Source organism: Schistocerca gregaria, chromosome 2 (genome assembly GCF_023897955.1).
Source record: "Schistocerca gregaria isolate iqSchGreg1 chromosome 2, iqSchGreg1.2, whole genome shotgun sequence".
NCBI lineage: Eukaryota > Metazoa > Arthropoda > Insecta > Orthoptera > Acrididae > Schistocerca > Schistocerca gregaria.
In genome coordinates, this window is record NC_064921.1 from 87,612,015 (window position 1) to 87,672,962 (window position 60,948).

Below are 60,948 nucleotides of genomic sequence, written 5' to 3' on the forward strand. Positions count from 1 at the left end.
TACTTTTTCCTCATCCTCGTCTATCTTCTGCTTCGCCGCTACTTCCACATAATCGCATCTAAATGCTCTAATTATCGCTTCATAGCCTCCTTCATTATATACGTTGGGTTGTGTGACCACTCGTAACTTATTTTCAACTTCTGTCGACTGCCCATTATCCTCATTGAATTCGCTTTCCCTGGTTTCCATGTTAAATAGCTCTGCAATATTCATTACTTCATCCTTTCCTCCTACATTCGTTGTGCATGCCTCTGGTAATTCATCTTCCTCGTCAGTATTCTCCCAATTAATTTCGTCCCAACACGATATTGTTATTTTCTCTTGTCTTCGTTTTCATCTGGTCCCTGCGGATTTGTTTCTTCCTTCTTCTCTCCACGTGATAAGATATTTACTTCTCTGTTCAAGGTGCTGCAATTGTCCTGGGTCGGTGCGTCATTCTCTTTGGCATGGGTGCTTAGCTGTCAAATCGAACTTTTATTGGGGTTTGGTGGTCTTACCTCCACGTCTTCTATCTGTATTCGCCTTTCTTGTTCAGCTTGTTGATAGTGGTTTCTTGGTTGATAATTTGTCGGTCTATTGGTTCTCCAGTACCTGTTCCGGTTGTCGTTATTCCCTCTGTAATAGTTGTTGCCGTTCCTGGATGAATTATAGTTATTGCCATATTCTCTTCTAAATCCATAACCGGTTCTTTGTTGAAATCTATTGTTGTTTCTTGGTGCGAAGATATCACGTGGTTCGTAATTATTGTTTCTTCGTACTGTGTCTTGTGGATTCCACTGCTTTTTGCTTTCGTTTTCACGTGCGCTTCTTTTTTTTCTTACGTCACTTTCCGAAAATATGAACTCTAGTTCCCTTAGAATACATTTAAATGCTTCGACGTCATTGCCTCCGCGACCTACTAATGATTGCTGGTATTTCAATGGTAGCTTCATCGCACATAATTTAATCAACTCTCCGTCACTGTATGGTACATCTAAGCATTGATTTTTGTTTGCCATTACTTCGAAAAATTTCACGGGACTCTTCTGAATTTTCAAAATATGGGTTCTGTAATAATTCGTACTTCACTCTGTTCTGTGCTTCCCTTGACCAATATCGTGAGAGAAACTTCTCTCTGAAATCTTCGTACGATCGGCATGTCGCTGCAACATTCTGCATGGTTTCTGCGACTGTTTCTGACATGTGTGCACATATAAAGTCTAATTTGTGTGCTAGCCTCCAGTGTTCTGGTAATCCTACTCGGAATTGATCAATAAAATTTCGTGGATGTAATGAGTTTCCTTCGCTAAAGTGTTGAAATTTTCTGACTGTGAGGAAATGATCGTTGTCGTACTTCGTCATAGTTCCGTATGAAATTCGCGATTCTTCGCCACTTTTGTTTCTGAGCATTTCTCTCGTCGCTCTTTCCGGTTGTGGTAGATCCATTGGATATTGTCCACTGTAACTTTCGCCTACCCTTGCGTAGTATCGTTGGAGTGGTACGCAATAATTTTCTTCATCGGTTGTGAACGTGTAGCCGAATGCATTGCACTGTACTCTTCGCGACCTGGCCTTCCATTGTCACGTATGTTACTTTTCGCCTGTGATTGGAATCGCAAATGCGTAATATCTTCGTTAATTGCTTGTTTTTCCGGTGCTGTTACAGATACGGATGTGGTTGCAGACTCAGTGCTTGTTGGATCCTGTTCACTACGCTCTCCAATGGTTTGAAAACAACCCTGTTCGAAATTTCTGAAATTGTCGCTTCGTCTGCGCTTCTATTTTGACTATGCGGTTGTCATATCTTTTCAGCGCTGCTTTTGTGATACGTTTGTGTAACACACTGTTTTCAACAATTTCACGCGCTGTACCTGCTGCTTGTCTAGTAATTACGTGTATCTGTTTCTCTAGTTTCTTGACTTCTCCCTGGCTGTCGTTACGTAATGTTTTGATCTCGTCCTGAATGTCATTACGCAATGTTTGTACGTCCGCTTGTACCTTGTCAATGTCTGTTCTCAATTGATTGTAACCTGTTATTAAGTTTCCTATCACTTCTCGAGATTCTTTTGCCTCGTCTTCAATATGACTTAGGTGTAACTGAATTTTTTTGTTTTGTTCTTTAATCTCACGCATTTGTCTCATGGTTTCTGCATTCTGAATTTGAATTTGGTTCGCTATGTCTTCATTTTGCCTTGTGATGGTTTCCGTAATTTGTTGTAATAATCCTGCCAGATTGGTGGGTCCTATTGCGTTTTCTTCCGACGTCCTACGCTCTGTGTTTTCGCCAAGTGCTGGTTCTCAACCGATCGCTTTGACCTCTGCTGTGACACGTTTCTGCTCGCATTCCTTGTACTCTGTGGTGAGGGAGCTCTGATTACTTGTACTATGGGTTCTATGTATTCAAGAGGCAAGTTAGAATCCTCATCGACTGTCTCTCTACATTGCTGCTCCTTTGTCGTATGCTGACCTAGGTTTCCTGTGCCTTGGCATACATTATCCTCGTTATGGTGCGTTATATGTCCTATTGCTCGCGATACTGCATCCTCTGTTGTACTGTCCTCTATTCTCTGTCCATTTTCATGCTGGGTGTCTACCTCAATTCGGTCAAGGTCACGATCTGCCATTGCTAATCTTCCGTATCCCTTATTTTCTGTTTTAAAAGCAATTCACGCGCCCTACTTCGCGTCAACATGCGCTCATACGATCTCACGCGTTTCATAAACTTTTTGTTCACACGTCTTGACACTACCAAGACTGACAATCCATTCACTTACTTGTTGGGTCAGAACCAACTTGTCAACGATGTATCCGCCACCTGCGCGCTTGCATTGGAGAGAAAACTTAATTCTAACAATTTTCAAAATTCATAACTTAATTATGCTATTGTTTCTGGCAGAATGTCTTTCTTGAATACTTTTACTATCTATCGCTGCAGCTACTGTTTTCGAATATGTATAACTTCGGAAAAAAAAAATTTTTTTAGTACGAAAATTTTTCAGCAGGATATTTTTCTGACCAAATTAGGCATGTGGTCGACCTTCAATCATGGTATTTTACCATCCTGGCAGGGTCGCCATTTTCTAAACATTCATGGTGGTGTCTGTTTGTTCTATATCGAGTCTCCCTACCACTTTCGTGCAACGACGCTCTGAGCGTGTTTTTTAGGGAATTGACTGGTTTGAACCTGGGACCTGTTGCTGGTAAGGAGACGCCAGACCACACATGACATGTAGAATTCAAAACTGTTCAGCGAGACTAGCGATGATATAACCAAATACTAAATGATCTCAGCGTCAGCTCCACTGCACTCCCTGTAAAAGAATCTTAATACTAACTAAATATAGTGGAAAGGGTTCAAGGCTTTCCTATTTTTAGTTAGCTGGTAAAATAACGAAGAAAAAGCAGTTAAGTTTACCATTGATAATTTTATTCTACTTACAAAACATCGTTTATAAATTGCAATATAGATAAAAGGAAATGTTTCAATACAGGATGGTAAAAACCAACTGCGTTCAACAAAAATGTGAACGAATATTCCCTGAGTGGTTTTCCAAGTTCTACAATGGATCGAAGAATGACCTATGCCATATCACATCTATAATCTAGGTTTAAATTAAGTTTCACAAAAGAGAAAACTATCAAAATGGTCTACAGTGACCCTCAATTATCTTTAATTACTTATCTAACCTGTCGTAAATTACAGTGACTGATGTGGCTTCTCAATAACTATAAAATAGAAAAATCATCGCGTTTCAGATCTTTACTTCAAGTGGCAAATGTGAACACCATGAGTTTTAATTAACGATCGACACTAGTATTACGCATAAAAGGGGTGTAACAGATGAGTCTTCTGCAGTTCTGAGTGAAGCCTTATGCGCTCAAAAATGCGGCATCGCGCGCGTTCATTACATTGTCGGAGTTTAGGCAGCGTCAGGGCGACAGCGGCCGGCGCACCAGCCATCCAGCTCGCCGTCTCGGAACTAACTCTCCTAACTTCTCCTTACTACAATTCACCGAAGTTGGTTTAAAAAAAAAACTACCTGCCTATGTTTTCATCTGACCAATCAGGGTGTCAATGTTAACCTTAAGCTCCGCCTACAAAAATTCTGTCTATCCAATGAGAAACGTTATACTTTTCGTGGTGGGGCAATGTTTTTTAAAGTTTGCAACGTAACAGAGACGCTAAAAAGTCTCACGCTAAAACCTGCAGCTGGTGTGGTCCTTTTAGCGTTATCGTAAGATCTATACTGTTCTTCTGGAGGGCTCTATCTTTTAACATGGGCTGGGGGGTGGTCCTTGACGTACCTGAGACACGAAAAATTCTCACGCTAAAACTTGAGGGTGGTAGTGGCCCTTTTTCTGTTATCGTAAGATCTATACTGTTTTTCTGGATTGCTCTAGCTTTTAACATGGGCTGGGGGGTGGTCCTTGACATAACAGGGACACAAAAAAGTCTCACACTAAAACGTGCGGGTGGTAGATTTAGAGGTAGGCTGCCGACGTGGGTGTCCATTCCTTATCGTAGGGCCTTCTAGCTTAACACGGTTCTGCTCTCGGCTTCTGTCCTCGTTTCTCCCCTCGGAACTGCGTCTGCCTCACGGTGGGAAGGTACGACATGCATTTAGGCATTCTTGTGTTAGTCTGTGGTATTCCATTTGCTCACTCGTTACACGTATTACTTTGGTTAATTTAATGTCACGATTTATTCGGAGCTATGTCACATACTAGTAGATTTGCTTATTATGTCAGGGTTTTCATGGAAGGTGTTGGATTTGCTTGTCACCTTACACGGTCGCTATCAACTTCCTTGCTGACAAGGTTTGCAAACATTTTCTTGGTTTTTTGGGGGGACATTGTGTGCGTCCACTCCATGGACTGTAATTTTGCCTCGCAACTGACGTGTTTCACCCAAGTCTCTTCACCGGTTACGATTAGATCCAGTAATGACTCACCATGTTTGTGGTAGGCCTTCAGAAATGTCAATGTTGCTCCCATTCGCTGTTCTTTATGGTTCTCTGTAAGCATTTTGGCCACCCCTTGTGCACACAATTTGTGGTAGCCTGGCTTTTGAGTGACAATTTCAAATAACAAAGTCTGTGAAATTTGAGGAAAAGAAAGCGAAAGCTCCCTTATTGTGAAGCGACGGTTTCTAAGAATCGTCAGTCGCAATGCTCTTCATCATGAAAGTTGGTTCGGCCAATTTTAAACCGAATCCACCATTTCTGGACGGAACATTCACTCATTACGTTGTTTCCGTACACTTCGCACAGTTCACGATAAATTTCTATAGGTTTTAGGTTTTTTGTCAGCAAAGACCGTATCACAGACCGCACCTCACAACTGGCGGGATTTTCGATTGCAGCGCACATTTCAAATTCGAATATCGAAAAACCAGAAGCGCAGACACGTTCCCGCTGTCACGAATGGACGCCGACTGAGCTGCCGAGCACGCACAGACCAAAATATACGCGATCGGCGCGCGCCTAGCGGCGTCAGACGGAAACGTTCCCTACTTTCTGGATAGCCATCGTATCTTATTAGGAAAGATTAATCTTATTAGGAGTGACGCCCCTCCCCAGGGAGACAGGCAGTTTGTGCGGGAGTGACGCTGTTGCTCGCTTTGTGCTACTGTGGACAGAGCCGACACTCTGTCCTAGCTGTGGGTAGGGGGTGTCTTGCCACCACAGCCGTCTCTAGACTGAGTTTGATATTTTAGCCTTTACTGAAGCAGATCAAAGGCCGAGATGCCACACCACTGTCCATCCGACGTGAAAACGACAGTTTCTTTGACGCGAAACTGAGTTTCCCTACTACTACTCTTGCTGCAAAGGGCCCAACCAATCGAGGACACACTGGTCCAGAGCATACCAACCTCATGTTTGCTAATGTGCATTTTGTACACCAAGAGTGGAAAGTTTCTACTCCGTTCTCCTGCTTTTCGGTGAAATAAGCGATTTACTCATCTGTAACATTGACAACAGCATTGAGTCGTTTCCTCCATGTAGAGTTGCTTGGTAATAGACGGTGGAGGGCTGTGCAAGCAGATTCTGGGCAATTGTCCCTGGGCCGTCGCTGAGAGGGAGTCATCTCTGGCCGCCGTCTCGTGCTGATTGGCGCGAGCTACCTGTTAAGCTAATGTTAGGTGTCGCAAATTTCGATAGGGTGATCTACATTCTGAGCTACTCGTTATCTGCTTACTTTACCACGCAACTTGTTGTTTAATGATTTGTGGCATCTTGTTGTGTCGGACTTTGATTCTGCGAGCTTCCCAAATGACCAGATCTTGTGCTTTCTCTTCACAGTCTTGCACATTTCTTGGTACCTCCTCACAGTGTTATAGTCATTTTGTAATAAGATTTGATTTTTAAACAACTATGCTCCCTGTTAATTTTATTCTATTTTGTGTCAGTCATCAAAGTAAATCAATAACTGCTAATCTCAGTCTTGTCTTAGATTTCAACATTCCACATTGTTCTACGTCTTTTCCATGGTAAGGTGACCCACAAATGTTAAATATAACTTACTATACACCCAATTAGTTGTTCTCACTGTGGCGGTGTTTTCGTTGCGTACATTGGCCAAACGATTACTTGTATTAAGAATTCAGAGAAAAAAACTATTCCACTAACTCGTCTTGTATGATAAAATACTTGTTGTATAATGAGCATTGCACTTATACTCCTTCAGTCAGATCTGTGACACACCAAAGATAACTTAAAATACAATACATTCTTTTCATTATTTTGTCTATTAATTCCAAGTTAAATAGTGTGTTTCTACATGTGAAGCACAAATTATTTAAATATCTATACGTATTATAATGTAAATGAAAGGCCTCCACCACATTTTCCTATCTAGATGTGAAGACTAATCTCAGGAAGGATTGTAGGGACTTTCATACTGTTTTCAGCAGTAGATGGACTGACGCACGACCAAGGTTTCTATGTGTAGTTTAGAATTATAGTAATAAGTGTCTACTACATTTATTGTTATCTGTTCTACATTTAACTGAGGTTTGTAGTGACATTTAGTGGCAATGATGGAAGCTACGAGCTGGTCAGCTACATAGGAGGCTGTATCTAGCGGGAAAAGCACTAAAGTAAATAGACGCCGCAACTCCAGAGACAAGCGAAGCTTGACCAGTATCCGTAAATTCTGTACGTATTTATGCATATTACTAAATTCAACTCCGTCTCTCTGTTTTTCTTTCTGCATTTGAAGTCTAATCACAGGAATTCCTGTAGGGAGTTTGATGTGGCTTTCACTAATAAAAAGACTGATTCAGGTGTAAAGTTCATGTATACATACACTATGTTATCGCTATTCAAGACACGTGTCTGGCCATAGCCACTTAGCGTTAACGACATGAACCCAGGTCACATCACAGGTCGCATACAAACAACGACCTCACTTGATTGAAGAATGGCAAGGGACCGAATGTTAGAAGGATTTCAGTATCAATTTAAGTGAGTTCCATGTTATTTTTCATGTTTTAAGTGGATATACAAGGTGGAGAAAAAAAGACCTCACTTGGCAATCGTCGCGCGATTTCTCACCGCAATCAAAGACAAAAGTGTTTTCAGCAAAAGTAGTACGCCAATAGGTTATGGGAAAGGATATGCTGGCTCACCGATTCACGAGTCGCGTTTGCGTTCAACTTTTTTTCAGTCAAAGCATCAAATTGTAACCAATTTACGCCTCCACATTGCTGTTTCTTGTGTATTCCTTTCTGTTGCAGTTACTTTATTTAAACACTGAGACTTAACATGAACTTCTTACAGACGTAAACGACCATCCTGTTTCGCCCATGACACAAATAAAGCTAATAGAAAATAATAGTGGAAACAGTTGCACCGTCTGTATCAGGTGAGGCACAAAAATCACGTCAGGGAGGTCACGCTAGACCGCACGTTAAGCTACGCACAATAATTCAATTCTGTACATATGAGGTCCAGGCTTATCGTCAAAGAAACGTACGAACAACGAACAACGTTCACTTTAGAGAAGATGTTCAACGTGACCAAGTTGCATTTTCAAACACTTCGCCACTCGCTGGATCATTCTTTGCTGGGCTCCAGATAAAACACCTGCATACACCATTACCGAAGCGGCATGCACACGAGCTGTTAGGTTGTGTACATTCAGGGGGGAAGAACTATAAACTTTTCCAGCAACTGTCCCCACAAATAAAAATGTAGTGGATTAAATTCTGGGAAACGTGGAGGCCATAACCTTTGACCTTTACGACCGATCCAGACCGCTTCATTTAAGTAGTTACACACATTCGTTCCAAAAGTGTGGTGGCGGACGTACATCACGCTGAAACAACCGCTGTTGCCGGATAGGTTGAAATAACCAGAGGTTGTTGATAGTTTCGGAGGGAGCTTTAGGAAACGGTTGACTGATATATGGAAAACGGAAGGAAGCAGAAGACCAATACCGTAGCTTTGAAAGGTGAAATAGTGAATGCAGCGGGGAATCGCATAGTAAAAAGACAACATCTAGTAGAAATCGTTGTATATCATAGGAGACACTGAATTTAATTAAGGAGGGAAAAAATATAAAAATGTAGCAAATGCGGCAGGCGAAAGAGGATACAAACATCTAAAACATGAGACAGACGAAGAGTGCAAATTGACTAAGCAGGAATGGCTAGAGGACAAGCGTAAGGATTCAGAAGCATATATAACTAGGGAAAACATAGATATCACCTAAAGGAAAATTAAAGAGACATTCGGAGAAAAGAAAAGGAACTTTATGAACATTCAGAGCTCAAATGGAAAACCTGTACTAAGCAAAGAAGGGAAAGCTTAAAGCTGGAAAGAGTATATAGAGGGACTATTCAAAAGAAATGAACTTGTGGACAATGTTATAGAAAGCGCAAAGGGCATAGACGAAGATGAAAAATGAGATATGATACTGCGAGAAGAATTTGACACAGCACTGAAAGAGCTAAATCGTTAAAAGGCTCCTGGATTAGACGACTTTATCTCAGAACTACTGAGATTCTTGGTAGAGACAACCAAAACAAAACAATTCTATGTGTATGGAAAATGTATGACACAGACGATCACCCTCATACTTCACCAAGTATGTAATTTTAATTACAAAACAAGCAGGTGCTGACAGGTGAGAATATAACAGAACTGTCAATGGTCGCAGCGGTAACACCGGTTTCCGTCAGATCACCGAAGTTAAGCGCTGTCGGGCTGGGATACCTCTTGGGTGGATGACCATCTGGTCTGCCCAGCGCTGTTGGCAAGCAGGGTGCACTCAGCCCCTGTGAGGCAAACTGAGGAGCTACTTGACTGAGAAGTAACGGCTCCGACATACGGCGGGGAGAGCGGTGTGCTGAACACGTGCCCCTCCCATATTCGCACCCAGTGACGCCTGTGGGATGAGGATGACACGGCGGCCGGTCGGTACCGTTGGGTCTTCCTGGCCTGTTCGGACGGAATTTAGTTTTATCAGTTTAATACGTCATAATTGCAAAACACTAACAGGAATTATTTACAGAAGAATGGAGAAACCCGTAGAAGGCTACCTCGGGGAAGATCAGATTGGATTCTGGAGAAATGCTGGAACACGTGAGGCAACACAGATGTACCACTTATCTCAGAAGATAGGGTAAGGAAAGGCAGACATACTTCTACAGCTTTGTAGATTTTGAGGAAGCTTTCAACACTGTCTATTGGAATATACTCTTTGAAAATCTGAAGATAGGAGGACTAAAATACTGGGAGTGAAAGGTCATACAGAACATGTACTAAAGTTATGAGAGTCGAGCGGAATGAAAGGGATGCAGTGGTTGAGCAGGGGAGAGATAGGGCTGTAGTCCATGCTCGATGTTATTCAATCCGTACGTTGTGCAAACAGTAAAGGAAACCGAAGAAACACTTGGAGAAGGAATTAAAGTTCAATGAGAAGAGATGAAAACTTTGAGGTTTGCTAATGACATTGTAATGCTGTCAGAGACAGCAAAGGACTTAGAAGAGTCATGAAAGGAGGATATACGAGCAAAACAAAAACGAGAGTAATGGAATGTAGTCAAATTAAATCAAGCGATGCTGTGGGAATTAGATTAGAAAATGAGACACTAAAAGCAGTAGACGAGTTTTGTTATTCGGGCTGGAAAAAAAAACTGATGATCTCCGAAGTAAAGGGGACATAAAATGTAGACTGGCAACGGTAAGAAAAGCGTTTCTGGAGATGAGAGATTTGTTAACATCGAAACTACATTTAAGAATTAGGAAGTCTTTTCTGAACATGTTTGTCTGGATGTAGCTTTGTATGGGAGTGAAACGTGGACGATAAACAATTTAGACAAGAGCAGAACAGAAGATTTTGAAATGTGGTGCTACAGAAGAATGTCGAAGATTAGATGTATAGATCACGTACCTATAACTAATGAGAAGGTTCTGAATAAAATTGGGGAGAAGAGGAATTTGTGGACAATCTGACAATAAGAAGGTATGAGGTACATTCTGATACATCAAGGGATCACCAGTTTAGTACTGGCGGGATTAAAGATAATTGATGAATACAGTAAGTAGAGACTCAGAAGGATGTAGATTGTAACAGTTACTCGGAGATGAAGAGGCTTGCACAGGACACTTTAGCATGAAGAGCTGCATCAGATCAGTCATCTGACTGAAGGCCACAACAACAACAACTGTTTTGCGTGTGTGTGTGTGTGTGTGTGTGTGTGTGTGTGTGCGCGTGTGTGCGTGTGTGTGTGTGTGTGTACGTGTGTGTGTGTGAAGGAGGGAGGGAGGAACAGAGAGAGGTTCAAATGGCTCTAAGCAGTATGAGACTGAACATCTGAGATCATCAGTCCCCTAGACTTAGAACTCCTTAAACCTAACTAACGTAAGGACATTGCACACATCCATCATGCCTGAGGCAGGATTCGAACCTGCGACCGTAGGAACAGAGAGAGAGAGAGAGAGAGAGAGAGAGAGAGAGAGAGAGAGAGAGATGAGAGAGATTAAACAAAGAATAAATCACTGTATGAATGAAAATAACTTACGAAATCATGTAAATGGCAACAATTCATCATGGATACCACGTCTGAGGAACCGTGATCTCAGTCACTATAATGAATGAACTAACGCCGTCTGGGTCACTGCTTTTTTTATAGACGACTTCCAGTTTCGATCTTCCTGGCACATCAGCTTCAGATCTGCCATTGCAAGGTGTAGTTTGTCAAGAGTGGTTTAATGACACAAAACGCTTGTGTCATTCATACCGGATGGTTGTAATTAAAATGCAGCTGCTCACAGAGGGCCAATGTGTGCTGTAATTATGTTAATGCGAAACTGATTTATGCTGGAAAAAATGTATTAGGAACGGGACATGGGCGGAGAAGGTCAAATAAGCGATAAAGGCATAATGTTTATTTCATTATGAACTGCTGCTTGCACAGTTTGTTCAATATGAGCACTGGGGACGTCGACGAGATTGTGTACAGCGCCAGATTTGCACCTGGTTGCCGTTATTGTTACTAACTTTTCTCCAGTGCAGACCGGTTCGGCATTATCGCATTAGCGTATTTACCAAGTTTCGCTGCCATAGGATAATTACAGAACACAGCAGGCGTCACTGAGTAGTTACACTTTAATTATAACGACCCGAAACCATTGTCGACAAATTGCACCTTGTGGCGGTAGATCCGAAGATGATCTGCTGGGCAGAATGAAACCTGTAATCGTTAACGAAAGCCTTACTTGATTATTTATGTCGAGAACAGTAGGCATTTGCCATACCTCCATACATTAGTCGTTCTAAGCTTGTAATTGATTATGTCCTACCTATTTATGGAATGTATAGCCAGACTATATAATTTTATTTTTTGGCTGTTAATATGTTCCTTGAACGTTTTCTGTGGGAGACATATCGCGATGTATGTAAAGCCCTCTAGTGGTTAAGTTCTTACGATCGGTGCGCACCTACATAATATCCTGGCGGCCGACCCAACAGAGGGCGCTGATTATTGATCTCTTTTTTTTTTTCAGCTGTCATTTAGACATTTTATCTTTCATGGGCAATTTACAGGTTGCTACATGCAATGTATTACGTATATTAATTGTTGACCATAAATTCACCATAAAAAGGGTCGGATCCATTCTCTTCATATATTTCCTTATCATAATTTTATATGGGTAACTATATTCGTCTTTTAATGTATCACAGTTGGTTTCTATGATAGTTATAAAGATCTGCTACATGTACTTTACATAACGTGTTTTTATCAGATTATGTTTTTATCGTAAATTATGACTTCATCTAAGCCCACAGCTACGGTTACTTCAGTAGTCAGTTGCAATAACCACTGTGTGGACGATGTGGCCTATTCTACACCTTATTTTAGATCTATATGACGATGGTGTGCTGATTATATTTATATGTTTTGACGATGCCGTTATGGCCTTATCACTTTAGGACATGGTGTAAAAATGGTACGTTTTATCGTATTTTATCTGTACATTTCCCTGGTTATATGATAGTATATTGTGATACGTATTGCTATATTATGTTGAAAGACACACTGCTCACTAAGTGTATATACTTGTATACTGTAGATCTGAGGATGGTCTTTACGGACTGAAACCGGTCATCGTCTAAAGAATTGATATTGTAATCAAAGACTGGAATAAAAAACATTTGTTAATGAAAGAAATGGTGATCAAGGTGGCGTTTGTTCATTCAGTAATCAGCACACTGCCATCCCTATTTTCCGCTCAGAAGATATGCTATAATCGTAAAACTCACTCGCCCCGTGTGATTAGTGAGAGGTCGCAGTACATGCAAAAATGGTTCAAATGGCTCTGAGCACTATGGGACTTAACTTCTAAGGTCATCAGTCACCTAGAACTTAGAACTGCTTAAACCTAACTAACCTAAGGACATCACACACATCCATGCCCGAGGCAGGATTCGAACTTGCGACCGTAGCGGCTGCGCAGCTCCAGACTGTAGCACTCACAACCGCTCGGTCACTACCAGTAGCAGTTGGGTATTCTGTATGGACGGAGATCAATAGTGTCGCCATACTCGGCATAGGAGGCTGCAAAGCCGCCATCTACATCTACATCTACATCCATACTCCGCAAGCCACCTGACGGTGTGTGGCAGAGGGTACCCTTAGTACCACTATATCGGTTCTCCTTTCTATTCCAGTCTCGTATTGTTCGTGGAAAGAAGGACTGTCGGTATGCCTCTGTGTGGGATCTAATCTCTCTGATTTTATCCTCATGGTCTCTTCGCGAGATATATGTAGGAGGGAGCAATATACTGCTTGATTCTTCGGTGAAGGTATGTTATCGAAGCTTTAACAAAAGACCGTAGAGCTACTGAGCGTCTCTCCTGCAGAGTCTTCCACTGGAGTTTATCTATCATCTCCGTAACGCTTTCGCGATTACTAAATGATCCTGTAACGAAGCGCGTACCCTATCTGGTACGGATCCCACACTGCTGGGCAGTATTCAAGCAGTGGGCGAACAAGTGTACTGTAACCTACTTCCTTTGTTTTCGGATTGCATTTCCTTACGATTCTTCCAATGAATTTCAGTCTGGCATCTGCTTTCCCGACGATCAACTTTATATGATCATTCCATTTTAAATCACTCCTAATGCGTACTCCCAGATAATTTATGGAATTAACTGCTTCCAGTTGCTGACCTGCTATTTTGTCACTAAATGATAAGGGATGTTTCTTTCTATGTATTCGCAGCACATTATACTTGTCTACATTGAGATTCAATTGCCATTCCCTGCACCATGCGTCAATTCCCTGCAATCCCCCTGCATTTCAGTACAATTTTCCATTGTTACAACCTCTCGATACACCACAGCATCATCTGCAAAGAGCCACAGTGAACTTACGATCTCATCCACAAGGTCATTTATGTATATTGCGAATAGCAACTGTCCTATGACACTCGCCTGCGGCACAACTGAAATCACTCTTACTTCGGAAGACTTCTCTCCATTGAGAATGACATGCTGCGTTATGTTATCTAGGAACTCTTCAATCCAATCACACAATTGGTCTGATAGTCCATATGCTCTTACTTTGTTCATTAAACGACTGTAGGGAACTGTATCGAACGCCTTGCGGAAGTCAAGAAACACGGCATCTAGCTGGAAACCCGTGTCTATGGCCCTCTGAGTCTCGTGGACGAATAGCGCGAGCTGGGTCTCACACGATCGTCTCTTTCGAAACTCATGCTGATTCCTACAAAGTAGATTTCTAGTCTCCAGAAAAGTCATTATACTCGAACTTAATACGTGTTCCAAAATTCTACAGCTGATCGACGTTAGAGATATAGGTCTATAGTTCTGCACATCTGTCCGACGTCAATTCTTGAAAATGGGGATGACCTGTGCCCTTTTCCAATCCTTTGGAACGCTTTGCTCTTCTAGAGACCTACGGTACACCGCTGCGAGAAGAGGGGCAAGTTCCTTCGCGTACTCTATGTAAAATTGAACTGGAATCCCACCAGGTCCGCGGTTGTGATGTGCCGTGTCTTCATGTGTGGCGACCTCTAGCAGCGCACGCAGCCTGACGCGGCACGCGCTGGCCGAGTTGGCAAACAGGACCGCGGAAGTGGAGTGTCGGCGAGCCGTTGTCGACAAGAAACTTGGCGTACGTGGCGCGGGTGTGCGGAGCCGTCTCAAACACGGCGCGGCGCGAATCGCTGAGTGTGCTGGCCGGCACGTAAACAAAGGCCAGCTTCCGTCTGCCACGGGCAGGGCCGCTGTCGGTTGTGACGAAGGCGAAGTGCAAACTGCCTGACATAATTAGTTACGAAAGAAACGATACGAAGAAAACAACAAAAAAGTCACACGGTGTCATTTCCCTGGCCTTTGGCCGTACGCTGCGTTCACAGCGGCGACAACAACGGCCATCAGACGCCGTCGCCAGAGATCGGCCGATAACATCAGCTGACAGTGTGGTCACAGAGTCCGATCTCCTTTGTCGGTTTCCGGCGGGATGAAGAAGGTTAGGTTATGCTGAAATATATTCTATGTATGAAGTAGGTTAGATTTTGATCTCCTGCGATGGGATGGATACCGTCCTCTGCGCTTGGAGACGTGTGCTGCAGTGCGGCTTTTGATATTAAAAACACGGCGAATGCATGTAAATGAACCATGTGTGTTGTAAGACGTGTATATTTCTATTGTTTATTGTCAAATCACAATTTATTAAAGATGTTTATATTTTATTAATAGGATTAAGTAGGAATAATTAATATTTGTCATGTTGGAAATAATTGTGGTAGGAGGGAATGTCTGCACCAAAGTATTGTTGACAAGAGAGGCCGCAAATTGATGTAATTTTAAAAAGGGCGGGAGAGACCGCAGATGGATACATTTTAAGAAAAGAGCGGGAAAGACCGCGCATTGATACATTTTGTAATGGTAGCAGGGATTGTCTGCACCAGAAAGCATTGTTGGCAGGAGAAACGGACTTTAGGGTTCGTAGGAAGTCAGTAGTAAGCGAGAAGTGAAGCGAGTCGGTAGCAGGTCTGAAGCGAGAGGGTGAGAGGAGCGGTGTGCCTGCCAGCCACTAGCTATGACTTACAAGAGATTATAAACGGATGTACAGAGACAGCAGCTAACTATTATAATAAGAGAAACTAATATTATTGAATTAATTTTTTGAGAAACTCAAGACTACTGAAGGTATGTTTGCACATTGCTAGTTGTAAGATTATTATAAAAACTAAGTCCCGATTGAACGTTTGTAAAATCATTTCATTCAGAATATAACTTTTGCCAGCAATATTGCATTTCTAATTATAATCCATCCCAAAAACCATCAACGTAAAACTTTGCAAAATTTTATTGTTGTCAAGAAAAAGTTTAACTATGAATTACGTAATTTCAGTCAAATTAATTATAGAATAACGTCAGCTTTGGTAATAAATACAGACACTTATTATGAAAGCCCACCAGCAGTTAATAGAGTATAGTAAAACAGAGTAAGTATATTCATGTCGCAGTTCGATGTAGCAGTCAGATGGCGATCCAGTAACAGTAAAAAAGGTAAGGAACAGTTTTGGGTTATTGCAGATAACGACTGAGGGCCAACATTCTATGTTTCGTCGAAATAATTAGAAAATCACTTTTAATAAGCAGCAATTAAATTTGTATGCGAAGATAGAGAAAGAGAATAAATTACAAAGGGAAGATTTCATTTGTCATTATTAAGCAAGAGATAGAAATCCTAAGAAAAGGTTACATAGTTTGTTGTAAAAGGGAAGGTTATCAATAACACAAGAGGTATAGAGGAGACGGGAAGGTTTCAGTGTCTCGAAAAGAACGTTGTGACTACTTCACCCCCTCTGCCCTCAGCTGTCGGAATAACCAGAAACGTTTCACGAATTTATGAGATGACGTGAGAGACGTTGTTTATCGGAAATTTTATGCGTAAATTATAAGCTTAAAAAATAATTTTTTAAATGAGAGGGGTGGCGCACCTTATACTTAGAATTACTGGTCGTATAGTGGATCATTTTTGAATCGTGGTGAGTTAGTATGTAAAATCTCGAGATGATTCGTGGTGTAGTGTGATGTGAAGGTCGATGGCAGGATGTCATGACGTCACACAAATGCAGAATGCTTTTCGATCTGTACCCCTGGGATTTGCAGTGGGATGATAGAGGCTAGCAAGAGTGGAGTGGTTGTAGGAATCTGGAACTTTCTATAATAATTAGTACTGGTATACTTTAGTAAATAACTATTACTTAACTTTTTCCTGCTACTGCACTCCAGGAACATCACTAATAACAACTTTCTAGAATACAACTGACTCATTAACGACATTAACTGGATTATACAAGAAGCAAGATAACAAAATTCCGGTATTACATGCGTCATACCAGCACGAACTAGAGGCTGCGAACCTAACGAGCTGAAGGCTATTTTAATCCGACTTCGCTCACGACCTCTAGTAGCTTACGCGGCCGGTGCGATCTGCGTCTCTCCGTGCCATACGACGGCGCCGCAAGCGCCAGCGAGTCCAGAGATGTTGCAAGTGCTGGAACGCTATCGATTATCGCAACCTCTAGCGTGGTGTCTAATGTTGACACGACATAATGGCACTTGCTAAATGTTTCCAAAGAGGTATAAGTAAGATAAAAAAGGAAGCGATATGCTGCAGCAGAGATGCTGACAGATCAGAGAGATGTGACTGTCACTTTTTTTTCAAGTCGGCAAAAAGAGAGAAGTCTGTGATGTGTCTTGGTGGAGAGACGGCGCAAACATTTTTGTAGCTCTTCCTGTTGTAACAGTTTTCTGAATACGAATGTATTTTGAATTAATAAAAAAGTGAAGTGAAATTCTGTGTCCGTCTATTTATTTGACAAACAGTCCATCTTACGGCCTCGAAACAGAACTTACTTTCAGTAGGGGACATGGTAAACAGTTGGCGACTTCTTCGGCGGCTGTATTACAGACGACCACCGCAGCAGAAAGAAAAGGTAAAGTTTCAACTAAGAACATTTACTATTAAATTTCCTAGAAAATTAATTTTAGATTTGTTTGATGGTGTCCGTTCGGGAGCCGACCATAAAAGCATTTCATTAACTTCCATTTATGACTTCACAGCTAAAAGTTCTAAAACATTTCCAGATCAAAATCTGTTAGCTATTACACAGCCAGCAAGTAGTGAAAAACAGAGTAGAGCAATGGTGATCTTCAAAAGCAAGATTATAAACACTCTGTTTACCTGTATTTGTTTAAAGTTATGCAAACGCACGTCAATTAAGCTTCGATGACTGTCTGTGTAAGAGACAGGCATGAAATTTAGCACAAGATACGCAGAACACGTCAAGCACTGAAAAGTAATCTGCTTCATATAACAGAATCACCACCCCACTGGCATAAAAAAGCCGGTGAGCAGTGATAATAATTTGTCGAGAGCTAATGCTAACCTACCACGATCCAAAAATGATCCACTATACTACCAGTAATTGTAATCATAAGATGCGCCATCCCTCTCACTTGAACAAATTTTTTTTTAGCTTATAATTTACGCATAATATTTACCTACGTGTGGCTTCCAACACTCCTGCAATTTCGGTTCATAGATTCCGAACTATGTCTCGATTATGATATGTTCATCCTCAGGATGCCGCAAACTTACTGTAAGGTGCCAGGATTTGCGCACTTACACGTTAGCTTACCAACATTAGTATTAATAGTAAAGGGACTGGCAAGGGCATCAGATCATGACTTTATTGAATTATGACGAATATGACGCTCTCTCGAGTAGTACTCCCTGCTTGTCTGCATGATTAAGTCACTACCTTAAAGCGTTGGTGAAAAGTGTGGGAAGTTGAGAATTGTGGAATGTTAAGTCTGCAGCTGGCCGTAGCTCGCCGGGCCGCCGTGGGCGGCAGGTAGCGGTCACCGGAAACGCGGGACAATACGGAGCTTTTGGGGGCAGCCCGGCATCCGGAGCCATCTGTGCTGAGCAACACGTGGCGAAGACGGGAATTTCGTTTGCCTAGGGGCGATATGACCTACTCGATCATTGGGTAGAATCTCAGAAATGGCGTTGGAGGGATTTCGGTGATGTTAGAGCGTTGGACATTGGCCAAAACTGAGTATCCTTCCGCCGCGTTTTCGTATGCGTGGAAAACGGAGAGAATTGTGGATGAAGAGGACTTCGCCTTCAGCCATCGTGCGGTACGGACTTGGAGACGGCGTCTTGGCCATCGTGTTCGAAGGGAGATATACGGCTTGTAGCGCAGCATTAACACCAACGCGTGTTCCGTGCAGAGTTCTGCGCTTATGGCTCTTTGTGTGCTCAGAAACGAGATTTTCACCAACGCTTAACCACTTCCAACAACTTATGTAGTATTCTTGATCTTGTAGTTATCCTTGCGAGGTGTCGAGTATTCATGATCGTAGCTGCCGGTAATTTGGGCGCGTAATTGGAAATTAGTCGATGTGCCATTCTCAGCAGCGCTTGAGTGGTCAAAAAATTCACATTTTTTGTAATTTTTGTCAATTATGGGAAATATAAAAATTAAATGGCAGTATTACAATCGAAGTATCGACTTCATTGTAGCCAGCATTTAACCTGTCGCAGTAAGCTTTACATGTACCCTAGTCACTGCACAGCTTGCCCAAACGGGAAGAAAAGAAGGTTTGCGATCTTCCATGTAAGCGACGGACAAATAGGTTTACATTACTCTTTCGTCGACTAAACTTATCAGCTTCTCACATTCAATATTCCGCGTGTGGGAATTGACCGAAGAACTGAATTTCACCGACTGTCGTCCCAAGTCTGTACGACAATGAGACCGGCCACAGCGTGACAGCGCACGTTGTGCCTTACTGCTCTGAAAAGATCGGCCGTCTTCGCTTGATGCCGGTCGACGGCGGAATCCAGCAACATCGGTGATACTGTGACCGCAGCCTTAGCTATCATTAGATGCGTCTCAAATCCGCGTTTCACGCTCTCTCTCCGTTGCTTAGCAAGACACGTGAAGATGGTCATACTACAACATTTTTCCAAACACCAGAAGTCCAGAAGAAGATCAGTGACAAGAAGAAATCGCATTACTTTATTCACACACATCGAACACACTTTGCCCAAAAATATCCCAGACTGATTTTATTCGTGGCTTATAAGGGACTTTGGAGCAGTAACTCATTACGTTTACATGGGGCTCCCACAACTGAATTTCATTAATCGATTTCCCAATACCGGTTCTGGTTAGTCATGCATATGTTCGAAAATCAGTTATGGAAATCCGGTTGTAGCTGTTGGTTTTCCACTTCCAGAATCGATTTTTGCTCACATTTGAACGTGGAACCGTTTTTGAAACTTATTTGGATTGCTAAGTTACGTCTTTGAGAAATATTCGGCTGACTTGGACGGAGTGACTTTTTGTGCAGTGGAGGAGAAGTAGAAGCTGTCTGCCTCTGATATTTAACAGGAATGGAATAGCGATTGTCCTGACAAAATCATAAACTGGAACAACTGTTTTCCAGACGCCATATTTGACTAGTGTAGCACATCCGCTTCAGGACTCAACATCTAAAAATGATGGTGAAAACCGGTTTTGAAATTCGGTTTTCATCTTTCGGAAGACGTTTCACATGTAGTGACTAGGCAGCTTGAACTAACAACTAAACAACAGCTGTGCGTTCGACGAGTAAGCTGAGAGCAGGCAGTGGTTAAGTACTGGAAGTGCGGCCGTGGTGTGTCAACGTTGCTGTGTCTCGAACCGCAGTGGAGCAACATCTCTAAATCAAGACGGTTCATAATGCACACTGTGCCGTATATCACCCATTTTCAGTGTCTCTCAGAGAACAGAAATTTTGATGATAAAAAGATACATGCAAGTTCTACAGCACACAGAAAATTCGGCCAGCAGTCAATGTCGAAAACAATGAAGTAGTAATTGTCGCCATCTACTGGAACTTACTTAGGTGAACGTAACCGTTTTGCATCATATATAAATAAATGCTAGCACTTAAGAGTATTTTTATTAATGAAACGACTTCTAAAGTTGTACTAAATATTCACACCACCTTGTGCAGTGCGTGAGCAGACGACATGCTGTTGACAAAAAATCTGTGTAACTAAAAATATTAGCCATCTGATGATGGACATGGTAGCCTGAAACAGGTTATGGCATGAAAATAAAACATTTAAAAAGTGCTTGTAGCCGGTTGCTTCTGTCAGCAAGTGGTACTAAATGTATGTCGTCCCTCAAATGGGCATGGATGTTACCCAGAGTTAAGTATTCTGTATTAAAATGTTTTACTGAAATTGAACTAAGAAAAAGTTGGAAATTTGTGGTAAGTGCTATTGGATCAAACTGCTGAGGTCATCATTCCCTAGGTTTACACACTACGTAATCTACACTCATGCTCATAAATTAAGGATAATGTTGATACATGGTGAAACAACGCTCTGGTGGGATTTTTGCGGGTTTAAATCACCTCGAGGTATGACTATGCGGTGCATTTGACCTGCGGTCGTCGCACTGTGGCGCTGGCAGCAGTCCACATATGCAGAGGTGTGTTGGTGCATGTCAGAGTACGGTGCAACGAGAAAGTGTGCAGACGTTTTCAGACGTGCTAATGGTGACTGTGCGTTGAAAATGGCTCAAAGAACACATATTGATGACGTTATGAGGGGTGGAATACTAGGGCGACTGGAGGCTGGTCAAACACAGCAGGTCGTAGCACGGGCCATCTGTGTGCCACAAAGTATGATCTCAAGATTATGACAACGATTCCAGCAGACAGGAAACGTGTCCAGGCGCTACAGTACGGGACGTCCACAGTGTACAACACCAAAAGAAGACCGATATCACACCATCAGTGCCCGCAGACGGCCACGGAGTACAGCAGGTAGCCTTGCTCGGGGCATTACCACAGCCACTGGAACAGTTGTCTCCGGACACTCAGTCTACAGACGACTGAACAGACATAGTTTATTCGCTCAGAGACCTGCAAGGTGCATTCCACTGACTCCTGGTCACAGGAGAGCCCGTAAAAGCCTGGTGTCAAGAACACAGTACATTGTCATTGGAACAGTAGTCCCAGATTATGTTCATGGACGAGTCCAGGTATAGTCTGATAAGTGATTCTCGCCGGGTACACCCCTGCATGTCTTTGACAGAGGAACTGTAACAGGTGAGGTGTATCGGGACGTCATTTTGCACAAGCATGTCCACCTTTTCAGGGTTGCAGTGGTTCGCACCTTCCTTCTGATGGATGATAATGCACCAGGTGAATGGAGTGGACAGCCTGTTCTCCAGACCTAAAACCCCTCTAGCATGTCTGGGATGCTCTCGGTCGACATATCGCTGCACGTCTTCAAACCCTTACGACACTTTAGGAGCTCCAACAGGCACTGGTGCAAGAATAGGAGGCTGTACCCCACCAGCTGCTCGACCACCTGATCCAGAGTATGGCCAACCCGTTGTGTGACCTGTGTACGTGTGCATGGTGATCAAAGCCCATATCGATGTCGGGGTACATGCGCAGAAAACAGTGGCGTTTTGTAGCACATGTGTTTCGGGACGGTTTTCTCAACTTATCACCAATACCAGATCTGTGTCGTGTGTGTTCCCTATGTGCCTATGCTGTTAGCGCCAGTTTTGTGTAGTGCCACGTTGTGTGTGGCACCACATTCTGCAATTCTCCTTAATTTATGAGCGTGAGTGTAGTTCATTTGCGATCAGCTACGCTAGTTTAGGACTGCGATCTGTGCGCATATTCAGCCTCCCGTTTGAACTTAAGTTCGATCTCATCAAAGAAGCGTTAACGCCTTATGGTACGGTTTTGCAGGTTACTGGTGAGAAATGGACGGACAACAAACATTTCAGTGTTGACAATGGTGTGCGAAATGTTAGAATGATCTTCATAAGCATATCTCATCGTATATTATGGTTCAAGGCTTCAAAGCCTTAGTTCCTTATGATGGCCAACCAAGGAGCTGCGTCCACGAATCATCTAAAGGCAACCTGTCCTCGTATCAAATCTTTACGGAGGAAAAAACAGGCATTCGCCTCCGCGGGCGTACGCGGAGACCTTGTCAGCCCCATTACAGCAAACCGGAAATGGGCAGGGCCCTGGCATACCGCGTCAGGAGGAAAATGAAGGAAATCAGGATTCAACTGCACGTAGGGTATTGACAAATGAGTAGAGTTCAACGGTTGCTCTGCCAAAATGTTCGAATCAGGCCTCTCTAGGAGAGACTAATCCACAGGCCCTAGACGGTAGCAAGACACCTGGAAAAGAAATTTCTATGCCCGTTAAACGTTCAAAGACACCACTAGGTTGCATTCCCGATGACTTTCCAGGTAGGTAGTGATATGCTAGCTGACGAGGACACAAACCCAAGCATCCCAACATTAAGCGACTGATCTGATCACCCAGTTCCATGAAAAGATAATTTAAAAAAGTCGTCTAAATAAACGAAACGGCCCCCTAGAATACAAAGTCAGGGAGATACACAGAAATTAGAAAGGAAAAGAACACGCACAAGAGAAGTCCCTTAGGAATCTCACACAGGGGAAAGGCCGGCGGTTGATGCAATAAGAGTAATGACTCCCATTCGGAATGCGGGCGTTCGGATGGAGTTAGGCAACCACGTGAATACAATCGCATTAGCATCTTCCGGGTCTCTTCCGGTTGCAAGCACCCTTTGGTTAGAAGATACGGAGCAGTAGTAAACAGTTATATGCAGACTTACAAGCTGGTTGCAGTTAGTGTCTCTTGGATACGTTCGGTGGTAAAGTTACAATGTTTGGAAGATTATCTTTATGCCGCTGACATAGATGTCGCCATGTTACAAGAGGCTGTAACAGCTAAAGTAGCGGACATAGCAGGTTATGAACCCATCATCAACATCAGAAATGGAGGAGCAACGGCAGTTTTATTCAAGGACGTTATAGCGTGTCGAGCTCAAGCTATTTTAGAAACTAGTCAGGGTATAACTGTCCAACTTCATGACCTCATGGTAATTAACATATATGCACCATCTGGAACTGATGAAAGGCAGCACAGAACTAACTTATCAGAATGAGATAGTCGAATTGTTAAAGAATGTTGGGGCCGCCACCATGCCTGACAGAGATTTTAACTGTGTTTTGCACCATGAAGACCAGACGCCCAATTTTAACACTTGCCAAGAGCTCCAAACATTGGTGACTGAGTTATAACTGCAAGGCACCTGGACTTACTAGAATCCCCACAACACTGGATACACTTACGTCAGTAGCATGGCATCAGGCAGGTTAGATACAATCCATGTTCCTAAGTAATTCATGTCCAATGTTGAAGATTGTGAGATATGGCCTATATACTTGTCCGACCATTGTGCATACCATATTTCATTCAGGTATATCCGACAAAAAACTTTTTGTGGCCGTGGGGTATGGCAACTTAACGTTTCACTATTGCAGGATGCTGAACTTAGGCAACAGGTTAGACAGACTTGGCACAAATGCTTACGTTCCCAAATGAGGTATCGGGAACAGGTCATTTGGTGGACCGAACATGCAAAACCCACATTTCGTAAATGCATTATACAGTATGAAAAAGCCCAAGCATATTGGTGTAAACAAATGGAGGAACAATACTTCTCCTGTTTACGAGACCTTTATCAATTACAAGACCTATTGACCAATCAGAGAATTTAAAGTTAATTAGGAGAAAAGGAAAAAAGATTCAGCTTCTCGGCCTCTTTCCCTCGCTGTGTCTTTTGCTAACAACATGACCAGGATGGAACTACACCCCTCCATAGAAACCTTGTTACTCCCCTGTTTTGTCCATTTCGAAGTACCAAAGAACGGCCATAAACTCGCTAAAAGCCTTGTGCTTTCACAAATACGTTTTGCAACAGTGTCTGGACATCTAGGCGCCAGTAACGTGTCTCACAGAAATTCGCAGAACGCTCAGAGATGTCTTGATGTTTTCCTGCCGAGCAAGAGCCCATCCTCTGCTGTACTGCCGGTCTACAATGCGCTGGCCATTGCAGCGGCGACTTCTCGGCGCTAGTCAGCACAGCTCAACCTTCCCCTCTCAAGAAGAAACCCGGGGATGGGGTGTGTTAGGAGACCCAACTAGCGGGCTATCCAAATTTAATTCTTGCTCTTCCGGGTCGAGTGAGTGTGCAATTCGGTAGGGGAACTCAAGAGGAGCGAGTTCCACAGAGACGAGAACACGCCAGGATCGCTGGCGGCGTGCATGGACTGCCGTATCGAAGGCCTGTGGTCACGAGAGTGCACTACCTCGTCGTAAACCGGATCCTGCAAGCTTTAAGTTGAGTGCATTTGGATTCAAGTAGAGAAACTTCCACCACTGTGAGATCTTGCGAGTCTCCAGTGCCTTCGGTTTGTGTTGCTGCTCATACTGTTGCTGAGGCGAAGAGCAACGAGTGGAGTGATTGGGGAAGGTGGATCTGATTAGCTTTCCTGGACTTCTAATCGCTATTTATTGCGTTCAGTTTGTTACTATTTGTTAAGTTTAACCAGCGGTATTTTTCCTGCCTCGTGGCCGCGAACATCCCACTTACCTGCCCCGAGGATTAGTGTATGTATCGGTAGTGTACGTTTCCTCGCCTTGTCACTGCTGTCCAGTGATGTAGTTTGACAGCTTTCTTGATTGTAGGTTGGTTGGCGATTCTTCTACTCCGGTCGTAGTGATTCCTTTCTCGTTCCGGGCGCTCTAAGCACAGTATTCTGCGGACAGAGTCCAGACCGCCAGTTCCGGCTTTGCCATATTTTTACATCTTTGCATTTGGTTTATTGGACGTCAGGTAGCCTCAGCAAGATTATCGTTAGTCATTCGTTAGACTGCCACTAGCCTGAGTTACCATCTTGTGAGGTGAATGCAACTCTTGGCTGCCTACCTCACTGCTCACGAAAGTGTTTTTTGCCGGACCTACTCACAGGTCGATTCCTGGTGCCCCATCTGTGACTGGCCCTTGTGTTTTATTATTTTATTTGCTGTTTTATTGTATGTTTCTAAATATTTTATATTATTGCCATTCTTGGAGTTACAGAAAGTTTGAATGATTGTGCTACCAAGTTTACCATCATTTTGTCTCACCTGTTTGGTGATCAGTTGCGTGACCTTTTAAATTAACCTTTGCTGTTGTATTTGCTGTTTTACTGTATGTTTTTAAATAATTGCCATTCTTGGCGTTACAGCAGGTTTAAATGGTTGTGCTACCAAGTTTACCATCATTTTGTGTCACCCGTTGGGTGCTCAATTGCCTGTGCTTCTAATTAACCTTTCATTGCTGTTTTACAGTATGTTTGTTAATTTTTTTATCATTGCCATTCTTGGCGTTAATGGCCTTCAGCCATGACTGTGGTTATTTGCCTTAAAATTGTAATTGGGATCACAATGGCTTGTTTTTAAAATATTATTTGCTCTGTCTGTATTTTAGGTCATTTGGTAAATTGTAACCCACTGAAAGCACTATTAATTACACAGTTGTTTATTCCTTCGTTAATAACATGTGATATCTTTATTTATTGCTGAGTCTGGAATAACTGTTTTAAATAAATGTGTGTAACAGCAAAATGGAACCAATAGTAAATGATTAAGGGCCCGTCCACAATTGTAACTGAATCCTGACTTCCTCGGCTACCAGATCTCAACTGGTACCAGAGCGTGGTTGCAATCCATGAACCGCTTTTGTTATGGGTCCAGCACGCTTCCACCTCGGGACCACAGAAGTTTTTTGTAGTTTATAACATGCATCTGATGAATCAAAATGTTGCATATATGGTGGTATAGTCTAAAAATATTTTGGTGCGAATCTTTCATCTCTGTCTACTGTTGTTAAGGATTCGATAGTAGATAAATACTTGTAACAAGCTAAAGTATAAAGACGATTGCTGCTAGTTTCATTCGCAGTAATTTAAGTTGTCCTCTTAGACTCCTGTCTGACCACACACTCGGAGGACGACGGTTCAATCCTGGGTCCGGTCATCCTGATTTTGGTTTTCCGTGATTTCCCTAAATCGCTCCAGGCAAATGCCGGGGTGGTTCCTTTCAAAGGGCACGGCCGACTTCCTTCCCCGTCCTTCCCTAATCCGATGAGACCGATGACCTCGCTGTTTGGTCTCTTCCCCTAAACAATCCAATCCAATCCAATCCACACACTCGGAAATCGCTACGTATTCAGAAAAAAATGGTGAATTATTTGTGACAAGAAAAAGTATAAACGTTACTGTCAGTTGTTTCACGCACAGCAACTTCATCTTTCATTTCTTAAACATATGGAAGTCACGAAAGCGAAGATACTCATTACTGAAAAGCGCGCCGCGCGGGGTTAGCCGAGCGGTCTACGGCGCTGCAATCATGGACTGTGCGGCTGATCCCGGCGGAGGTTCAAATCCTCCCTTGGGCATGGATGCGTGTGTTTGTCCTTAGGATAATTTAGGTTACGTAGTGTGTAAGCTTAGGGACTGATGACCTTAGCAGTTAAGTCCCATAAGATTTCACATACATTCGAACTTTTTTTTTAAGCGCGCTCTTACATGTAAATAACAAAGAATATGTCAGAAAAATGCTTAACTTTGACGATTAACGAAGTCTCAGAATGTGTTACAGAGACGAAGAGGAGAAGCAATATTGTGGCCCCCAGCTGTATGCGAACCTTTGATCATTGACACAGAAGTTCTTTGACTGAACCACTGCTCTGCTACAATTCGCTTGATCATGGCGTTTTATTGCATATAATTTAAGTTATGAGAAACGCAGGCAGACTTCGTTACTGAATGATGCGGGTGTAAGCCGTAAATGCATGACACTTTGGAACGTTTCCTCTACCAGGCTTCACAAAATTCCTTTGCGTTTTTACTTCAAAGTTTGAAACATGTTTCGATAGTTAATAAGTAAACCATTTGTGGAAAAAGGTATGCGAAGTCGCTAGCAATTTCAGATAACACTCATGTGATGTATGTAAGCAGAACTGACCTTTAAAATTTACTGATTTTTTAACCCTTAATTATGTAAAAATAACAGGTATTTTGTGAGAATATTGACCGAAACAGTTTTTTTATATTATAATCATTCAGAGTAACAACAATACAAACAATATTTATAGCAAAGGAAAATAATCTATTATGAACTCACTTTCCACCTGGACACATTCTGGTGATTCTTCAGCAATTCAATCACTGAATCCGAAGAAATTCGAGGTGTAAATGAACCACAACGAACTGAACGAGAGGGCCATACCGAAATCCAAAACCTCTCTATGCAGTTGTCGAAAAATCGGCAGGAGGACCGATCGGTAACAGGTCTTTGAAACTTACTGAATAGGAATTTCGGATAAAGAAACGAAAATGACGCCACTACCGAGTCTAAAGTACTGCGTCGTTCGGTATGAATGATACAGAATACGGCCCCTGCACGGCTGCTGACGTCAAGGACAAAAACAACGCGCAACGTGCGAAAGATCTGCACTAAACTCTCCCTAAAGGTCTTGACGGAAGACCAAAAGTAGAAGCGAGTGACTGATGGTGAGGATCTTCTGCAATGCGTTGAATAAACCCTGACCTTCTTATGCAACGTAATCATGCTACCTGGAAACTATGCGACAAAGTTACAAATCGCACACTGCAGCATCACCTCATCCAAAAAGGCTCTAATCAGCAAATCCAGAGTGAACGCCATACTCGTTGTTTCCTCTGACACCAAGGGGTGCACTATGGATTTTCACCTCAGCTGCAGACAGTGAATGGTGCTTTTACCTAGAAGTGCCAAGAAAACTGAAGAGAAGGCTCAACCAAGTGAAATCTGCCACCGCCAGAAACTGGATTTGCATCACGACAATGCATCCAGCCACGCCTACTCCAAGGTTGAAAGATTGCAGGGTACTCTCACTTCTGATTCCGTGTTATGCCGCATCATGTTCTTAGAGGAGATAATCTGTATTACGATTTGACTTCATACATCATGGTGAAATGGTGGGCAGTAGTTAGTGCTCTTGCTTGTGTGATCTAGGGAAGCAATAACGGTAAGCTTTACCCGCGTTCAAAGGAACAGAGTGCCAATTTAAACGACTGCAGTAAAAGCATGGCGACTGTGGGCTGAGGAAAGCGCGTTTTTTTCTGCAGAACGTGGGTGGAAACATTTCCGGGTGGCCAAGTTCCGCAGTCTCATTGTGTGGACACATTGATTGGCGCCAGTCAGTTGGCATCCACGTCCAGGTAGACTGACTAGCGCTGAGAAGTCGCCGCTGCAATGGCAAGCGCATTGTAGACCGGCAATAAAGCAGAGGCAGGAAGCAAACAAGACAAATGTGAGCGTTCTGCGAATTTCCGTGAGACAGGTCACTGGCGCCCAGATGTCCAGATTCTGTTACAAAATGGTACAAGTGGCTCTGAGCACTATGCGTCTTAACTTCTGAGGTCATCAGTCGCCTAGAACTTAGAACTACTTAAACCTAACTAACCTAAGGACATCACACGCATCCATGCCCGAGCAGGATTCGAGCCTGCGACCGAAGCGGTCGCTCGGTTCCAGACTGTAGCGCCTAGAACCGCACGGCCACTCTGGCCGGCATTCTGTTACAAAACATATATGTAAAAGCACAAGGCTTTTGGCGAGTTTATGGTTGTTCTTTGGAGACTTCGAAATGGACGCAACAGGGGAGTAACAAGGATCCTGGTCATGTTGTTCGCAAAAGACATGGCGTAAACTCGAGGGAAAGAGGCCACGAAGGTGAACCTTTTTGCTTTTCTCCCAATTGACTTTAAAGTCTCTGATTGGTCAAATCGGTGTATGCAGAGCAAGGGAAACTCTCGGAGCTTCGAATGCCATGCTCCAGCTCGTGATTGGCTTGTGCTAAAGTGGGGAAGTCTGAGATGTAAATGGGCTTTTGCTACCGAGCTGAGGAGGAAAGCGGACAGACAGAGAAGATCACTCTTGTACTGGCTGTTCACTATTAAAGAACTGCAGATCTCTACCTAAATGGTGAGACTTGTATCCTTTGCTAGTGTGCCACTTAGAGCCTGTGCCACTCACCTTCTGAACCATCAGAGGTACTGCTTCCAGCAACAGGCACACAATGATGCGTGGGTGTACTTATTTTCTTGAGTCTACCATCCAAACATTTGACATATTCCATCATGCATAGCCGTGGCACGGAGTCAAATTGGTATGGCAGACCAGCAAACGAGTCCACCTGCACACTGGAATCCACCGGGGTTTCAGAAGCTCAAAGGAACGTACCTGCACTCCGAATTAACCGAACGCGACACCACGTACTTGAATTTATCGGGCGCGCGCCATTAATAACAGATGCGGCCGTCCATGACTTCAGTTGCCGAACACATCATGTTATGATGCATTGACAAGCATAAGGGTAAAGTATTCGCAGCTACGGCGTTGTTGTCGTTGTTGTTGTTGTCTTCAGTCCTGAGACTGGTTTGATGCAGCTCTCCATGCTACTCTATCCTGTGCAAGCTTCTTCATCTCCCAGTACTTACTGCAACCTACATCCTTCTTAATCTGCTTAGTGTATTCATCTCTTGTTCTCACTCTATGATTTTTACCCTCCACGCTGCCCTCCAGTACCAAATTGGTGATCCCTTGATACCTCACAATATACCCTACCAGCCGATCCCTTCTTCTTGTTAAGTTGCGCCACAAATTTCTCTTCTCTCCAGTTCTATTCAATACCTCCTCGGTTAGTTATGTGATCTACCCATCTAATCTTCAGCATTCTTCTGTAGCACCACATTTCGAAAGCTTCTATTCTCTTCTTCTGTAAACTATTTATCGTCCATGTTTCACTTCCATACATGGCTACACTCCATACAAATACTTTCAGAAACGAATTCGTGACACTTAAATCTATACTCGATGTTAACAAATTTCTCTACTTCGGAAACGCTTTTCTTGCCATTCCCAGTCTACATTTTAAATCCTCTCTACTTCGACCATCATCAGTTATTTTGCTCCCCAAATAGCAAAACTCCTTTACTACTTTAAGTGTCTCATTTCCTAAACTAATTCCCTCAGCATCACCCGACTTAATTCGACTACATTCCATTATCCTCGTTTTGCTTTTGTTGATATTCATCTCATATACTCCTCTCAAGACACTGTCCATTCCGTTCAACTGCTCTTCCAAGTCCTTTGCTGTCTCTGACAGAATTGCAATGTCATCGGCGAACCACAAAGTTCTTATTTCTTCTCCATGGATTTTAATACCTACTCTGAATTTTTCTTTCTTCTCCATGGATTTTAATACCTACTCTGAATTTTTCTTTTCTTTTCTTTACTGCTTGCTCAATATACAGATTGAATTACATCGGGGAGAGGCTACAACCCTGTCCCACTCCCTTACCAACCGCTGCTTCCCTTTCATGCCCCTCGACTCTTTTAACTGCCATCTGATTTCTGTACAAATTGTAAATAGCCTTTCGCTCCCAGTATTTTACCCCTGCCATCTTTAGAATTTGAAACAGAGTATTCCAGTCAACATTGTCAAAAGCTTTCTCTAAGTCTCCAAATGCTAGAAACGTAGGTTTGCCTTTCCTTAATCTAGCTTCTAAGGTAAGTCGTAGTGTCAGTATTTCCTCACGTGTTTCAACATTTCTGCGGAATCTAAACTGATCTTCCCCGAGGTCGGCTTCCACCAGTTTTTGCATTCGTCTGTATAGAATTCGCGTTAGTATTTTGCAGCAGTGACTTATTAAACTGATAGTCCGATAATTTTCACATCTGTCAACACTAGCTTTCTTTGGGATTGGAATTATTATATTCTTCTTGAAGCCGGGGGTATTTCACCTGTCTCATACATCTTGCTAGGTCTTTCACTGCTCTGTCACTCTTCACGCAGTATCGTGTCTCCCATTTCATCTTCATCTACGTCCTCTTCAATTTCCATAATATTGTCCTCAAGTACATCGCTCTTGTATAGACCCTCTATATACTCCTTCCACCTTTCTGCTTTCCCTTCTTTGCTTAGAACTGGGTTTCCGTCTGAGCTCTTGATATTCATACATGTGGCTCTCTTTTCTCCAAAGGTCTCTTTAATTTTCGTGTAGGCAGAATCTATTTTACCCCTAGTGAGATAAGCCTCTACATCCTTACATTTGTCCTCTAGCCATCCCTGCTTAGCCATTTTGCATTTCCTGTCAATCTCATTTTTGAGACGTTTGTATTCCTTTTTGCCTGCTTCATTTACTGCTTTTTTATATTTTCTCATTTCATCAATCAAATTCAATATTTCTTCTGTTACCCAAGGATTTTTACTAGCCCTCGTCTTTTTACCTACTTGATCCTCTGCCGCCTTCACTACTTCATCCCTCAGAGCTACCCATTCTTCTTCTACTGTATTTATTTCCCTCATTCCTGTCAATTGTTCCCTAATGCTCTCCCTGAAACTCTGTACAACCTCTGGTTTCGTCAGTTCATCCAGGTCCCGTCTCCTTAAATTTCCACCTTTTTGCAGTTTCTTCAGTTTTAATCTACAGTTCATAACCAATAGATTGTGGTCAGAGTCCACATCTGCCCCTGGAAATGTGTACAGTTTAAAACCTGGTTCCTAAATCTCTGTCTTACCATTATATAATCTATCTGATACCTTTTAGTATGGCTGACATCGAAATAAGTGTCCAAGAAATAGAAAAGCATCTCGAATCACTCAACAGAGGAAAGTGCACTGGACCTGACGGGATACCAATTCGATTCTACACAGAGTACGCGAAAGAACTTGCTCCCCTTCTAACAGCCGTGTACCGCAAGTCTCTAGAGGAACGGAAGGTTCCAAATGATTGGAAAAGAGCACAGGTAGTCCCAGTCTTCAAAAAGGGTCGTCGAGCAGATGCGCAAAACTATAGACCTATATCTCTGACGTCGATCTGTTGTAGAATTTTAGAACATGTTTTTTTCTCGAGTATCATGTCGTTTTTGGAAACCCAGACTCTACTCTGTAGGAATCAACATGGATTCCGGAAACAGCGATCGTGTGAGACCCAACTCGCTTTATTTGTTCATGAGACCCAGAAAATATTAGATACAGGCTCCCAGGTAGATGCCATTTTTCTTGACTTCCGGAAGGCGTTCGGTACAGTTCCGCACTGTCGCCTGATAAACAAAGTAAGAGCCTACGGAATATCAGACCAGTTGTGTGGCTGGATTGAAGAGCTTTTAGCAAACAGAACACAGCATGTTGTTATCAATGGAGAGACGTCTACAGACGATAAAGTAACCTCTGGCGTGCCACAGAGGAGTGTTATGGGACCATTGCTTTTCACAATATATATAAATGACCTAGTAGATAGTGTCGGAAGTTCCATGCGGCTTTTCGCGGATGATGCTGTAGTATACAGAGAAGTTGCAGCATTAGAAAATTGCAGCGAAATGCAGGAAGATGTGCAGCGGATAGGCACTTGGTGCAGGGAGTGGCAACTGACCCTTAACATAGACAAATGTAAAGTATTGCGAATACATAGAAAGAAGTATCCATTATTGTATGATTATATGATAGCGTAACAAACACTGGTAGCAGTTACTCTGTAAAATATCTGGGAGTATGCGTGCGGAATGATTTGAAGTGGAATGATCATATAAAATTAATTGTTGGTAAGGCGGGTACCAGGTTGAGATTCATTGGGAGAGTCCCTAGAAAATGTAGTCCATCAACAAAGGAGATGGCTTACGAAACACTCGTTCGACCCATACTTGAGTATTACTCATCAGTGTGGGATCCGTACCAAATCGGGTTGACGGAGGAGATAGAGAAGATCCAAAGAAGAGCGACGCGTTTCGTCACAGGGTTATTTGGTAACCGTGATAGCGTTACGGAGATGTTTAACAAACTGAAGTGGCAGAGTCTGCAAGAGAGGCGCTCTGGATCGTGGTGTAGCTTGCTCGCTAGGTTTCGAGAGGGTGCGTTTCTGGATGAGGTATCGAATATATTGCTTCCCCCTACTTATACCTCCCGTGGAGATCACGAATGTAAAATTAGAGAGACTCAAGCGCGCACGGAGGCTTTCAGACAGTCGTTCTTCTCGCGAACCATACGCGACTGGAACAGGGAGGTAATGACAGTGGCACGTAAAGTGCCCTCCGCCACACACCGTTGGGTGGCTTGCGCAGTATAAACGTAGATGTAGATGTATATAATCTATCTGATACCTTCTAGTATCTCCAGGATTCTTCCATGTATACAACTTTCTTTTATGATTCTTGAACCAAGTGTTAGCTATGATTAAGTTATGCTCTGTGCAAAATTCTACCAGACGCCTTCCTCTTTCATTTCTTAGCCCCAATCCATATTCACCTACTACGTTTCCTTTTCTCCCTTTTCCTACACTCGAATTCCAGTCACCCATGACTATTAAATTTTCATCCCCCTTCACTACCTGAATAATTTCTTTTATCTCATCATACGTTTCATCCCTTTCTTCATAATCTGCAGAGCTAGTTGGCATATAAACTTGTACTACTGTAGTAGGTGTGGGCTTCATATCTCTCTTGGCCACAATAATGCGTTCACTATGCTGTTTTTAGTAGCTTACCTGCACTCCTATTTTCCTATTCATTATTAAACCTACTCCTGCATTACCCGTATTTGATTTGGTGTTTATAAGCCTGTATTCACCTTACCAAAAGTCTTGTTCCTCCTGCCACAAAACTTCACTAATTCCCACTCTATCTACCATTAACCTATCCGTTTCCCTTTTTAAATTTTCTAACCTACCTGCCCGATTAAGGGATCTGACATTCCACGCTCCGATCCGTAGAACGCGTTTTATTTCTTTGTTCATGGTGAGAGGTAATGCTTGAAATCTGGTATTCTCGACACGCTCCTGACACTTCAGAATTTTGAATTCCCTGACGTTTTACTAAATGAACTGCCCCATCGTCTAGCTCAAAAAACGATTTCGCGCTCAAAGTCTGTTAATTCCAGTTGTGCAGCAATAATCACGTCGGTAACCTTTCCACAAGAGCCACCTGAGTTCAAATGACGGCTCAAACAAACACACTGCCCTTTTATACCCTGCGTACATGGTACCACTGCCATCTGTATAAGTGCAGATCGGTATCCCATGACTTTTTCAACTCAGTCCAATTACACAAATAATATTTGAAGAATTATTTTCAATTATATTGGAGCTATTATCCCTAAAAGATCTCCTTTTCATGAATTTTTCTTATCTTTACAGTACGGGTCAGCTAGTAATCTCTCGTTTCTGGATTGTATCGGTTACGCTAATGCTTATATATTACTTATCGGGCTCCTAATAATACTTAACAAATTCAGAGAACGGCATGGACCTTAGAAACCTGATTGTTTCTACTGCTTCTTACTTAGACAAAAACTTACAGAACTCTGTCATCCAAAGATGCAAAATTACGTAGGCTAACAGGATCTATCTGGTCAATCACTACAATACTGTCTACAAGATGATAGTGGAAGGTTTAAATAGGAAAACAGCACATGAACTAAGAACTATTCTTCAGAAGGAATCTCAGCAATAAATACAAAGGTCGTAGAAGGTACCTATAAGAAACATTAGGAAAAATTTTGGAAAAGTAGATTTATTTGACATATTACTACAATGTCACAAAATTCTTCAAAGTACAGCTTTTGAGAGTCGACACACTTCTGCCAGTTGCTTTTCCATGACTTGAAGGCCCCCTGGCAGGCGGATTACAGAAGGTCCTTAAGGGTATGCATGCAATGTTCTTTGACAACACTTGGGGTACCATGGTGGTGTGCTTTAAGGGAGGATTAGTGTAACCGATACAATCCAGAAACGAGAGATTACTAGGTGACCCGCACTGTAAAGACAAGAAAAATTCATGAAAAGGAGATCTTTTAGGGATAATAGCTCCAATATAATTGAAAATAATTCCTCAAATATTATTTGTGTAATTGGACTGAGTTGAAAAAGTCATGGGATACCGCTTTGCACTTATACAGATGGCAGTGGTACCAAGTACGCAGGGTATAAAAGGGCAGTGTGTTTGTTTGAGCCGTCATTTGTACTCAGGTGGCTCTTGTGGAATGGTTACCGACGTGATTATTGCTGCACAACTGGAATTAACAGACTTTGAGCGCGAAATCGTTTTTTGAGCTAGACGATGGGGCAGTTCATTTAGTAAATCGTCAGGGAATTCAAAATTCTGAAGTGTCAGGAGCGTGTCGAGAATACCAGATTTCAAGCATTACCTCTCACCATGAACAAAGAATTAAAACTGGCGTTCTACGGATCGGAGCGTGGAATGTCAGATCCCTTAATCGGGCAGGTAGGTTAGAAAATTTAAAAAGGGAAACGGATAGGTTGAATGTAGATAGAGTGGGAATTATTGAAGTTTTGTGGCAGGAGGAACAAGACTTTTGGTCGGGTGAATACAGGATTATGAATACAAAATCAAATAGAGGTAATGCAGGAGTAGGTTTAATAATGAACAAAAAATGGGAGTGCGGGTAAGCTACTACAAACAGCATAGTGAACGCATTATTGTGGCCAAGATAGATACGAAACCCATGCCTACTACAGTAGTACAAGTTTATATGCCAACTGGGTCTGCAGATGATGAAGAAATTGATGAAATGTATGATGAGATAAAAGAAATTATTCAGGTAGTGAAGGGAGACCAAAATTTAGTAGTCATGGGTGACTGGAATTCGAGAGTAGGAAAAGGGAGAGAGGGAAACATAGCGGGTGAATATAGGCTGAGGGATAGAAATCAAAGAGGAAGGCGTCTGGTAGAATTTTGCACAGAGCATAACTTAATCATAGCTAACACTTGGTTCAAGAATCATAAAAGAAGGTTGTATACATGGAAGAAAGCTGTAGATACTAGAAGGTATCAGTTAGATTATATTATGGTTAGACAGAGATTTAGGAACCAGGTTAGAAATTGTAAGACATTTCCAGGGGCAGATGTGGTCTCTGATCACAATCTATTAGTTATGAACTGTAGATTAAAACTGAAGGAACTGCAAAAAGGTGGAAATTTAAGGAGACGAAACCAGAGGTTGTACAGAGTTTCAGGGAGAGCATAAGGGAACAATTGACAGGAATGAGGGAAATAAATACAGTAGAAGAAGAATGGATAGCTTTGAAGGATGAAGTAGTGAAGGCGGCAGAGGATCAAGTAGGTAAAAAGACGAGGGCTAGTAGAAATCCTTGGGTAACAGAAGAAATATTGAATTTAATTGATGAAATGAGAAAATATAAAAACGCAGTAAATGAAGCAGGCAAAAAGTAATACAAATGTCTCAAAAATGAGATTGACAGGAAATGCAAAATGGCTAAGCAGGGATGGCTAGAGGACAAATGTAAGGATGTAGAGGCTTATCTCACTAGGGGTAAAATAGATACTGCCTACACGAAAATTAAAGAGCCCTTTGGAGAAAAGAGAGCCACATGTATGAATAACAAGAGCTCAGACGGAAACCCAGTTCTAAGCAAAGAAGGGAAAGCAGAAAGGTGGAAGGAGTATATAGAGGGTCTATACAAGAGCGATGTACTTGAGGACAATATTATGGAAATTGAAGAGGACGTAGATGAAGATGAAATGGGAGACACGATACTGCGTGAAGAGTGACAGAGCAGTGAAAGACCTAGCAAGATGTATGAGACATGTGAAATACCCTCAGCTTCAAGAAGCGTATAATAATTCCAATCCCAAAGAAAGCAGGTGTTGACTGATGAGAAAATTACCGGACTATCAGTTTAATAAGTCACTGCTGCAAAATACTAACGCGAATTCTTTACAGACGAATGCAAAAACTGGTGGAAGCCGACCTCGGGGAAGATCAGTTTGGATTCCGCAGAAATGTTGAAACACGTGAGGCAATACTGACCCTACGACTTTTCTTAGAAAATAGATTAAGGAAAGGCAAACCTACGTTTCCAGCATTTGTAGACTTAGAGAAAGCTTTTGACAATGTTGACTGGAATACTCTTTTTCAAATTCTAAAGATGGCAGAGGTAAAATACACAGAGCGAAAAGCTATTTACAATTTGTACAGAAACTATATGGCAGTTATAAGAGTCGAGGGGCATGAAAGTGAAGCAGCGGTTGGGAAGGGAGTGAGACAGGGTTGTAGCCTCTCCCCGATGTTATTCAATCTGTATATTGAGCAAGCAGTAAAGAAAAGAAAATAAAAATTCAGAGTAGGTATTGAAATCCATGGAGAAGAAATAAAAACATTGTGGTTCGCCGATGACATTGCAATTCTGTCAGAGACAGCAAAGGACTTGGAAGAGCAGTTGAACGGAATGGACAGTGTCTTGAGAGGAGTATATAAGATGAACATCAACAAAAGCAAAACGAGGATAATGGAATTGTAGTCGAATTAAGTCGGGTGATGCTGAGGGAATTAGTTTAGGAAATGAGACACTTAAAGTAGTAAAGGAGTTTTGCTATATTGGGAGCAAAGAAACTGATGATGGTCGAAGTAGAGAGGATATAGAATGTAGACTAACATCGAGTATAGATTTAAGTGTCAGGAATTCGTTTCTGAAAGTATTTGTATGGAGTGTAGCCATGTATGGAAGTGAAACATGGACGATAAATAGTTTGGACAAGAAGAAAATACAGTCTTTCGAAATGTGGTGCTACAGAAGAATGCTGAAGATTAGATGGGTAGATCACATAACTAATGAGGAGGTATTGAATAGAATTGGGGAGAACAGGAGTTTGTGGCACAACTTGACAAGAAGAAGGGACCGGTTGGTAGGACATGTTTTGAGGCATCAAGGGATCACAAATTTAGCATTGGAGGGCAGCGTGGAGGTAAAAGTCGTAGAGGGCGACCAAGCGATGAATACGCTAAACAGATTCAGAAGGATGTAGGTTGCAGTAAGTACTAGGAGATGAAGAAGCCTGCACAAGATAGAGTAGCATGGAGAGCTGCATAAACCAGTCTCAGGACTGAAGACCACAACAACATGAACAAATCAAAGGCCGACGGCCTTCGCTTAACGACCGAGAACAGCTCCGTTTGTGTAGAGTTGTCAGTACTAACAGCCAAGCAGCACCGTGTGTAATAACCTCAGGATTCAATGTGGGACGTACGACGAACGTATGCGTTAGTACAGTGCGACGAATTTGGCGTTAATGAGCTATGCCAGTAGACGACAGAAACGAGTGCCAATGCTAACAGCACGACATCGCCTGCAGCGCCGCCCTGCGCTAGTGATCACATCGACTGGACCCTAGACGGCTGGAGGACTGTGGCCTGATCAGATGAGTCCCAAGTTCAGTTGGTATGAGCTGATGGCAGGGTTCGAGCGTGGCGCGGACCGCACGAAGCCACGGACCCAAATTATCAACATTGCATTCTGCAAGCTGGCGGTGGCTCCATAATAGTGTGGATTGTGTTTACATCTAATGGACTGGGTGTATGGACCAGCTGTCGCGATCATTGACTGGAAATGGTTACATTCGGAGACCTGGACACTATTTGTAGCCATTCATTGACTTCATGTTCCCAATCAACGATGGAATTTTTATGGATGACAGTGCGCCATGTCATCGAAACACAGCTGTTCACGATTGGTTTGCAGAACATTCTAGACAATTCGAGCGAATGATTTTGCCATCCAGATCGACCTACTTGAATCTCATCAAACATTTATGGGACGTAATCGAGAGGTCAGTTCGCGCACAAAATCCTGCACCGCCAACACTTTCACAATTACGGACGGCTGTAGAGGCAGTATGGCTCAATATTTCTCTAGGGGACTTTCAACAACGTCTTGAGTCCATGCTGTACTGCGATGGGTAAAAGGAGGTCCGACACGATATCAGGAGGCATCCTGTGACTCTTGTTACCTCAGTGTAAATGCTATTCAATTCAAAAAATCAACTGCACAACGCAGAGCCTGTGCTGCACTTTGGGTGCCGTGAAATAAATGTATTTAACAAAACATCTAAATCTAGTTTATCAGTAATGTCGCAGTAAACATGGAAAATAGCAATACGATTCTGTCGAACTTGCAACATTGTCGATCTGAAGTATGTTTTGAATCGCTCTAAAATAGATAAACATTGTCCATTAGATCAGGATGTTCCAGAAATCGTAATAAGCAAACGAACAAAGTACACGAACCCTGGAATTAGTCCTTTTGTCCCTTCATATTTTTTAAGATAGACTCCAAAACTTCCCTAAACTTTTTGGCTTATCATTTTGTATCCTCAGAAGTTGCAAAAACTTATCTCTAGCGCTTATCAATCTCTCCCCATCGAACAGATTTTTCTAAAATTCTAGAATTTCATCGACGTCTGTGGGATTAGCACGATTTAAAAAATTTCTTGGAATTGTTGTCTAATCGACTGTTGAGTGACGTAATCCGTTGTTCATAAACTTCAATATTCATTTCCTGAAAAATTATTTATCAACTACCCGATTTCGTTATTACATTGATCAAGACGTTTCGGAGAGATACGAAGCTTGAACACCTTCACCCAGTAAGTTCCTCAATTATAAATCACGAGGAGCACTTAAAACATCAGAAACTGCTTCTATTTTTTTCCAGACGACTCGATGACACATAGATTAGACTTCTGTACTTCTGTAATTTCTCCTCTATGAGAAGCCTCAATAAGCATTGTTAAAATAGTATTCGAACCTTGCAACTAATCATGGAATCCTGATGCTTTAGCCGATATTATAGCGTTACTGTCAATTTCCTTGTGAATAGAACAGTCATAAAAAATGCATAAATTGTGCATAATACACCATTAAAGTGAAAGTATCCGTATTACTAAACCGCCATGCCAGTACCCGGTATTATTTGCAGGCTGTATATCTGACGACTTCCAGGGACAATAAAACTTTCAATTTCGATACTTTGATTTATTATTAACCGAATATAAAAACTTTAAATGGTGTCCTAATCTAATCGTCAAGAGGTACGTTATAAGTTTGATCTGAAGGAATAACACTTTTCCGAAAGCAAATGAGTCTCAACTGTATCTTCCATAAGGGTAGAAGCTGAACCAATGAATTAAAATGTTATTGGATCAGGTCAATAGATCGCCTATGCCTGGGGTACGGGGAGGATTTCCTCCTTTCGCACAAAGCTGGGGCGGTATTTGAATGTCTGGGAACCTCACCATTAGTTGCGATATGTCAAGGGGAAAATGGGTTGAAGGTTTGAATTGAAATTTTTGTTATGGATGGCGTTGGAGTTAGGTAGTCTATGCACATAGGCAGTATTTTCACAACGCAGTTTGTAGACACAATCCAAATACATCAGTGAATGTGTCTGCAAAGTTATATCACTGTACGATTCACAGTTGAAGAGATATGAAGTTATATAAGATAAAGACGTGTGAAAAACTAGCTTTTGTTAAAACTGAGCGCAAACTGCCCACACTGTACATACTTGTCTTCTGTCTGATGATGAAAGCGCTTAGCGACTTCCAACAAACTTTAAACATAACTTCAAATCTTTTCTAAACCTTTTCTCGCTTACATGCTTGAGGTCCAATATTCGACACATGAATTCATTTGTAAAGTAATCAGACGTTTGAAGCCGTTTTGTACACTACACTTCGATTCTATGCCCTACTGCTATATAAAGTTAAACATAAAACATCAAGCACAATTTAATAAAATTTTTAATCCTAATATACAGGGTGTTACAAAAAGGTACGGCCAAACTTTCAGGAAACATTCCTCACACACAAAGAAAGAAATTATGTTATGTGGACATGTTTCCGGAAATGCTTACTTTCCACGTTAGAGCTCATTTTATTACTTCTCTTCAAATCACATTAATCATGGAATGGAAACACACAGCAACAGAACGTACCAGCGTGACTTCAAACACTTTGTTACAAAAAATGTTCGAAATGTCCTCCGTTAGCGAGAAACATGCATCCAACCTCCGTCGCATGGAATCCCTGATGCGCTGATGCAGCCCTGGAGAATGGCGTATTGTATCACAGCCGTCCACAATACGGACGCGAGGAGTCTCTACATTTGGTACCGGGGTTGCGTAGACAAGAGCTTTCAAATGCCCCCATAAATGAAAGTCAAGAGGGTTGAGGTCAGGAGAGCGTGGAAGCCATGGAATTGGTCCGCCTCTACCAACCCATCGGTCACCGAATCTGTTGTTGAGAAGCGTACGAACACTTCGACTGAAATGTGCAGGAGCTCCATCGCGCATGAACCACATGTTGTGGCGTACTTGTAAAGGAACATGTTCTAGCAGCACAGGTAGAGTATCCCGTATGAAATCATGATAACGTGCTCCACTGAGGGTAGGTGGACGAAACTAAAATGAGCTCTAACATGGAAATTAAGCGTTTCCGGACACATGTCCACATAACATCTTTTCTTTATTTGTGTGTGAGGAATGTTTCCTGAAAGTTTGGCCGTACATTTTTGTAACACCCTGTATACCTTGTTGGAAGAGAGAAGGTAAACATTTTTCAGGGTCTTTCTCAGCTTCAATCTGCAGCTCTTTCAACTAAGCATCGCGTTACGGTGAGTGCCGCACAAAGTTTATTAAATCTTTTATTACGCTAACAAATTTTCTTACTGAGAATCCTGATTCAGTTTCGTACTGTACGATGAGATGAAGGTTATGAGCGTTACAATGCACACGTAATGCTCGAAGCTCTTACTTCCGTATTCGTGACTGCAATCCCCAGACTTTGCCAGAAACATTTGAAGTCCAATCGTAACACTGGCCTTCGAGTTTGAGTGGTAACTTATGCAGGGCTCAAACGTCTTTGTCGTGATCAATAAAGATTTTCGCCAAAGTACGATCCGTAGAATAAAATCCGATAAGAGAGTCTTTCGCTGTTTCCAGAAGGAAAGAAGGAAGACAGATTGGGATTTAACGTCTCCTCGTCATCGAGGTCATAAGAGACGGAGCGGAAGCTCGGATTACTTCAAGGATGGGAAAGGAAATCGGCCGCACCCTCTTCAAAGCAACCAGCCAGACATTTGCCAGGAGCAATTTAGAGAAATCAAGGAAGAAGTAAATGTGGATGCCCCTAGGCAGGTTTGAACCGTCGTCCTCCCGAATGCGAGTACAGTGTGCTCGACACTGAGTCATCTCCTTCGAGTCTGAGACAGAGACTTGTTCAGTTTGGGAAACGTCACAAGCTTCATCCAATAAAACTGAAAGATATGCAGTAGTTTTATCTTGCTCATAATTTCTGACAAGACAGTTGTTGTCATCAGCCCGAGAATTTCATTTTGATTATCCTGGTGTTGCCATTTGTAACCATCTCTTTGTAGGCAAGATTTTAATTGTCATATCTTCTGTTCTAGCTTTTACAAACGTCATAAAGTTGGGATATTTGTCTTTGTTGGATCCATGTATCAGAAGTCTGTTCAAGCCATGGCCTACGCTTCGTCCAGTTTTTCAAAACTGAAGGCACTGAAGAGTTCTTTGCACCTGACGCTAAAAACCAAAATATATGTTTATGCTACACAAAAAGTGCAAAAAAATCTGTGCAAGAAAATAAAAAAATACTAAGACGTGTTCTGTATTACTATGCAGTTTCATTTTTCAGGTACGTAATATATTTGGAAAGTTCAGAGCCATGATTGTCGAAGGTAGCAAACTGCTTATTAAAATCACTACAGTGCTTTTTTTTTGGAAATCTAAGGTGTTTTAACTACATGCTTTGAAGTGTAAAATTATAATGCTAGACACTTGGATTTACAATGTAGTTCTTAATTTTGTTCCGATAAGAATAATATTTACATTATCCACAGTCATTCAAAATTTAAAACAAACGAAAAACAACGATTTTGCACATGATTTTCAGTATCAGCTCTCTCGACATTCTCATCATTAAAGGCTCCATGGCACACTTCAAAGTTGGTGCAGAAGTCTTTTATGCGTTTGCTTCCCAACAGTGCTTCATCTACGCCTTCCTCGAATTTCCTGTTGTCTCTCACCACGAATCTATCCACGTCTGCTATGAGTTTATCTACAATGAGACATTCTACAGTGAAAGGAAAACTTGTAATATATCACTATTCCGGCTATCGTAGACAATCTCTTACTTTCGTATTTCTTGAATTACTGGAGTAAATTTGACTGAGTAATATGACAATATGAGTATCGAAAAAAAGACAGATGTTTAATGTTATATTATGCTGTAAGTTCACCGGAAAAATTTGCCACATGAAAAATAACCTCACTAATTTTTTCATATTCTATAACTGGAGCCCCACATCACACTTAATAAACGCATAATACTCTAGAAAACGGCTTTACTGCTCGTCTAAGGTAAGCAAACGCTTAGAATAAGCATCCGATTTCCGCGAAATTAAAAAAATACAAAAAGCAAGGAAATACGTTTCTAGCATTTGTTGACTTAGAGAAAGCTTTTGACAATGTTGACTGGAATACTCTCTTTCAAATGCTGAAGGTGGCAGGGGAGCGAAAGGCTATTTACAATTTGTACAGAAACCAGATGGCAGTTATAAGAGTCGAGGTTCGTGAAAGGGAAGCAGTGGTTGGGAAGGTGTGAGACAGGGTTGTAGGCTCTCCCCGATGTTATTCAATCTGTATATTGAGCAAGCAGTAAAGGAAACTAAAGAAAAATTTGAAGTAGGAATTAAAGTCCATGGAGAAGAAGTTAAAACTTTGAGGTTCGCCGATGACATTGCAATTCTGTCAGAGACAGCAAAGGACTTGGAAGAGCAGTTGAACAGAATGGACAGTGTCTTGAAAGGAGGATATAAGATGAACATCAACAAAAGCAAAACGAGGATAATGGAATGTAGTTGAATTAAATCGGGTGATGCTGAGGGAATTAGATTAGGAAATGAGACGCTTAAAGTAGTAGATAAACGGGTATTCATTGGACAAATATATTATACTAGAACTGACATGTGATTACATTTTCACGCAATTTGGGTGCATAGATCCTGAGAAATCAGTACCCAGAACAACCACCTCTGGCCGTAATAACGGCCTTGATACGTCTGGACATTGAGTCAAACAGAGCTTGGATGGCGTGTACAGGTACAGTTGCCCATGCAGCTTCAACACAATACCACAGTTCATCAAGAGTAGTGACTGGCGTATTGTGATGAGCCAGTTGCTCGGCCACCATTGACCAGACGTTTTCAGTTGGTGAGAGATCTGGAGAATGTGCTGACCAGGGCAGCAGTCGATCATTTTCTGTATCCGGAAAGGCCCGTACAGGACCTGCAACATGCGGTCGTGCATTATCCTGCTGAAATGTAACATTTCGCAGGGATCGAATGGAGGGTAGAGCCACGGGCCGTAACACAACTGAAATGTAACGTCCACTGTTCAAAGTGCCGTCAATACGAACAAGAGGTGACCGAGACGTGTAACCAATGGCACCCCATACCATCACGCCGGGATGGCGATGACGAATACACACTTCCAATGTGCGTTCGCCGCGATGTCGCCTAACACTGGTGCGACCATCACGATGCTGTAAACAGAACGTGGATTCATCCGAAAAAATGACTTTTTGCCATTCGTGCACCCAGGTTCGTCGTTGAGTACACCATCGCAGCCGCTCCTGTCTGTGATGCAGCGTCAAGGGTAACCGCAGCTACGGTCTCCGAGCAGATAGTTCATGCTGCTGCAAACGTTGTCGAACTGTTGGTGCAGATGGTTGTTGTCTTGCAAACGTCCCCTCCTGTTGACTCAGGGATCGGGACGTGGCTGCACGATCCGTTACAGCCATGTGGATAAGATTCCTGTCATCTCGACTGCTACAGATATGAGGCCGTTGGGATCCAGTAGGGCGTTCCGTATTACCCTCCTGAAGCCACCGATTCCACATTCTGCTAACAGTCATTGGAGTCGTACAGTCAACGCGAGCAGCAATGTCGCGGTATGATAAACCGCAAGCGCGATAGGCTGCAATGCGACCTTTATCAAAGTCGGAAACGTGATGGTACGCATTTCTCCTCCTTACACTTGGCATCACAAAAACGTTTCACCAGGCAACGCCGGTCAACTGCCGTTTGTGTATGAGAAATCGGTTGGAAACTTTCCTCATGTCAGCACGTTTTAGGTGTCGCCACCGGCGCCAACGTTGTGTGACTGCCCCGAAAAGCTCATCATTTGCATATCACAGTATCTTCTTCCTGTCGGTTAAATTTCGCGTCTGTAGCACGTCATCTTCGTGGTGTTTAATGGCCAGTAGTGTACATTCTCCAGTCACAGTAATGTGACGACAGCGTATACTCGACGTCAACGTGCGATAACCACTCACAGACGGCAGGTGGTGGTTTTATAAAGTGCGTCGGGAGACGAGGATAACAGCGCAGTCGTTGTAATACGGAAACGGAAGGACTTATGTGACGTCCAAAACGGTATGGTCATTGGCTTTCGGGCCAAGAGTGGAAGCATTCGGCTAAATTTGTAAATTGTTCGTCTTCCGTCGTGATTAGAGTATACCGTGCATGGCAAAATGACGCTTCCAAAAGCGGCGCACTAGGCAGCTGCGGCGCACCACGGGCCATAGATGACGGGTGTATAGGCATGCAGCTGTTGAACACCTGACCGCCCGGATGAACCAAGGGGCTACCAACTAGGATAAAATATCGATATCGATACATCAAAAAATATTACAGAAAGTATCGATATATATCGTTTAGGATTTTCGCCCGATATAATGATATTGGAATAGCAACATCGAGTGCCGATATTTTCATTTAATATTTTTTTTTTTTTTTGCAGTTTTCGGTAAATATAAGAAGTTGTTCTTTCCGAATTGTAGTAGTACATAATTTTACTTTAACTGTACGAACGATTCTTACCACTGCTTTTTGAGCTCCCATCACGTCCAGTCTTTCTCTTTTGCTGTGTGAAGCAAGTACAGGTGTCACAAAGAAGACCGATTTCATCAGCGGGTGGTGGAGTGAATGGAATAACAAGATTTCCGATTTGAAGGAATAGCACACCAGCTGCGTTAAAAACAAGTTTTAATACATCTCGTGCGCCTTCCCGCATATCAGCAAACTTCGAAAACAGTTGCTGAAAAAGATGACTCTAATCTAACTGACAAGACTGATTTTTGCGCTGGACGGAGACGTGTGTGGTAAAATGCTGACGTAATCGGCGCTCGCTACCAACAGAAACTGCAACGTTTGACTTCACCATGTAATTTTGGCACTACGAGTGCCAGGTCGCTGGCGTTTGCAGGGGGGGGGGGGGGGGGGGTCGAAGTGAATCCGCTACGCGACGAACCCGTCGGACAACTTCTATTGTGACACTTACACGCTGTTACCTTTGTTAGCAAAATGATTATCGCCAAGCGTGAACGTACATCGTTTTCCTTTCTTTCTTGCTGTAAAGGAGATCAGCTGACAGCTAGCTTGTTCATTTACAGAATATCTAATAATAAGTCAATACTTCAATATATAGATCTAAGTCCGGCACTATATTTACAATGTGCAGCCGTTACTTTTACAGTCTGGTACGTCGATAGCTGTTACGTTGTTATATCAATATTTTTGTCGATATGTATAGCGCCGACAACATTATAATGTAGATATCGATGTATCGGACATCCGATATTTTTAAAAATATCAACAGTGCTACTACCAAAAGTCTCTCCCAATCGACCTTTCAGCGAATGTTGCCACGTGTGGGCCTCCGGAACAGGCACGTTGCTCATGCACCCATGTTGCCAGTTGTTCATCGCCAAAGAAGGATGGAATTTGCACGCCAGTGCTGCAACTGGGCGTCTACTTAGTGGCGACAGGTGGCCACTTCAGATGAACAACGTTTGATGCTCCCTGCACCCTGCGATAACCGTCGGGAGGGTCCAGGCCAGAGGAAGGAACGTTACGGTTTGGCGAATATTTCCGCGGCATTCACTGCGTGATGTCCTCATTCTGGAAGACACAGTGGATGAACACAAGTAGGCATCTATCCTAACGGGCCACGTACACCACCTGCACGCAGTTTGCTTTTCTTCAGTCAGATGACATCTACCAGTAGGAATATGGAACGTGCCACACAGCTCCCAGTGTTCGCGCGTGGTTCAAAGGGCACGAAGTTGAGCTTAACGTACTCCCCTGGCCAATAAACTCACGGATTTAAACACAGTCGAGAATCTGTAGGCCACCTTGATCGGGCTATTCGCGCCGTGGATCCTAAGACCGAGAATCTATCGCAGCTGCCAGCGGCACTGGAGTCGACATGACCCTACATCCCTGTTGGTACCTTCCAAAAACACTTGGACTCTCTTCCTGCACATCTTGCAGCGGTCTACGCTGTAAAAGGTAGTTATTCAGGCTTTAGACAGGTGGTCGCATTAATGTGTATTTGTGAGAGCAGCTCTGACAAAAGTAGATAAATTAGTTCGCTGTCTGCTAATTCCTTGACATCGACTGTGTGAAGTATAAATTTACTACTCTGTGGTGACCTAATACAGCTGATGACAAGGAATCTGCAGACAGTGAATTAATTTCGGAGTATTACGTAGACCTCTGGATCCTCAACACTGTCAGTTCTCCACACATGCATGTAAGCAGAAAGTAATTGCAGTTAGCATAGCTGTCTCACTAACGTTCTCTGGGTGTTTTTATATTCTCCCAAATCCAGAGTGGGTATTTAACCTACTCTGAATTTTTTGACTGCTTACAACTATGCACAGTAACCGTACCAACCGCCCGCGTTGAACACTAATATAACGTGACATCTTGGCAGAGGATGCTACGAGGGTACGCACACGATCGCCGCCTAGTTTATCGACTGATGCTCGGGGAAAGGGGGAGTGGGAAACCAGTCTCGCCTATTTCTCGCTGGGCAGCGAGCACACTGGAATCAACATTGCATTCATAGTGCCTGTCCGCCCCTGGTAGCTGAGTGGTCAGCGCGACGGAATGTCATACCTAACGGCCGCCGGCTTCCACTACCAGCTGGGTCGGTAATTTTCTCCGCTCGGCGACTGGGTGTTGTGTTGTCCTAATCGTCATCATTCCATCGTCGTCACGCAAGTCACCGAAGTGGCGTCAACTCGAAAGACCTGCACCACGTGAATGGTCTACCCGACGGGAGGCCCCAGCCACACGGTATTTACATTCCAGTGCCTGCTGCAATGATACGGCGTGATGTATTTTTTTAGTAGCTAATGTTGGAATGTTGGCAACAAGCGGAAACATTCAGTAGCGACCCGAAGTTGTACCCACAAGGGGACCAGGTTATATTATGCGAATTCACGCAGAGTAATCTCCGCGCGGTATTTACTGAGAGCGGATGGAGTCGGTGCAACGTGCCTTCTTACGATGGTGGGGTACAGAAGTTTCACGAGTACGAGCGACTGCTAACAGACAGATCCCAAGTTTTGCCGTTTAAGCCTGCGCGAGAGACGAGTAACCCGTAAAGAGGTTTCGACTTTAGCTGACGCGCGAGGGAGCGGAAGTGACGCTGCTATGCGGAACCCGACGAGGCAGCCTGCGGCCGCAGCCAAGAGAAAGCAACTGCACTGCTCTGGGACGTTTACTGTGTCAGCCGTGATAGTCTAGTGGTTAGGACATTGCGTTGTGGCCGCAAGAACCCAGGTTCGAATCCTGGTCACGGCATGCGACTTATTTTTCTTCAATTTCCTGACAGCACAGTAACGCCTGCTAAGAGTTCCGAGAACTCTATTCATCGAGTCCGTAACAGTTTCTCATTTGACACATGCGCAATTTAAGGTATATGTTCTATGAATAAAAGTCCATCAACTATCTGTATGTCGAAATTTTTATTTACCTATAGGAACGAGCATTTCAGAGTGAAAGCTGCGTTTTTACTGTTTACAAACTGCATCTGAGTATCTTCATCCTAACGTGCTGAAGAAATTACACCTGATTTTTCTGCAAATCTGCCTCACTTTTAGACGTTGGCGAAAAGGAAGAGTTTAACGTCTCGTCGACGAAGTGCTCATTAGGGGTTTAGCACAAGCGACTGACTTCAACTGATGCCTTTGCTCCAAATCAAATGTTCAAATGTGAGCGGAATCTTATGGGACTTAACTGCTAAGGTCATCAGTCCCTAAGCTTACACACTACTTAATCTAAATTATCCTAAGGACAAAGACACACACCCATGCCCGAGGGAGCACTCGAACCTCCGCCGGGACCAGCCGCACAGTTTATGACTGCAGCGCCTAAGACCGCCCGGCTAATCCCGCGCGGCTTTGCTCCAAGGAAGAGCCAAATTACGTTGTGCATATAATAACTCAGATGAATATAAATGAGGGAAGAAGATAGTGGGAATCGTCCTGAGATTCGCCAGAAGTGATGCGACGAAGCCGTTTGTGCGGGCCTTGAGCTTGTTCTCGCGAATACGGGTCCAATGTTTTAATCAATGCGTCATTAATTTTATTCTCCAGATATAATTCAAGGAATGTGCATAGTAAAAGATGGGAAACACTGCGCAAAACGAGTTAGCGCGCATGTGTGTTCGCAGAAACTTATCCAAGAGATGGCGAGATTCCAAGACTGTCATTTTTTATAAGAGTGACTCAATGAGTATGAGAATATATTATGCTCCAAGAACTAAATTTAACAGGTAGTACCCGTAACTTATTGTGTCTCAAACTACTTACAGATACCCACTCAACGTTTTAAGGCATGACTTCTGTTGTGGTTGGCAGGAGAGCCAACCGTGTTTTTCTAAAGGAGGCCGAAATGCACGCGTTTTAGCTCACGCAGGCTGGTGTGAGGTCTGGAACATGACAAGGGAATTAGAATTGAGAAAAACGGACGTAGCTGGTGGAATACTTAACTTTAATCCATTAATGACGAACGTCGCTCTTTCTATCGTCTCGGCAAATGAGAGCGTATTTTGTCAGTGAACCATCGCTAGCAAAGTCGGCTGTACAACTGGGGTGAGTGCTAGGAAGTCTCTCTAGAACTGCCGTGTGGCGGCGCTCGGTCTGCAGTCACTGATAGTGGCGACAAGCGGGTCCGACGTACACTAACGGACCTCGGCTGATTTAAAGGCTACCACCTAGCAAGTGTGGTGTCTGCGGTGACACCACAACTTCCGTACGTAAATAGTAAGCATGTTTCATTACAGTGTTCACATAACATTATTTTATTATAGTACTATCACTAGTAACGCCACTTTTATGATTCAGTGATCTGAAATTCCATCCATCATATGATTAAAGCCAGGATATCCTAAAAGTTGTTCGCAATTTTGATCATAACTGTACCAAAAGTACGGCGCCAGGTCTGAGGAGCCTTGCCACGGTTCGCACGGCTTCCCCCCCTCGGAGGTTTGAGTCCTCCCTCGGGCATGAGTGTGTGTGTTGTCCTTAGAGTAAGCTAAAGTTAGATTAAGTAGTCTGTAACCCTATGGACCGATGACCTCAGCAGTTTGGTCCCATAGGAATTATCAGAAATTTCCAAAATGTACTCTGACAGTGAAAAGTAATATGGAACCGAAAAAATAGCACAATTCAGAAAGATCTGTTAGATACCAGCAGAAATAACGGGCATAAATGTCACGTTAACACTCCTCAAAGTGGAGAAACTGGAAATAAACTTAAAAAACGCTTATATAACTTTGATGCCATTTCTAATATTTCACACGAAACTTCTTATCTGACCATGTTAATGGATTTATAGCGTCACTTTTGTGTGTCCTGTTACAAAATGTTCACTGACATACTAACTGTTAAACAAAATGTGTTTGGAGACCTACGTTTTCGCATTTTTTAGGTGCAATGTAACACAGAAACAGCACTCGAATAATTGCTAACTGAGTGTGGAACCCTCACATAATGACCCCGAAATTGATAGGTATGACTGAGTTTTAACACTTTGCGCACATCTCGTACAAATTTATTCGCTTGGCACCGGCAACGCTAAGTAGGATTACTCGGCATTATCCAGTTTATTGTTGCTGTTGGAAAAATGTAAAAATGACAATATTTGTCTGAATCGGTTGCGGGATATCGTTTGGCGAAATATAGGTGTGTCTGTCAACGGATTCGTTGACCAATAATCATTGATCCTTGCTTTTCTTACAGTTCCCATAAGGATAGCAAGCGCAAACCATTTTCTAAGTTCGGGTCCCGTAACGTCGACAAATTTGGCATTTTTAAATTCCAGTTTCCTTCTATTGCAATTTAGAATTAGTACTTTTTGGTTTCGTTGCTAATATATGCAAATAGATAGTTCCCAATATATAATTGCACGATATCCTCGACGCTCTGTGTATCTTTGGGAAATACGTTTGGACTCGAGGATCCTTCAAATTTATTATTGGTCCTCGGTAAATCAATGTCTGACCACTGTGCACTTCTTCTTCGTCTGATTCAGCCGAATCAGTTGACAACCGTAGCGTTCGCCGAATTCTTCTTGGACGTATTTCACCGTCTTCCTACGATTCTACTTCACTTCCATTTTTTTGATATCGAATGTCTTCTTCCCAATCGGCCAAGTCGTCCGGAACGTCAGATGATGATGATGATGATGATGTTTGGTTTGTGGGACGCTCAACTGCGCGGTTATCAGCGCCCGTACAAATTCCCAACCTTTGGTCAGTCCAAACTCACCACATTCATGAATGATGATGAGGACAACACAAACACTCAGTCACCTCGAGGCAGGTGAAAATCCCTGACCCCGCCGGGAATCGAAGCCGGGACCCCGTGCTCGGGAAGCGAGAACGCGACCGCGAGACCACGAGCTGCGGACTCGGGAACGTCAGACAAGACGTCCGCGCATTCGTGGTAAATAATCCTCTTGTCCCTTTCGTCCGCCATGATGAAAGGGCACAAGTACTTACAAAAACAAAACAATTGTTGACGTGTGTAACTTACTGTTACCTAAACAAAACACCAACAGAATGCAAAAATACTAATATGCTGTCGCCGGCCACTGCGCGATACTATGCTCGCGATACCACCGTGCTGTCGCCGCCCGTTGACCGCTGTCCACGCACGACACCACTGCGGTGTCGCCGGACAGCAAAGTGTTAACAGCTTAGAAATGGACCAAGGCAGTCTTCGGTTCTCTAATTTGACAAATTATGGTGCAGCCAAACAAACTTGATTGTGGGACTGTGCATGTTGAACTGTGTTGCACCCCGTACAGTTTCAGAAAGCCCCTGTTCCTAGAGAAGACATCCTTCTGTCTGCAATTTCACACTTCTCTGCACTCTCTTCTCGACTGATGCATTTGAGTCCGAAGATGTGTAGATGTAGAACCCTACAGTACATCATAGCTGAGTTCTTTAGACCTTGTTACGATAGCACTGCACTATAAAAATGAATGCAGACTCAGGAATCAGTTACGGTTCTTTTTGTCCACAGACAAATGACAAACTACTGTTGTGACTATGTTGTGCAGCAAAGGGAGTACTGTTCAGTACTGTCAACCCTGATTACGCGCTGACTTGCGATAAGCCGACTGAAACCCTCTCACTCAACCATTCTGGGCACCTGTAGTAGCGGGTGATATCTGTCAAGACTTGTGGAGGAAAACAGATTCTACAGTAAATGAAATAACACACGGTTCATAGCGCTTCTGACACAGAATTCTCTGTAAAGTGACATTTCGACATAAGGAGATGACCACATGTCGAACAGTTAAAATTTTTCGGACTGAAAACGCATGAAAAACTGTACTCGGAGCATCACGCACACGATTTTATTCCGGTACTGAACGCTGTCGCGTTCAATACGAAGGCTGTTCAAAAACTTCCGAAACATTCGTAATTTCGCGCCAATGGCGTGTTGGAGCGAAAAGAGGTTGGCATTCCTGCACACGGCTGTGTTTAATATGTAACTGCCGGAAGTTTCCTTTATGTCTGCTAGTTATTGTTCAGTGCTGTATTGAGTAGAACGTTGTGTCGTAAACTTCGAAAGGGCAGAGTTAGAGGAGCAACACGTCTGCTTTAAATTTTGCGTGAAATCCAAGAAAACCTCTACAGAGACACACCAAATGACGCAGGAAGCATACAGTGATGCGTACCGAAGCCGTCCTCGGTGTTACGAATGGTTCACACGGTTTAAAAATGACTGGGCTGAAGTTAAAGTTGATCCTCATTGAGGACGCCCCTCGGCTTCTACCGACGACCCTCATGTCAGGCACGTCAACTAAGTTGTGCGTGCCAATCGAAGACTGACTGTTCGAATGGCTCTGAGTACTATGGGACTTAACTGCTGTGCTCATGAGTCCCCTAGAACTTAGAACTACTTAAACCTAACCAACCTAAGAACATCACACACATCGATGCCCGAAGCAGGATTCGAACCTGCGAGAAGACTGACTGTCCGAGAGATTGCGGAAGAATGTGACATTTCGGTTGGAGCATATCATGAAATCCTGAGAGAACGTCTTGGAATACCTCGTGCTGCCGCTAAGTTCGTCCTGCGCGTCATGTGTCAGCCCAGAAAGACGTTCCGTCTCGCAATCTGTGAAGAGCTTTTGGATTAAGCAATAGAGAACGAGATGTTCTTTAAGAGAATCATAACTGGTGATAAGACATGGGTCTACGGTTATGATGTTTAGATGATGAAAGACGAAGATCTGCAACGGCAGATGAATTAAAAGAAAATTCGCAGAGGGCGCTTCGCGCTATCCAGCAAAAGGCTTATCAACACTGATTCCGTAAGTGGAAACGGCATTGGGAGCGGTGTATCAATTGTGGAAGGGAGTATTTCGAAGAATACCATGCATAATAAGTAAAAGATAAGCGCAGAAAAATTTTGTGGCCAAAGTTTCGGAATCTTTTGAGCAGACCTCGTATAAGAACAGGATCTCCGACACTAGGGCATAAAAAACCTTGATTACTTCTTAGTTTCCCTATGTTTTATTCTGTAGTATCATATGTTGCGGCAACTCTGCACTTTCTTAGATAAGTTAAGGGCATTCCGCGAACTTCGAGCTGGCCGTTGCTCAACAGTCCAGACTTCCAACTCTGTGCTACCGCTATACACTGATGAACCAAAACATTAGCTTGCTTGTCCGTCTTTGGAACGAAATACATCACTGATACTATGTATCAGGGATCCGAGGTTTGTTGGTAGGTTTGTGGAGCTGTGTGGCATTAAATGAGATGTGTGGCATTAAATGTCTACGCACGGATCATGTAGGTCGCGTAAATAACGGGCCGCTGATTGGTGTACGCGGTAATGTAGTCCAATAGAGACACAAATGGTTTCATAGGATTTGCTTCAGGTGAATTTGGTCGCCGAGATATAAACGTGAGTTCACTATAATGTTCCCCAAACCACTGTAGCACGGTTCTGGCTCCGACGCACGGGCAATTATACTGCTGAAAGATGATATTGCCGTCGGGGAAGACATCAAACACGAAGGGATGCAGTAGTTCGCAGTTCTCAGCATGTCTTCGATTACTACCACAGGACCCATGAAAGTGCAGGGGAATGTCTCCCGTTACGTAATACTGCTCCACCAGACTGCGCCCGTGACGCGCTCCACGTTTCGAGCCGCCCTACACCTCGATGACGGCGTCTGTGGATATGGCCAGCGACCTAGTGTAACAAAAATATGATTCATACGAAGAGCCGACACGTTTCCATTGATCGACGGTCGAATCCCAAAGGTCGCGTGAGCACTGCAGCCGTAACTGCCGGTGTCGTTGGTTCAACATGTGGACACGTAGAGGTGGTCTACTGCGAAGCTCCATATTGAACAACCTAACAATGAACAGTGTGCTCCGAAACAGCTGTACGAGTGCCAGCGTTGTCCTCCTTCGGCAGGGATGCCTCATATCACCATCTGTCCTACTTTACAGAGCTAACAAGCCTCCGAGCCCTACTTTCTGTGAAGAGTCGTCGATGTCCAACTATTTAGCGCCTAGTGGTAGTTTCACTATCCGTTTACCTCTTTCCGTACACGCACACAACAGCAGCACGTGAATATTCGATCATCTTCGCCATTTTTGAGGGACCCGTTCACAGGTTATGGGCAATAATAGTCTAGTGTTTGTCAATCGCTTATCTCAATGGATTTCCCCATTTGCAGAACATATCTGCGCTAGCGTGATCTCCCCCGTCCGTGTCTGCTCCGCTTACATATTTTTGTTAGCGCCTCACGTGCCCTCAACGTCATCAGATGGCATACAAAGTCCCGGTAGGCAGTGGTCATCATGTTTTGGATTAGCAGTGCACAATGACATTCCTTGAGGAGGTTTGCTGCTAATAGCAGAAACTCATTTGATTAGGAAAAGCAGAAGCATTCACTAATTGAACACCACAGAGGGAACCTGGGTATTTCAAAAAGATTCATAGGAATTCAAAAGATCATATTTTCCGCACCCCCCCTCCCCCCGCCCCCCATGAACCATGGACCTTGCCGTTAGTGGGGAGGCTTCCGTGCCTCAGCGATACAGATAGCCGTACCGTAGGTACAACCACAACAGAGGGGTATCTGTTGAGAGGCCAGACAAACGTGTGGGTCCTGAATAGGGGCAGCAGCCTTTTCAGTAGTTGCAGGGGCAACAGTCTGGATGATTGACTGATCTGGCCTTGTAACAATAACCAAAACGGCCTTGCTGTGCTGGTACTGCGAACTGCTGAAAGCAAGGGGAAACTACAGCAGTAATTTTTCCCGAGGGCATGCAGCTTTACTGTATGATTAAATGATGATGGCGTCCCCTTGGATAAAATATTCCGGAGGTAAAATAGTCCCCCATTCGGATCTCCGGGCGGGGACTACTCAAGAGGATGTCGTTATCAGGAGAAAGAAAACTGGTGTTCAACGGATCGGAGCGTGGAATGTCAGATCCCTTAATAGGGCAGGTAGATTAGAAAATTTAAAAAGGGAAATGGATAGGTTAAAGTTAGATATAGTGGGAATTAGTCACGTTCGGTGGCAGGAGGAACAAGACTTTTGGTCAGGTGACTACAGGATTATAAACAGAAAATCAAATAGGGGTAACGCAGGAGTAGGTTTAATATTGAATAGGAAAATAGGAATGAACCTAAGCTACTACAAACAGCATTGTGAACGCATTATTGTGGCCAAGATAGATACGAAGCCCACACCTACTACAGTAGTACAAGTTTATATGCGAACTACCTCTGCATATGATGAAGAAATTGAAGAAATGTATGATGAAATAAACGAAATTATTCAGATACTTAAGTGGGATGAAAATTTTATAGTCATGGGTGACTGGAGTTCGAGTGTAGGAAAAGGGAGAGAAGGAAACGTAGTAGGTGGATATGGATTGGCGGTAAGAACTGAAAGAGGAAGCCGCTTGGTAGAATTTTGCACAGAGCACAACTTAATCATAGCCAACACTTGGTTTAAGAATCATGAAAGAAGGTTGTATAAATGGAAGAACCCTGGAGATACTAAAAGGTATCAGATAGATTATATAATGGTGAGACAGAGATTTAGGAACCAGGTTTTAAATTGTAACACATTTCCAGGGGGCAGATGTGGACTCTGACCACAATCTATTGGTTATGACCTGTGGATTAAAACTGAAGAAACTGCAAAAAGGTGGGAATTTAAGGAGATGAGACCTGGATAAACTGAAAGAGCCAGAGGTTGTACAGAGTTTCAGGGAGAGCATAAGGGAACAATTGACAGGAATGAGGGAAATAAATACAGTAGAAGAAGAATGGATAGCTTTGAAGGATGAAGTAGTGAAGGCAGCAGAGGATCAAGTAGGTAAAAAGACGAGGGCTAGTAGAAATCCTTGGGTAACAGAAGAAATATTGAATTTAATTGATGAAAGGAGAAAATATAAAAATGCAGTAAATGAAGCAGGCAAAAAGGAATACAAACGTCTCAAAAATGAGATCGACAGGAAGTGCAAAATGGCTGAGCAGGGATGGCTAGAGGACATATGTGAGGATGTAGAGGCTTATCTCACTAGGGGTAAGATAGATACTGCCTACACGAAAATTAAAGAGACATTTGGAGATAAGAGAACCACTTGTATGAACATCAAGAGGTCAAATGGAAACCCAGTTCTAAGCAAAGAAGGGAAAGCAGAAAGGTGGAAGCAGTATATAGAGGGTCTATGCTAGGGCGATGTACTTGGGGACAATATTATGGAAACTGAAGAGGACGTAGATGAAGATGAAATGGGAGACACGATACTGCGTGAAGAGTGACAGAGCACTGAAAGACCTAGCAAGATGTATGAGACAGATGAAATACCCTCGGCTTCAAGAAGAATATAATAATTCCAATCCCAAAGAAAGCAGGTGTTGACAGATGTGAAAATTACCGAACAATCAGTTTAATAAGCCACAGCTGCAAAATATTAACACGAATTCTTTACAGACGAATGGAAAAAACTAGTAGAAGCCGACCTCGGGGAAGATCAGTTTGGATTCCGTAGAAATGCTGGAACACGTGAGGCAATACTGACCTTATGACTTACCTTAGAAGAAAGATTAAGGAAAGGCAAACCTACGTTTCTAGCATTTGCAGACTTAGAGAAAGCTTTTGACAATGTTGATTGGAATACTCTCCTTCAAATTCTGAAGGTGGCAGGGGTAAAATACAGAGATCGAAAGGCTATTTACAGTTTGTACAGAAAGCAGTTACAAGAGTCGAGGCGTATGAAAGGGAAGCAACAGGTGGGAAGGGAGTGAGACAGGGGTGTAGCCTCTCCCCGATGTTATTCAATCTGTATATTGAGCAAGCAGTAAAGGAAAAAGAAAAATTCGGAGTAGGTATTAAAATCCATGGAGAAGAAATTAAAAATTTGACGTTCGCTGATGACATTGTAATTCTGTCAGAGAGAGCAAAGGACTTGGAAGTGCAGTTGAATGGAATGGACAGTGTCTTGAGAGGAGTATATAAGATGAACATCAACAAAAGCAAAACGAGGATAATGGAATGTAGTCGAATTAAGTCGAGTGATGTTGAGGGAATTAGATTAGGAAATGAGACACTTAAAGTAGTAAAGGAGTTTTGCTATTTGGGGAGCAAAATAACTGATGATGGTCGAAGTAGAGAGGATATAAAATGTAGATTGGCAATGGCAAGGAAAGCGTTTCTGAAGAAGAGAAATTTGTTAACATCGAGTATAGATTTAAGTGTCAGGAAGTCATTTCTGAAAGTATTTGTATGAAGTGTAGCCATGTATGGAAGTGAAACATGGACGATAAATAGTTTGGACAAGAAGAGAATAGAAGCTTTCGAAATGTGGTGCTACAGAAGAATGCTGAAGATTAGATGGGTAGCTCACATAACTAATGAGGAAGTATTGAATAGGATTGGGGAGAAGAGAAGTTTGTTGGACAACTTGACCAGAAGAAGGGATCGGGTGGTAGGACATGTTCTGAGGCATCAAGGAACCACCAATTTAGTATTGGAGTGCAGCGTGGAGGGTAAAAATCGTAGAGGGAGACCAAGAGAGGAATATACCAAGCAGATTCAGAAGGATGTAGGTTGCAGTAGGTACTGGGAGATGAAGAAGCTTGCACAGGATAGAGTAGCATGGAGAGCTGCACCAAACCAGTCTCAGGACTGAAAAGCACAACAACAACAACATATTTTCTGCTGGAATGAAGATAAAAAACTAGGGGTGAATTTTAATTTACCCATAAGACTACCATATTTTTATTCTACATCTACATCCCTACGTTTCAAGCCTCCTGACGGTGTGTGGCGGAGGGTACTTTGAGTACCTCTATCGGTTCTCCCTTCCATTCCAGTCTCTTATTGTTCGTGGAAAGAAAGATTGTCGGTATGCTTCTGATTTTATCGTTATGGTCTCTTCGCGAGATATACGTAGGAGGGAGGAATATACTGCTTGACTCCTCGGTGAAGGTATGTTCTCGAAACTTCAACAAAATCCCGTGCCGAGGTACTGAGCGTCTCTCTTGCAGAGACTTATTTTCAAAGAAACCATTCAGTATTGTATGGCATATGTTTTACTTGCAAGCACGTCTAAGTTCAGTGTGCACTCCACCTGACGAGCATCCAGACGACAGTCAGACTCGTCCCACACTTCTGCGAGTACGCCTGGAGATACTGCTTCAACACCCATACAACCCTTAAAGGCAGTTACAACGTTGAGCCAGTTCATGTTAAGGAATTCCCAGGCAAATTCCAGTGCGATGGTGCTCCGTTATGTTGAAAAATGAGTCTTATGGCCTTGTCATCGCAGAAAGATGTGCACAGTCTGCGAGGCCCTATTGTCAATAAATGTCCAGCAGAAGTGAATGTGCCAGAGGTAATCTCCAGGTTTTCAAAACTAAATTGACAAGCCTTCTTCTGACACATATGTTTGTTCGATACAGGATTTAAAGTTCCTATTTTTATTCTCTCTATTGTTTAGTGAGCGTTTTATTAATGTGATTGCATATTATTATTAATTGATTTTCTAACTGTGGTTTGGTTTAGCGATTCCTTTTTACTGTTAGCTCCTTTTATTTGAGTCCTTTTAATTATGTTTGCGACGGTTGTGAAGTCTATATTGCTTACTGTCCTCTATAAGTTAAAGAATACGGTAATACCATATGCGTTTCGTAGCAGCAGATCTCGTTGAGTCTCCATGGTGTAACTTCTCCAACTGAAATCCCTAAAGATAATTTATCGCTCTACGGAAATCGATCGGTACAGCCAAGTGCTATGGTGTGTCATGCGTATGGAATGTGGTGTCCAACTTTAGTTCGTTAAATTATTTAGATCTTCGGAGAAATATTATCAACGAATCCCAAATCCGTGTAAAACTGCAGGTTCGCACCATCAAACCACACAACACTTCCGAACGACTTGCGTCTTTATAATCACTGATTTTTTTTTTAATGATTTAGAGTTATGAACTCTACACACTTGATACTCCTTTTGTGCTTTTATATGTATCTATTTTCTTCAATACCATAAAATATAGATTACTGCCTTAATGGCGGCTTCCAACAATCTCCTCTCAACCGGACATAGAGCACCTCTCTTCCAATGTATCATGGAATAATTATATCTTTGCCGTAGCTTAATACAGTCTGTATCTCTTTGGTATCGAGTTCGCACGGAGATGCTTAAATTCCACAGAGTATTTATCTCTCGCGCAGGTATATTACATTTATCGTCGTATTAATAGTCAATCGCACATTAATTACGGGATTTTGCACCACAAAACGTTACGAAGAGTTCGTGGTTTATTTTCCCCGTAATCTTCTGTGCATTTTCTACATTTTTAATATCTCGTTCCACGACCGATTTACTTTAGATCAGATTGCCCACTGAAAATTGAGAAATGTACGTAGCGAGTTTTCGAAACATTGACAAAGGAGACTCATTGTTATCGGCTAGCAGAACACAAAAAATGGTTCAATTGGCTCTAAGCACTATGGGACTTAATATCTGAGGTCATCAGTCCCCTAGACTTAGAACTACTTAAACCTAACTAACCTAAGGACATCACACACATCCATGCCCGAGGCTGTATTCTAACCTGTAACAACGCGGTTCCGGACTGGAGCGCCTAGAACCGCTCGGCCACAACGGCTGGCTAGCAGTACACAGCGCCTATCATTTTCTTTCCGTTGAGGCTGTAGCCACCGCAGTAACTACTTATCACA

General features: G+C 42.8%; 1 non-coding gene across 1 annotated transcript; it reads left to right on the plus strand.

Moving 5' to 3' along the window:
* Window positions 1-48,940: 48,940 nt before the first annotated feature.
* On the plus strand, window positions 48,941-49,012 carry Trnah-gug (transfer RNA histidin (anticodon GUG)). The gene has a single exon. It is a non-coding gene; the product is annotated as a tRNA-His (tRNA).
* The last annotated feature ends 11,936 nt before the right edge of the window (window positions 49,013-60,948 follow it).